This window comes from Thalia democratica, chromosome 4 (assembly GCF_965202585.1).
Source record: "Thalia democratica chromosome 4, ktThaDemo2.hap1.1, whole genome shotgun sequence".
In the NCBI taxonomy this organism is placed as follows: domain Eukaryota; kingdom Metazoa; phylum Chordata; class Thaliacea; order Salpida; family Salpidae; genus Thalia; species Thalia democratica.
This window is the reverse complement of record NC_139168.1, coordinates 57,337,635-57,409,723: the sequence shown is the minus strand read 5'-3', so window position 1 is coordinate 57,409,723 and position 72,089 is coordinate 57,337,635. Positions and strand designations below refer to the sequence as shown.

General features: G+C 26.4%; 2 protein-coding genes across 2 annotated transcripts; one reads left to right on the top strand and one right to left on the bottom strand.

The window, feature by feature from the left end:
• Positions 1–17,532: 17,532 nt before the first annotated feature.
• LOC145834611 (heat shock protein 105 kDa-like) lies at positions 17,533–32,947 on the top strand. Its single transcript, XM_082942084.1, has 20 exons — positions 17,533–17,673; positions 17,865–17,922; positions 18,021–18,161; positions 19,600–19,722; positions 21,650–21,749; positions 21,970–22,103; positions 22,345–22,428; positions 22,728–22,888; positions 23,000–23,073; positions 23,287–23,438; positions 23,789–24,035; positions 25,747–25,868; positions 26,125–26,214; positions 27,640–27,751; positions 27,929–28,032; positions 28,540–28,665; positions 29,848–29,981; positions 31,461–31,554; positions 31,632–31,793; positions 32,573–32,947. Exons 1-20 carry the CDS (start codon positions 17,567–17,569, stop codon positions 32,762–32,764), a joined length of 2,517 nt encoding a protein of 838 aa, XP_082798210.1. The 5' UTR covers positions 17,533–17,566; the 3' UTR covers positions 32,765–32,947.
• Positions 32,948–50,305: 17,358 nt separating this feature from the next.
• LOC145834554 (protein BCCIP homolog) lies at positions 50,306–65,699 on the bottom strand. Its single transcript, XM_082942006.1, has 9 exons — positions 65,589–65,699; positions 62,483–62,538; positions 61,639–61,768; positions 59,972–60,105; positions 58,998–59,137; positions 58,093–58,260; positions 53,695–53,796; positions 52,552–52,665; positions 50,306–50,548 (listed from the first exon to the last, which is right to left on the bottom strand). The coding sequence occupies exons 4-9, from the start codon at positions 60,087–60,089 to the stop codon at positions 50,378–50,380; spliced, it is 813 nt and encodes a 270-aa protein (XP_082798132.1). The 5' UTR covers positions 60,090–60,105; positions 61,639–61,768; positions 62,483–62,538; positions 65,589–65,699; the 3' UTR covers positions 50,306–50,377.
• Positions 65,700–72,089: the final 6,390 nt, after the last annotated feature.

Below are 72,089 nucleotides of genomic sequence, written 5' to 3'. Positions count from 1 at the left end.
AAATACTTTTTATGAAAAGCAGTTAAGTTTAAAAACTGCGTTCAAATTTTTTTTTATGATACTACAGATGCCAAGAACTCCAAAGATCGTAATTAATGTATTTATTTAATATTTTGTATTTGAATTCAGAATAAAATTACTTGTTTAAACCTTTGATCATATTACACAACTGGTATTGTACAGTATGTTGTTTTTTTTCTATTAAATAAAATAGATATCTATCAATATTAAACTAAATATGCTTTTTAAATTTTCAGACTCTTATGAAACGGACAGTATCGATTCGAATGAACAAAACTTTTTGGCAAGCTATCACGGAATGGCTCGCGAGTTTTCAGGAGATGTTACAATGGTTCCACAGCATCAACCACAAGTTTTTGACGAAGAAAAGGTGCCAGGCAAAATTTTTGGCATTCAAAGGTCGGGAGAAGTACGTTTTGATAATTCGACTTATTCTAATGAATCTCAAACTCATTTGGTAGAGCTAGTGTCTAAGTTGAAACGCCAAAAAACATGGGTAAGTATATAAAAAATTTTAACAATCATAGTTTTAAGTGCTCTCATTTAATGGTACGAAAAAGTGTTTTTATATTTTTATTTAGGTGTTACTTTTACTTAACGGTACAAATATTAAAAACTTATTAGTCCCCGCGAATAACTGCCGGAGTTTCTGATATAAATCGTATTGAATACTTTGGTTGTCCAAAGAGGGGAGCAAATGATTCTGCTTTGATAAACTTCTCTAATGATGAAATTGTAAACCATAAAAATAAGGTAAATACATTTAACTTTAAATACATTTACTTATTTGTTCATATACGTTTAATTGAAAGACAATAACTGTATTTAGTTTAATTCAATTTATTTTAAGAACTATTCAAGGCGTGGAAGTGTTTCAAAAAACGTTATAAGAAGTTCAAAAATAGCAAAACTCGAGCCGATCAAAGTAATTTTTCAAAACTAAAATACTTTTATGAGATTTTAGAAAAAAAAATTAAAATGCAAGATTTAAATAGTTATTTACTTATTTACTTGTCAAATTTTATGCTTTAGAATTTAGTATTTTTTGCTTTTAACAAATCATACATGAGTTAACTATTTATTTTTTACTATTGTGTTAAATAAATACATAATAAATACATAAAAAAACTTGTGTTAAATAAATACATAAAAAATATGTATAAAAAATTTGTGTAGAAAACATCGGACAGAATTTTTAGTAGTTTGTGCAGTACTGATGATAGTTGTGATGATCAAATTCACAATGCTCTTCAATTTTCTTCTACCAGTTCCAGTGAAAATTCAGTGAGAATTTAACTATAAAACTAGGATTATTACAAAATAAAATACTTCTTACAAATGCTCTTTATAAATGCACTTTTTATGTATGTGATCTTTTTTTTTAAGTTAATATTTTTTTTTACAATTTTAGTTACTAAATATAACTTTTTTTAGTAAACAATTAAGTTAAGTAATACATTTTAGAGTTGCTTTGGGTGTGAAGGTGAATGCTGTGGTTTAACCAAAGTTGCTGAAATGGGTATCCAACCTTTTCCGTTTGGACTACCAGTAAGATTTTTGTTTTTTAAACTTAGCGTGTTAACTAAACTTAAAGTTTTAAATTTTTTAGTTTAGTTGAGTTTATGAAACTTATCTTAGTAGTATTTTTCGAGTATATTTAACTTTATTTCTTCTATTTTGTTTACATAAGATAAATAACCTCTTCTTTTAAAAACTTGATAAAGATTAAGAATTTTTTTATTTTTAAGTATACCAACTAAAGTTTATTGTGACAAAACAGCTTTGGAATCCAGGTTTTAATAAAGCGATTAAGACGCAGGCAAAGAAAAATTGTGAATCAGAAACTGACTCAAATGGAAAACAAGTAGAAAAAAAAACTTGTATAATGGTTTGTGGAGTATTAAAAGATAAGTTTGTGTAGCTATTAATAGAAAACAGTAATATCTATTTTATAGAAAAAGGCTGGCCTATGTCCAAATATCGAAGTTATAGAACCGGTAAGTTAACTAAATATTTTAAACAAAGAAAATATTTTTCAAAGTTCAAAACAATAATAACAACTTTTTTCCAGGGTAACGAGCCTGAAGTAAGTTTACAAAATGTGCTTTTTTATATAAAAAAAAAGTGTTAGCACGTTTTATATTTTTATAATTCAATTTATTTTATAAAGGGTTTCATCAAACCAGAACCAGGTTTTAGAGGGAAAATGATTATATTCAAGAAAGCTGAGAGCGACTCAGAAGTAGTTTACGTACTATATTAATAAATTTACGTATTAATAGTTTTTATTTATTCTAGCTTTTACTGAACACTTTTAAAAATTAGTACTAATTCGGTACTTTTAATCTAAATTTTAGTTATATTCAAAAATAAATTTTAATTTAAAATCATACTTGATACAAACAGGAAAAAAAAATCAAAAGTGGAATTAGTCAAAATGAAAGTGAAATATTGGTTGATGAAAAAGTAAGACCACTAAAAACAATTAAAAATCTATTTAAATTGATAAATTTTTTATAATAAAATTTTGGTAGAAACTTGAAAGCATCTCAAAAAAAGATGAAACAGGTGAACTATTAAATGAAGATTCTACAGTTTTAGAAAATGAAAACAAAGCTTTCCAAAAGGTGTCAGAAGAAACATGTGATTCTTTAAAAACAGACTTCTTTAATGCAATAGAAAAGGTTTTTTTTATAAAAAGATTTGATTTTTAACCATGTTTGGTGTTATACTTTTTCGTGTTTTTTGCTATTTATAGATACAACATTTCTAAACAAGTAATTAAACTTTTAGGCGGATAAGGCTAAGACATCTTTTATTGATCTGCTTGAATCAAAAATGCAATCTACAAAAGAAGCTTCAGAAGAAGATTTAGTCGAAAAAAGATTAGCTTACTCTATATCCATTATAAACGTTACTATTTGTAAATATCTTAATTATAAAATTTAAAAAAAAAAACTATAAAACTTCAGTGTTTTAAAAAGTTAATAGCTATCTTTATAGCTTGATATCATTAAAAATATTTTATATGTAATATAATCAAATGGGTAAGTTTAAAAAATTTAACAGCTTACCGAAGCAAAATCATCACTTATTAAAGCCTGTTCCAAGGTAAGATTGTGCATTAAACAACTTAAATATTTCAAACTACGAGCTTAGAATGTACAAGTTTTTATAGCATAAATATTTTAAACATGCTTAACACTTTTTTTTGTAGTTAAAAAAGTAACATTAGCAAGACTTTTAAGAATCTATCTTGTATTTACAAAAGTGATTTTATTTGAGTATTATGAAAAAAATTTTGTGATATAATTAGTAATTTATGCACGTTTTTCAGATTTCAATACCATCTGTAACTTTTGAAGACCCAAAAGAAATTGAATCACGATACAAAGTAAAAAACGTTACAATTACAGTTATTTAAGTAAATAAAAATATTATCGTAAATAAGTCTAATTAACTTTATTTACTTTTTAATTGTTTAGTTTCCTTAATAACCTAAATTTTTAGTACAAAACTATCAAAACTCATCACACCGTTGACTTAGCTAAGGAACACGTAAGTTTTATGATTACCACTTTTGTAAACTTAAAAGCACAATAAAAAAAATGTTATTTCAGTATGAGTCTGTGAAGGCAAATTATTTGGAGACAATAAAAAAAGTAAGATGTTTATGAGTTTGTATATTTATAAATTACAGAACTTTTCATTAATTTTTTAAATATCAAGTATGTTACTGTTAAGCTTTATAATAAAAAAAGGTAATATGTCATTATTTTAACATATATATATCATCATATTTTTAGGGAATAAAACAATTAAAACACCTGATCGACAGTTTTTATTAATGTAGTGCTATAACGAGCTTTTTTTTTTTATTTAAATTTGTTACAATTTATTTATCATGTTTTTAAATACAACATTTTTAAAGTTTTTCAACTAAACTGATCGTTTACAAATTTAATTACAAAGAACTCATTGAAAATATTAAAATAATAAGTTTAAACTTTAGACTGAAGATGCCTTTAGTTCATTTACTGAAATTCTTGAAGCTCGATTAGACGAAAACCTCGGCCATCATGTTTCTATGATGGAACTAGGAAAGAGAAGAAGAAATTATCGACATTTGATTGTTTATGTTAGCATTGAAAATTTACAGTCTTTTTTTTTCTAGCCTAGTATTCAAAAATATGAATAAATCTTTTAACAGGTAAAGGATGTTAAAAAGTCTTACTTAGAAGCGGCCAAAAAAGTAAGAAATCATTTTTTTTACAGAAGCTTAATCTTATAACTTAACAATATTTACTCAGGCAAACATAACGGACATAATTCAGTATGAATGCAACTTTGAGAGATCTGAAGTTATTGAAGCTAGATACGAAGTAATTTTAAAATTTGATGTATCTTTTATTTAAAGTACTCTAAAGTCCTAGATTCACAAGTAATAAAAACCAGTTTATCTAAAACTGCAAACATATATAACATATTAACATTGCAAATACTTGTTTAACATTACAATAAAGCTCCATGTTATATTCTTTACCTTCAAAATAAACATATTCAACAAAAAATGATACTTAATGCGTATCTCGGAAAGCACATAAATAATTTTTTATCATAAAACATACAACTTTAGAGAGAAGCAAGAGTTTCAGAGGAAGGAACTTGTAAAATGCGACAGTATCTTAACAAAATAGAAAAACACATGGAGCGAGTTGTGAGAAAGCTTCCAATGAAGGATTTCGAAGATTTGAAAGAGTTTGTCGAAGATGGCGTAGATGTAAGTGATATAATACCTTTTAAATGCGGTTAATGAAGCGTTAAATAACTTAAAATAAAAATTTAGGATGTTTGGGATGAAATTTTAGCTGCAAAGGTGAGTTTAAAATAGTTTTTAGTTTTATGAAAAACTAGCTTGCTTATTTGTTTCAATGAAAAAATAATTAAAATTACAAAAGTGTATCCATTATGACTTTAAAGGGTCGTCATAAAAAGTCTCCAAGAAAACCTGAGACTGTTAGAGCACTTGTGGAAACTTTTGAAAACGAAAATGACGATGAAAGTACAAGAAAAAATAAAAGCAGGGATCCGAAGCGGTGCTGTCCATACTATGAAAATTACTGTAAAAAAGCAAACGAGTTTAATACGTGAGTTTTTCCTTAACTTTTTTTTGTACTTTTAAAACTGTTAGAATAAAATTTTTAGTGGCAAAAACAAAGAAGCAGCGTCTACAAGAAAGCAATTAATCAAAAACCTTACGAAAGTCCTTCAAAAGGTTCGAAAATAGTATAAAAATTATCTTTAGAAAACCGGTATAAACATGATACAAAATACGTTTTTGTTCAGGGTGCAAAGCAAGCTGCGAAAGAAATACACAGGCAAAGCTTAGTTTTGAAAAGTCCAACTAAACCTAAGAAAAAAAGAAGTGGTTTAAAAAAGGTATACATTTCTTCGTTTATTATTAGTTTTTGAAAATTAATTATATTTATTCAACAGTTGCCAAATACACTAGTGATGAAAAGCAAAGATGTGTGTCACGTAAGTAAATTTAACCTTTTAAAATGTCCAACTTTCATACTTTTATCAACATCAAGTTTCTATAAAAACTAGGCACCGGCTTGTGATGGTCGAACAGATTTTCGTGAACTGTTAAGTGTAAAAGCGTTAAAGGAACTTGCACCAATTTTAGTCAAGCTAGAACTTGGTGATAACAGCGAAAAAATTTCGGGCGAGGAGCTTTTACAAGCAGTAAACGTAAGTATTTTTTTATAAATGTAGTTTAATCGCTATAAAGCAGTTTTAATTTGATACCTATACATTTTTTCTTAACTATTAAAAATTTTTGCAGCTTTTTATTAACTATCAATTTTTTTTCACATCACTTTTTTTAAATTTTAGTAAAATTAAGTCTAAAATATTTTTAGATTTAAAGATTTCTTTGTTTATTATTTTTTATAAATGTTATTAAACAACAGCGAAGTGAACTAAATGGAGAGTTTTTTGATTTGGATCTTTCAACACGCATTACTGAGTATTGGAACAACAGAACTGTTAGCTTAGACGAAGCTTTATTTTCTATTAACTTTCCTATAGAATATCTAGGTTTATGTGATAAAGGATATTTTCATGTATTAAGCGAAGAAATCAACAAATGGTCACGTAACAATATGGACTCAAAAACTAAGTATGTTTATTTGTGAAGTTTATTTTTAAACTTATATTGTTACTTTAATATTTAAATAATTAAAAAAAAAAAACTCTTTTAGTTATTTTTAAAGTATATAACTTTTTTTTTAGAAAAGATGGCGTAAATGAATACGATGACAAGGGAAATTTTATGAACCCTGATGTAGCAGACAAGGAGCAACTCAAGCATCATATCGTCAGTAAGTGACACGCTCAATGTTATAAACCCTTATTGTACTTTTTTGTATCAGTATTTCAAGCTTTGCTTTTCATAAAAATTAGTAGGTTCGAATTGCAGAACTGTACACATTGAATAATTATTTCTAAATAATACAAACGCATTATTTACTAATAAAACAAACTTGTTATAATCATAATAGTTTAGATACACATAAATTATAAATTTAATGACGGATTTCATATAGAGAGCCTTTTCCAGGCTGCTGTAGTTATGGAACTTTAAGTAAAAAAACATGATAAAACATCTATATAGAAATTGTACTAAAATTGTTTTGAATTTACAAATAATCTTTATCAAAACTAATTTATCTATTTTTTTAGAAAAGTTTTATTTTTTAAAGCTTTTTTGTGTACCATCTTTAACTATCAGCTAAACTTTAAATCTTAATCACTTTTAACAAATCAAGTTTTTTTCCTGATGCTCAAGTATTGATGGTTTGTTTAGAAAACAAAACTAAGAAGCTTATAGATGAAAAAAAAGCTAATATTAAAATGTTTTTTTAAGTAAAATAAATATTAAATATTTTTTAATATTTTTAATGTTTTAAAGCTTGAAATTAAAATCTCGCACAACAACATAAAATTTATTTGTAGTAATTTATAATATAAAGCAAACATAATAAATAATAAAAAGCTAACGTTTTTAGCTATAATTTTATTCAAAAATAAAACATGTAAACAGTTTTTCGAAGATGACATCTAACGTCAATGTATGAGTGAACGTTACAAAACTTTATAAAATCTTTAGAAAAAACGCATGTTTAATATATTTAAACGGTACAACATAAATTTTAGAAGCAACAATTTATGGAAAAAGTCACACTACAGTTGTTCATGTATACAACAAAGCTGTACAAGAATTTAAACGAAATCCTTGGTTGCAAAACTTAAGAAACTCACCGTACAGTCCGGAGTGTTTCGACTCTGAGATGTCAAACCTCGTAGATAGTATAGTTTGTTGTTATATTATTTCAATTTAGTTTTTTTAATTTATAAAAGTGAGTAACTTTTTTTAAACGATATAAAAAACAGGGTTAATTTTATGTTATAAAACTAAAATTGTAACTTAACAAACTAATTCAAAGGACAAGTTCAACAGTTTGTTTGTAGCGACAAAACCAATAGGTCCAGACCCTGCATTTTACCAATATGGTAAGAATTTATCTTATTAATTTTGAATCCAAATCCGTGTATTCTTTATATTAGATCAAAATAAAAACATATATTATATTTTAGAGCGTGAAAATAGAAAAAACCCTAAGCATCCTAAAAAAGATCCGTATTCGCCGCACTCTTTAGCTTACAAAACTAAGCCCCATGAAAGAGGTCCGAAACAGCCTCCAAAAGCCCAAACCACTTTTCAGGGTCAAATGAGTTGGCAGAATTATAGAAATCGAGCTGCTCCAAATCGTTAGTTTAAGTAGTGTTTATGAAAATCATAAATATGTATAATACTTGCTTCTTGCATATTAAACTGAAACAATTTTTTGTATAGTTTTATTTATAACAACTATATAAGTAGAGATCTTACTTTTAGTTTTTTTAACCAGTATGTATTACGGCCATCATCAACAAAGTTGAGATGAATGAACTCCACCACACGACCATCAAAAACAGTATCAAACGGCCGTAGGTTGTCTCGGATACTGTTGTTGAGGGTCGTGTGGTGGAGTTTATTATTTAATATTTAATTTTATTTTGGTAATATTTTACACCAGTACCAAAATAACAAACTAATTTTCACTTACAATACTACAAAACTAGTGTTAAAACATTAAACAACATTATACCCACTAACTAAATGAAATCCAGCATCTAGTTTGTTTTTTACGATAACTATAGTTACAACAAAACTTTTGAAAAGAATGAACTTTTAAACAGAAATATGTAAACTAAACTTTCTTAAAGTAACGATAACCAACAGAATAATTATTGATACAGAGCCAGCTTACAATTTTCCTAGCAAGCATCAATCTCATTACGCTGTCAGAAGGTTTGAAAAGTTTCAGCCAAGGCCGCAACAGCAAAGTTATACTTACACACAATACAACACCGGGTTTATCGGTGAAAAGTTCCGCTCAAACCCTTCTGTGAGACGAGGATATGTTGACCTAGGGGAAACTGTTATTCAAGTTAGAAGTACTACATTAAATTTTTTTTTTCATTTTAACACTTTAAGACAGTGGTTTTACGGTATGCACCTGAGAGTAGTTGCGTGCATAGAAATAATTTTACTGCGCACAGAAAATTTAGTTAGATGGAAATTATGTTATAAATTACGTATATTTTGATTTCCCTTATCAAAAAACTTAGTTATAACGTAATTTAACAGCTATTAACTCATAATTAGCAATATAAAAGGCTCAGATTATATAAAAAGAAAGTTCTTTTAATAGTTTTTGTATTTCGAAGTCTCGTGTGCACAAATTTTATTTTTCAATATGTTATAGTGCAAAGCTTTTAAAAAGGTTCGGACCATCGCTTTAAATAAAACGTTTTACAAATAATAAGCTAAAATAAGCTTTTTATAAAGTTATAAATAAATTCAAATATGAAAAGTATTTTTTTAGTGCCAGAATATTGTCATTGATTTCCTTATTAACAACTTTTGTTTAATAGTAGTAATATGATAAAATTAGTAAATACAGTAGCCTCTCGCTTATTTACGCACATTGTGTCCACAGAAAAAGTGCGTAAAGATATGAGAGATCGTAAAGAAACGAGAGGTACCAAATACACTCACTATAGTGGCTGTTTTTTTAATATTGCTTCAAGTTAAAAGCAGACTGGGCACTTTCCCACTTTTAACTATTTATTTACTTCATTTATAAATATGAAAACAACAGATAAAACTATACATGTATTAAAAAAAAGAGTTTGAATTTCTATAAAATAATAATAATACGAGTAGAAATAATTTTACTATTTTAATAATAAGTAGAAATTATCTTTATCTTTATTTATATGTGACATTTATATTCTATTCTACTTAGCAAGTTCAATTTATAATTAGGAATTTCTTTACAGTTATAAAATGGTGTTTATTAATATATAGGGCAAGACTGCTGTATTATTTTTTTTTGTTTTAAACTCTTATTATTTCATTATACTTTCATTATTAAACACAGTCATGTTTATTTCAGAATTTTGATTTAATCTCTTATTGTTAACAAAATTTCTGATATACTGAGATATAACTAAATGTCTATCAATTAGTCAAGGAACATAAATTTACAAAGCCTAAAGATATAGAGAGGTGTGTTAGCATTCAAAAACATATTTTAATTTAAAAATATACAATAAACCTAATTTGTGCAATATTAAAAAAAATTAAATTTTTTATTTTCTGAATTTCATAGAATTCTGAAATGCGTAACTAAACGAGAGTGCGTAACGTCACGAGTGCGTAAAGATCCGAGAGGTTACTGTATAGGTTTTTGTAATACTTACAACATAAAAGTACTATTACAAATATTCAAAACATAATCGGGTAAATTTTTGAATTATAAATTATTCAAAGTTTTATTTGCAATTAGCTTACATATTCCTCTATGCATGTTTATTTCTATATGCAGATTTGCAATTTGTTTGACTTTCGACAGCAAAAGTGAAATGTTTTTTACCGTCAAACAATTATTAGTAAACTAAACTGCGCACTATGAATAACAGCTCCCTAGGCAATGTTTTTTATTAGAACTTATCAGGTAGACATAGTCACCTTGAACCGCTGCATTATTCTAACAAATGGTCTTAAATAACTTCTAACTAAACCACTTGTTTTCATTTCTAACTATAGTTAAAAGTGTTACTATTAGTCTAGTTTATATAGTATAACAATCCACTTCAAACACGTATGATTATAATCAAACAATTAAAGACATATAGGATGTTAAGTTGTGATAACTTATTTGTTTAATTTTCGGCTATGAAAGATAACGGAGGGTAAAAAGGCTTGTATAATAGAAGTTATTAAGTTTGTACAAGCCAAAAATATTGTACTTTTTTTTTCATGTTTGCATAATTGTTTTGGTTTGTTTACAAGAATTATTTTTTGAATAATATAAGTAGAACTAGCATTGACAGATAGTCAAAAATTTGATAGACTATTTTTTAATTATTTCAATTATGTTAGAATAACAAGCAGTAAAAGTTGCCTTATTTAAATCACTTTTACAATCGGTTTAACTATATGTAACAAATATTATTTCTTTTATAGGACTTAGCAAAAGGAAGCATAATGAATGATGAAACGGTTTCTGAAATTTCTGGAAGTGATAGCTCATTTAAATTACCCAGTTGTCAAAATAACAATAGCAGTATAAAAAATACAATTTGTAGACAAAAAAATAGTTCAGGAAGACTACAAAGTTCCTATACTAGTTTAGACTTGGATTTGGTTGAGCAGTATAAGACTATTAATCAAAACAAAAGGTTGTTTAAACAAAAAAACTATTTTAATAGTATTACTAAAACAGTTTCAAAAATTTTATGTGTTAACATACTTCTTGATTTTTATCGATGTTACAATTAAATTAAGCTAATTTTAAAATACATATATTAAATTTTTCTCTGACTCTTCTTTTTAAAGTTTTTAGTTGATTAGACTTTAAATGCTAAGAATGCTCAGTACTTTTTAAGGTACTATAAATTAAAAAAAAAAATTTTTTTTAGTCAAACAAGTCTTTCAAGTAAAACCACTTACAAAAATAATACCACGGATCTGCGACAAAGGAAATTAAGAAATAAGAAAATTATCGAATTAGCAACCACAACAAAACCTACAATTAGAAGGATTAGAAGCATTGGGTGTACAAAAGATAACAAAAAGCTTGAAGATACAAACAGAAAAAAGTTTTTAAACTCAAACTACATTCAGAAGCAAAATTTCAAATCACATACTGATAAATTATCTTCTTACATTTCATCCATACCCAACCGATCTTTTTCCACAATAACTAGCCAATCAACTTTTTGTAACAGACAATCGTTTTCAATTTTACAAAAGCCAAGGCAGTGTAGTCACAAAGGCCATTTAATTAATTTTGTTTAGACTATAAAGTTTAAACTATTTATTTTTTTATTTTTACTCTTTTTTATTAGTCCTTTAAAAACAAAATACCAATTTTTTATATATTACAAGATTTTTCCTCTTTAAGATTCTTAAGGATGACTTTAATTTATCTAACTTAATGTTTCTGTAACTTAACTTTAACTGCCTTGTGAATCTTAAATTTGCAAGTAAAAACCAAAAAAAAATAAAAACAAAAAAAAAATTGTGGTGTTATTTACAAATCATTAATTAACAAAAATGTTTTGTTTTCGGGTAGCAACTAAAGAATGATAGTTTATAAAGCGTACAAACTTAGAGTCAAATACTAAATTCATACACGCGTCCCCCTTTAAAAAATACTTGTGGCATTATGTTATGGAGACAACCAGGAGCATCGCGTTGGGCGGAGCACTGGAGCAGATACCCTGCCTGAAAAATATTAAAAACTTATTGTTACGGTTTAATTTACTACAACGGTTTGAAATATTATTGTTAAATCAAATTTTACAAACGATTTTTCGTAACTGTAGTATTCTTAAATCACTGAATCATTAATTTTGATTCCCAAATTAAGAGGTTTTTTACAAACTTGTAAATTTTCCGCACCCCCTAGCAAAACAACACTGTAAATTATTTGTATAAACGTTATATTGTAAAAGTTAATCGATAGAAAAAAGTCCCCTACGAGCCATAGTTATTTTAAAACAGTTGTAGAAAAAGAACTATTTTAAAATAGTATGCTTATCACTGAAAGCTTATCGCGGGCCGTATATTTTTGATTTGCGGGAAATACTTTTACGACTCTGCCTGAGTGAGACCAACATTAATAAAAGTATATTTCATAAATTCAATTATAATACCTACAGTAAAAGTATAAGTTTCTCAAAATGTTTATTTAATTTTTATGCTGACGAAGTTTTTGAAAGTAGTTCATGCAATATTAATAAGTTTAAATGAAAGCTTTGTTGATTTATTGAAGTTTGACTTTTTGTACATTTAGTTTTTATACAACATCCAAAGCTTTTAATCTGTCATAAAAGTTTGAATATATATATAGCTTTGCTTTTAATTAGCTTTTAAAATAGCAGTTTAAAAAAATTAAGTTAAACTGTTTATTTTTATAGCTTTAAATTTAATCTCCTAAAAAATGACACACCAATTTTTTTGTTAAAATTTAAGGTTTTATGTATTATACTTTTAAAAAAACTTTATGACATAACATTAGAAAACCAAAATTTAGAGTGCACTTGTCAATAAAAGAAACAAAATACCATACAAAATTCTTTTTTACACGTTTGAATTACTTTTAATTTGCATTTTATTTTTTATATTTGCTGAATCTTTATAATAAAGAATAAATCTTATGTAATTTTCAGTTTTAATTATTAAAACTTTGTTTTATGAATAATTTTCAATATGTTTGGGTAAGGTGAGTTAGGGATATGGGTATAAAAAAAAATAATTTATAATAAAAAGTTGACTTAGCATAAATGCAAATCAGGCTGACCTTTCAGTATACTTTCCAATAATCATAATTAGAAACTATTATAATGAAACCAAGTAAAATAAATTATAAAATAATTAATACAAAACACAGATCTTTTTAAGTTAATGCAATTATTAAAAAAACGTTCTAGGAACTCTAAAATATATCGTGTGTTAATTAAATATAACAAGATATTACCTACTTTTAAGTTTGAAATGGACAAGATTTATAAATAATTCGCAAATCGGTCCGGTCCAGGACACAAGTCAATTGTTGTTACTAGTGATTTTTTCCCTGCATCAGTAGTTACAAAAAATAAATAAACGATGGTTAAAAATCTACCAGTTTATTGCAACATTTTGTTCAAATTAATTTCAGACAACATGTTGCAATAAACTGGTAGATTTTTAACCATCGTTTATTTATTTTTTGTAAGTTTGAAATATGTTAGGTTTGTTTTAAAACTCTAAAGTACGCAAACATGTACTGATTATAAAATGTAGCTCGCGAAAACATAAAAGTTTTACGAAAAAGTAGAAAATAATACCATATTGTCAGCTATGCAAATTTCAAATGTTGAAAGCAGTTTATTAAATGGTAATTAGAGTATCATAGTTCTAAATCTGTAAATGAAAATAAAATAGAACCTGTTTTTTATGTTTAAACAAAAACAGAACTAGTAATTATTCTTGATTTATATGAAAAGAGCCTAAATAATTGTTGACCTGGACATGACTTTAGACTGTATCCTGGTGTATGACTCGATAACTGATAGTTTTTTCGTACACCAGGTCCTTGGACCAAGAATTTGAGCGCTTTTTTTTTCGTTCAATAAACACAATGTTATTTTGGTGACTTACATTATTTTAGTTGTACAAAAATATACTTCGGTGAAAACTTTATTTTTTTGTCAGATTTTCTATGTTGACAGCAAAACTGGCAAAGTGCATATTAATTCTGATAGGCTACAGCAAAAGTTTTACTAACCAAAAAAAATAAATTTTTAAATATCGTAAAAGCTATACCGTAAAAGTAACGCTTGTAAGTTCAATGTATGATAAAGACAAATTGTATTTTTTTAAACTTTATTTCATATTACAACTTAATAAAACTCCCTAACATGATTTCTGGAATTTTCCAGACTTTAAAAAAATGATTATACTTAACTAAACCAAGCTAAAATATCTATACTTAGTGTTGAGGGAGTACTTTTTATGCACAAATAAATCACTGAGATTTAATATCTATCAGAATGATTTTCAAAATATTATGTGCCTGATGGGTAATCCAAATTACAGCTTTGAAAAATTGTAGGTATTGAATATTGCAAGATTAAAATCTAGTGATGGACACATACAACACTGAAACATATAACCAATATTAATTAAGGGCATAGGGGGGTCCGACATTTTTTTTACTATAATAACATTGTATCTTAAATGAAAGCCTAAAGTACCAACTACAAGCCAGTTTTTACAAAATAAAAAAATCTTATTTAACTTTTGAGATATTGTAATTTTTATAAAAAGTTTCCAATACAAATGTATGGACCAAAAATTTTTTGGGGGTCAATTTTCTCAGAAATTTAAAAAATCACTAAAAACCTATCTCCTTCATTTTTTGAGCTAGAGACCTCAAGATTTCAGGAAACGTTCCTTTTGTAATTTTGAAGACTTTGAATGTTGGAATTTTGAAAATATTAAAAATTGAAATTTTACATTTAAAAAACAAAAAAAAAGTGTTTTTTTTAATTAAAATTATATTCTTCAAAATTAAAAAAATTCCTGCATTAAATCTCTATAAAATTTAGTAATACACTTTCTGTGAAAATTTGAAGAAGATTGCTTAAAAAATTAAGGAGGAGATAGATTTTTAGTGAAATGGTCTTTTTTTGCATTTTTAGTTTGCGCCTTCCATTAGGAACCTATTGAGGTCACCGACTTTGATTGCTTATATCTTAAAAAATACTTTGAATTTTTATAAGCGATTAAAAATGTCTGATAGCTCAGATAAAACTCTTTAAAATAAGATCTACTTGTAAAAATCAAGGTGGACCCCCCTATGCCCTTAATAGTTATTTTTTACCTAAGGACCATCAAAATATATAAAGTGTTGTAGACCACATTACATTACCATACACCCAGGCTTAAATGAAAATTTTCTAAAACTTCAGAACAACACAAGCTAGCTAAATCTTTTTAAGAAGTTTTTAAAAATCTGGTTACATGCTTCTAGTTTGAACTTTTTATATCTGACTTGTTTAATTTTTATTTGAAAAAACCAGCAAGTTTTTTAGAACTTCAACTATATTGAGTTGCTTTAGTTTGCAGAATTAAGCTATTTTTATTCAATTTATTTTCTTCAGAAATTATTTATCGTTGCCAAGGGGAGGGTGATTTCTGATGTTTTTCTACTTTAAAAAAACTTCTTTTCTACAATATAAGTATTTTAAATTTCATATTTGATTTAATTTTAACTGTTAAACAAAAGTTTTGGTAATTACGCAGCATGATGTCACACCAATATTGAACTGAAATAACATAACATTTGATGTGATTTTAACCATTATTTTATGCTAAAATCTATGTTTAAAGCCTAATATGTTAATCCAAAGATACTTTGTTATAAACTAGCTTTATGAATAAATTAATAGAATCAAATTTATTTATTATAAACTATTAAAACTTGATTATTTAATTGCTTTTATTTTACAGATTTGTAGTCAATACAAAACACTGTATTGATGTAATCGATTTATGTTGTGAAATGGATGCAGTTAAATATTCAAGTTTTATTGTTTGGTGATAAATAAGTTTGATTTTATTATTTATGTATTTTTAAAATGTCATTTTTTACCTAAATTTGTCATTATAGTAGACCTCAAAAAAAGTATAATTTCAACTTGATATTAGTGCAACATCATCCTATGTAATTACTGAAATTTACAATAAATTTTCAGGAAATGTTTTTTTTTACTTTTAAATAACTTGTAGAAATCAGAATTTTGAAATATCATTATTAAGTACTTTTAAACCAAAACAAAAAAAGTTATGTTTACAGTTGCCACACACTCAAGGTATTTTGAAAGTTATGATAACCTCAGAGTAACTCTAAATATTTTAAATTTAAAAATAAAACTCAGGACTATTTTTAATGTTTTTTATAGTTATATTTTTTTGTAATAAATTCAGGCTAATTTGAAGATTATTTAAATCTCTGGACAGGATTTTTGTATATACTGATTGAGATTTAGTTATAATGTTTTCTTGTTTATAACTAGTTTTGTTAAATAAGTTGATTTTATTGATTTTATAAAAATAAATTAAAATTTAACGATTTAACAATTAAGGCTAGTTTTTTGTCACTTAAGCTGGCTTTTTTGCTTCAAAGAGATAGTTGTTTTTCACTGGACTAAGGTAAAGGTAAAGTTCAGAGGTTTTAAAATTTTTAATTCTAAGTTAAGAGAACAATGAATGAAAATTTATTATAAAAATTAACATTGGCCCGTATACTAAAGCTTAAAATACACAATAAGTCAGTTTTTATTACATACAAGACATTAATTAAGAGGTACAGTCGTTTTATTAAAAAGTTGTAATACAAACTTAATGAGTACAATTTTTTCACTGTCAATTAACTATAAAAGTTGAAATTTCACTTAAAGAATAAAAACTTTAAGGGCATAGGGGGTAAATCACTATTCTCACAATTTAATCTTATTTTAAAGTGTTTGAAACATAACTTTTATTTATTAAGCTACAAGATTCTTTTTACAAATTAAAAGTTCAAAATAATTTTTGAGATATAGCAGGTCAAAGTAGGGAGGCAACAATAGGTTCCTTATAGGAGGGACAAACTAAAACAGCAACTAACTAGAAATCACTAAAAATCTATCTTCTACGTTTTTTGAGATAAATACTTTAACTTTTAGGAAATGTTCCTTGCAATATTTATAAGTTTCTGTCAGAAAGAATTTACAAAATAATAAAAAATTAAATTTAATAACAAATAGTCCAATAAAGACTTGAAAAAAATCTTTTTGAAATCCTTTCTGACAGATTTTTCTTGTTATTGCAAGGAACATTTCCTGAAAGTTTGAGCTATTTATCTCAAAAAATGTAGAAGATAGATTTTAAGTAAAATAACCTTTTTTTGCCATATTAGTTTGAGCCTCCCATAGGGAACCTATTGTTGCCTCCTGACTTTGACCTGATATAAATCAAAAAATATTTTTAATTAAAAAATCTGTAAAAATCATCTTTTAGCTTAGTTGAAACTCTTTAAAATAAGATTAAATTGAAAAAAGTGAATACACCCTCTATGCCCTTAATAAAGCCATTTGATACAATAAATTTTAGCTCAATAAGTCTTTTTTTAATTCAAATTACAAGAATGTATAAAGTTTATAAATTGTAGTTTATTTGAATATTAATTTAAAATGTTAAAATTTTGTAATATGATAACATACGTTTATAAAAAAAAGTTAAAACACTTTAAACCGTGATGTAATACTTGCGATTAATTAAAAAGCAAATATTTGAACAGGATCATTTTTATACTATAGCTAATTTTAATTAGTCAAGATGTCAGTTGTTGGATTTGATTTTGGAAGTCTGTCAAACTACTGTGCTGTTGCAAGACAAGGTGGAATTGAAACAGTTGCCAATGAATATAGTGATAGACAAACTTAGTGAGTTTTATTTTAATGATGAGTTAGATTTAATTACTGAATAAAAACACCAACTTATGCTTTGCTTACCAGTTTTAGTATTATAAAAAATAGTACAAAGGTTATTAATAAATTAGTAAATTTTATGTAAAAATACACTAAATACATAAATGTTTTAAATTTTTCTGATAATGATTGGTTATATTTTTCAGTACTGCAATTTCATTTAATACCAAAGAAAGGTCAATTGGTACATCTGCAAAAACTATGGTCAGTTTTTATTATTAAATGATAAATTTTTATAAGTTATTTAGAAGTCTACAAGTCTTGTAATGTATGTTTTTGAATGTTGGTCTTTTTTTTTGCAGGTAGTTTCTGCTCCAACTAACACTGTATGGAACTTTAAAAGATTAGTTGGTCGCTTGTTCAGTGATCCAGTTGTACAAAATGAAGCAAAATATCTACCATATAAACTTGTTGAATTACCAAGTGGATATGTTGGTGTTGAGGTATATGTTTACGATTTTTTTTTCTACAAATTAGAATTAGCAAATGTGTTGAATTACTGCTACAAGTATAATTAATAAGTATTCTATAATTTAACCAATTTTGGAAAATAATAAGTAAATTAATAGTAAGTTTATGTACTGTAAAAATTAAAACATGTTGATGCATAACTGATGTCACAAAAATCAAATAAGAGTGTCCAATACAATTGTATGACTAATTATTAGATACATGTCAATATGTAATAATGTTTACCAAATACTGACTGATGAGTCCTAATCAGGACGAAACTGGTCTCAGTCTACAAAAGGCTTGTTGTCTGATGATTAAATTGGTGTGATCAAAGCTTATCTTAACTTGAGCTTGTCTCACGACATATGAAAGTTCAGGCTTTGGCTCTGTAGACTTTGGTCAATGTTTTTGTTGATCGAATACGAATATGGAGAACTCTATTTAAATACTCAACAATTAAAAACATCAAATAATTTATTATAAGAACTGTCTAGGTGTCTTTTCTATGAATTCTGAGATGAACTTCACAAAACAGCTGTATTGTTAGATCTATTTATTTTTTATATAAAAGCATACGAAAGCTCATAATGAAATAGCATAAACTCATAGTAAAATAGCTCTTTAAAAAAATTGTCAACTTGTTAAGGCCATAGGGGGGGGGGTAGGCCATGTTTTTTACAAGTTGATCTTATTTTATAGAGTTTTTACTAAGCTTCAAGTTGCTTTTTACCGTTTTTAAAAATTCGAATTAGTTTTTGAGATATGACCGGCCAAAGTCGGGCCGCATAACAGGTTCCTTATGGGGAAGGAAAAACTAAAACGGCGAAAAAAGACTAATGCATTCAAAATCTATCTCCTCCTTCATTTTTTAAACAATCTTCTTCAAATTTTCACAGTCTATTCTTTATACAATAACAAAAAAACGTTATTTGTAACTTTAAAAAATTTCAAGTAAAAATACCTTTTTTTTGGAAAAAAAATTTTTTTTTGATAAAAAATCACTTTTTTTTTTTTAATTTTTGTCATAAAATTTTTATTTTTTAAAATTATAAAAATTCACAAATAACGTTTTTTTCTCATAATGTAAGGAACATTTCCTGAAAATTTGAAGAAAATTGCTTGAAAAATGAAGGAGAAGATAGATTTTAAAGCCCGTTTTTAAAAACTCGAGAAAAACGGCTTTAAAGTTTTGGTAAACTTTATTTTTTTATATAAATATTTTTATATAACCGGTCATAAAAAAAAAGTTACTTAATATTTTTAAAATCTAAAAAAAGCATCTGAAAGATTATGAAATTTACTATAATATAAGTCTATATGTTATTTTTGGTCAAAAAATGGCTTCTACCCCCCCCTATGGCCTTAATAAAATGGTTATAAAAAACTAATTATATTATTTGTATTTTAACCTTTTTTTTTTAAATGTAGTTGACTTACATGGGAGAGCAAAAAGTTTATAGCATGGAACAAGTTGTAGCAATGCTTTTGACAAAGCTTAAGTTGGTTGCAGAATCAAACTTAAACAAAACTGTTTCAGATTGTGTTGTTTCAGTAAGTTTTAATTTTGTGTTTAAATTTGCTTATAAATTTTAAGAAACTCAATGAAGTATTTAGTTTTAAAATTATATAGCAATGAATATAATGTTTTTTGTAAAATATATAGTTTTAAGAAACTTTATGAAGTATTTAGTTTTAAAATTAATAACAATAAGTATAATGTTATTTGTAATATATATTGCTATTCCTAGACATAATTAAAAACATAAGAATAAACAATATTTGCTGAAATTAAGTTTGACTAAAAGCATAATCAACTTAACTTTTACAGTTTAAAGTTTTTATAGAAATAGTAGTTTTTTATTATATTAAGGGCATAAGGGACAATCCCAACGTTTTTTTTTTTACAAAAATTAATATTGGCTCTTATATGAAGTCAATGTTACCAGAAGTTACTACCAGTCAGTTTTTACAGAATATAAAAAATTTTATTAGTTTTTGAGTTATAAACAATTTTGTAAAAAGTTTCCAATACAAAGGTATGGATTACAATTTTCTCATAAGTTGAAAAATTCACTAAAAATTCCTCCTTCAATTTTTTGACCTAGAGACTTCAAATTCTCAGAAAACATTCCTTATATAATTTAAAATATTTTTGATGTTGGGTTTTCAAATTTTTTGAAAAATTCCTGCATTGAATCTGTTTTGAATTTAATAGTGGACTTTCTGTGAAAATTTGGATAAAATTGGTAAAAAAAAAGAAGGATGAGATAGAATTCTAGTGAACCTTAATGAACCTATTCAGGTCACCGACTCATTAGGATTACTCATATCTTAAAAGTTGTTTTGATAATTGGTTAAAATTGTCTGGTAGCTTAGATTAAACTATACAAAATATGATCGATTTGCGAAAATCAAGGAAGACCCCCCTCTCCCCCTTTTGCCCTTAAACAATTATCGATCACCAACAATCAACTGTATAGGTAGAATAATTAGAGATAGACTAAATTCTCACAATTTTAAAAATTCACTAAAAAACTATTTTCTCCCTAAAATTTTGACCAATCTTTTTCAAAATTTCACAAAAATTCCATTACTAAAAATAAAATTGATTGTATTCAGGTTTTTTTTTTATTGCAGCATTCAAAGTTTTTCATACTATAAAAGAAACGTTTTCTGAAAATTTGAGGTTTCTAACTCAAAAAATGAAGAAGATAGATTTTTAGTGAATTTTTGAATTTGTGAGATACTTGAAAATGGAAAAATTCTGGTCATAACATTTGCATATGAATTTTTTTACAAAGACGTCTATATTTTGAAACCTAATTAAAGTTTTTATGTTCTATAAAAACTGACTTATAGTTTGTACTTCTAGCTTAAATATAAAAACCAATGATAAAGTTGGTAAATATTGTTGGGATCCCCTGGTTGTGCCCTTAACACATAAAAAAAGTTGCAATACTTCCATTGCCTGATAGTTTTTTTTCATGGGCAATGCAACATAGTTCACAAACAAATAAAGAACCAAGTAAATGATGGTGAAGCTAGTCGAAATTTAAAGTTATAATACTCGTCTGTAAAGTTTATAAATAATTCCTAAATTTTTAAATACTATTTTTAACTGTATCTCTAAGATTGTTAATCAGTACTAAACTTTTTAGTATAATAAATCAGTTAATATTAATATTCATGGTAGTGTTATTTTAAACTTTAGGAAATGTTTTTGAAAACATCTAAACTTATCTGACAAATGTTTTTTACCACCATCACTAGTTAAAAAACCAGTATTTCACCAAAATAAACTCAAAATGAATATTTTCTATGTAATACCCTTGAATTAATTCCTTGCTGTGAAATTATACTGCTTAATTTGCGTTTTGTTACATGATTAAGTTGTTTTGAAACATTTAAATTTGTTGTATAGCAACCTTTTATACAAACTTAGTCATTTATGAAAATTAAATTGCATTTCGAATTGTAGGTTCCTTGTTTTTATACCGACACTGAAAGAAGAAGTATTTTACAAGCTGCTGAAATTGCTAATTTGACCCCACTTCGTATTCTTAGTGATACTACAGCCAGTTAGTTTCTACTTAAGTCTATCGTTTATTTTTTAAGTATGCTGATAGAATTAGAAAGTATATCCCTATAATATTTGATCTGTTGTATAAATTGTCAATAAAAAAGATCATTACTGAAGTTTACTAGTTTCGCACTTATATACAGTGTAAACAGTTTTCATGATTTACAAAACCTAAAAATTGCAAGCTAACAATTCAAAGTTATAAAAAAAAATTGCAGCTGCATTGAGCTATGGTATTTACAAACAAGATCTGCCTGCTGAAAATGAACCAGCAAGGAATGTTGTGTTTGTTGATATGGGTTATTCTTCTCTACAATGTTGTGTGGTTTCTTATAACAAAGGAAAATTGAAGGTAAAAAAAATAGTTAAATAACTTAAATTAAGAATTTTCAATATGTATTTTGTCAATATGTCTATAAACATTTATATAATTGTTAATTTTGCGGTTAATACATATCAAAATTTTCATGTTACACAAAGTTTTTTTAAAAGTTATAAGAATTAAATATTTGTCTTTTATTTCTAAAGTAAGCTTAATTTATCAAACGAAGCTGAAAACCTAACTTAGTATTAATGTTTGATATTTTTAAAAGGTTTTGTCAACATCATTTGACCCATTCCTTGGTGGCCGTGACTTTGACCGAAAACTTGCTGAACATTTTGCTGTTGAATTTAAGGTAATATTTTTAAAGTTTTTATTATCCGAACTAAGAATTACTTAACAAATCTGGAATGCATTATTTCTATTAAAATTTTATGTAAACTTATATTAGATATAGACAGGGTTATGTAAGTTATGTTAAGTCAAATATTTTGATATTGTTTTCAAAGAAGTAACCAAGTTGTTTTGATTGTTAAATAGTAAATCATCTAACTGCATCAATTTTTAGAGATTACAGTTAAGGTAATTTTCAACATTTAAAATATGAATTATGAGAAGATTAATGTTATCCTAATATTGCAATGTATTATACAGACCAACTATAAAATTGATGTAACTAAGAACAAACGTGCTAGCATTAGACTTCAAAATGAATGTGAAAAACTCAAAAAGTTGTTAAGCTCTAATAGTGGTAAAATGACAATGAATATTGAATGCCTTATGGATGATAAAGATGTTAGAGGTTTTATGTTAAGGTCAGTGTTTAAATGTTATTTTTCTGAAACAACAAGAAATAAGATTATATTACCTCCTGAAAATTACTTTTTTAGCAAGTATTTAACTTTAAAAATCTATTTACCTATTAGGTCTGACTTCGAGGAAATGTGTGATCCATTGTTTCAAAGAGTAAAGGAGACTTTACAAGGATTACTTAATGATAGTAAGTTTCTCTTTTTCATATACAAAGGGTTAAGTGATATATATATGCTGAAAAAAATATGTATTGTTTATAACTGAAACTTTGAATAAATTAAAGTAAAAAATCTCAATTGAAGTAAATATATAAAGGTAAAAGCAAAGTAAGTAAAGTTTTCAAATAGAAATGTATTAATTAAGCGGGATGGTATATTTTTAACTAAGAACTTCAAAACAGAAATGAAAGCTGAAAACGTATATGCAATCGAAATAGTCGGAGGGTCCACTAGGATACCAAAAGTGAAGCAAATTATTAAAGAAGTTTTTGGAAAAGATGCATCTACTACGCTTAATGCTGACGAAGCCGTAGCTAGGGGTTGCAGTTTACAGGTAATGAAAATATTAATTTAAGTTTAAGAATACCTAGATTCCAGTTAAAATACTCTATATTTTTTAATAAATATTTTAGTTGTATTTTGAACTAAACTAAGTGTTATAAATTAAAATAACAGTTGGTATATTTTTTTATAAAACTTATTTAAACTTAAAGTAAGATTTAAATAATTTTAAAATTAAAATTTTTAAGTAGCTGATTAAATTTTTTACAGATTTTATTTTTTTACAGTATATTTTATTTTGTTTTACTTAACTTTTTTTGAGTATGTTTTTATACATTCTCATTTTTCTTAAAATTAAAATCTAATAATCTGATAAGGAATATATGTTTATCAAACTAACAGTGTGCTATGTTATCACCAACATTCAAAGTAAGGGACTTTGCCGTTGTTGAAACTTGCCCATACGGAATTACGTTGGAGTGGGAAAACGCTGACGGAAGTGCAGGTGAAGTTTCTACCATGGAACTTTTTCCAAGACATCACCAAGCTCCTCAAACAAAACTTCTTACGTTTTATAGGGCAGAACAATTTTCTTTAAAGGCCTACTACACTAATCCTGCTTTAATCAATCATTCTCAGCCTAAAATAGGTATAGTTTAAGTTTTTTAAATATATGTTAAAAAATTTTGTAGCTGTATGTAAATGAATGTAACAATATGTAACTTTTTATAGAAGTATTAAACAATTTACAGTTTTATTCATTACAAAAAATGTTTAAAAGCCATTTAATCTAAAACTAAGTGATAAAATTTGGTTTTAAGAAAATACTTTTTAACTTGCTCCTATTTTAATTTTTAGTACTCAGTAGTGCTTTTTAAAGGATCACTTCATTAAAATTTTACTTCTAAATAATTTTTTCACATTGTTACAAAATGATTTTCTAAAAACAAATAAATTTTACTGCTAAATATGACCTGTCAGCTAAAACAGTTCCTCATTTCGATAACAAAGTTTAACTATCAGAAGAGCTTTATATTTTCCCGTTACAGCTGCTTACATTGTTTTTAGTTTCAAACATTTTTTTATAGTGTTAAATGGAAATTGTATGCTTTAAATCAGTTACACAAGAACCTAAACACAAACAATGATTCTTAAGTTTATTTTTAAAGTTCAGTTTATAAGTAAAAAATAGTAATACCAAGCACCAGCATAAAATTACCAGCTTAGACAAACGACACGCTTAATTTTATATAAAATAAAAAGAAATCAAGTTTGCTCACTTAACATGCGAACTTAATATTTTAAAACCTTATTTATGTATATATAGGCTGTTCCACATTAAAGAAGTTAATTTTCTATCTGCTCTACTAATTTAAGTGAATCTTGCACTCAATAGTTGTGCGATAATGATAACTAAAAGCTTAAATGAACATAAGGCCATGTCATCACTTTTGGCAACCCTGTTGTATATGCATGTTTTGTTTCAAAGTCCCAATCTGCATATGATGCATAAATATATGATTGCCCACTTCAATAAGGTGAATTTTTTCATTCTAGCTTATAGTTGTACTGAGACTAATATATTTTAATCAATTTTTAGTAAAATTCAGTCATCTGCTATGTAACTCACTATGCATCAAAAAAAGGTTCAACATATATTTTTTTAATACTTACAGATTATATCTTGACTATTGTAACTAAACGACTTATACCAGAAACATACATAAGTTACTTACTACCAAAAGTAGTAATGCTAGAAAAAATATCTTATCAGCGTGTCAAAATTAAAGTTTATTTTTATTTTATAAAGAAGTTAAACGTAGCATTGTTTTACCATTTTATTAAAATGAAGTCAAGTTTTTTACTTAAACACGTCTAAGTTAGTTAGCAGTTTCCTTTTTTTGTCTTTAATTAATTTGCTCTTTTTATAAACCATAACTTTTCTAAGAGACTTAAAAAAGTGCGCATACTTTTCACTGCGCCGACTACAGCTTGACCCTACGTAGCTAAATTGTTATTTATTTCTTAATACAATTGAGAAAATTGTTTTAGCATTGGAGTTAGCTGTAAGCTTGTCACTAGTTGGTTTGTCTGGAAGCCACTTGTTAGGGGGTTTCTGTTTAATAAACTAAAATAATTTACTATTCTTTGTTTTTAAGCCAATACCTAATCATGTTAATTAAGTTTGTTCATAATTTCAATGACAAAGTTTAAAACTGTCTTTAATTAGGCTCTTCTGACCACAGTTATACATATTTACTTTGTACACCACTTTATTATAACTAAACTAAGTTATAAGAACATAAAGTGTTACTAAATCTTTATTTTTCACCTAAATTAATGTTTTTAAATATTTACAGCTCAGTTTAAAATCTGTGATGCAAGAGCTGATGCTGAAGGACAAGCATCAAAAATTAAAGTTAAACTTCGAGTGGATAAAAATGGTCTTTTCACTGTGCAGCAAGCTTCTTTAGTCGAGAAGGTTAACTTAAAAAACTAAAAATTCCTAAAATTTAAGATAAAATGATAGCGCATACAATTAAATTGGCAACCTAGCACATAAATCTCGATTTCTTTAATTAAAAAAATATTAAATTTGAAATTATTACAAATAATTTTTTTTGAAATAAATTTAAAAAATATTTCAATAAGTATGCTTAGTTAAATTAATAAAATCATTCTTTTTTATTTTAACGACTAAATTTTGACTAAATATTTTATAACTAGTTATCAAACAGGTTGAAGAGGTTGTAGAAAATGTTGATCAGGGTACTGAAACACCGGCAGACACCAAAACAACACCTACTGCTAATGGCGACCAACAACAAGTTAATTTTTTATTTCAACTCAAAGTTTACGCAGCTCTTTACTTTTTGTGCAGTTTAGAAATCTGCGTGCAAAATAATATTTTGTTAATTGCATTATGCATAAAATTGTAAGATAATTTAAAATTAGTTTTTGAAAGGAAAGTTTTTGTAGACATAAGTAAAAGTGCTCGAATTATTTCAGCAACATTTAATTACAGCAGAATTGTTTGAATTGAAATTGAACAGCAAATTTAAAGTGAAGAACTGAGTGTTTTTTGTTAATATAAAGAATTTTTTTTTTATAAATAATAATTAATAATAATAATTACAGGGTTGCCACAAAACCTGGAAAAACCTGTAATTAGACAATTTATGCTGAAAAAACCTCGAATTTTAAACAATTTTTATATATTAAGTAGTAAAGTTTTGGTTTGACACGAAAAATTTATCTAATAGATAAAAAAAATTGTCATCATCAATTTTTTTTGTTAAAAAACTCATTTAAAGTAACTTTACAGTATCTTTTTAATGTTGTTATACCACTTAACACAGTTTTTAATCCTTAACTAAAAATAGCTTTAAAAACATGTACTTTCAAAAATCTGGAAGAAAATCAGAAAACCTGGAAGAAATTTCTTAAAAGCCAGTGGCAACCCTGTAATTAATTATTTAAAATGTTATATAGAATACCTAATTAATTTAAAAAAATTACACTCAGTTAAGGGCATAGGGGGGGAGGGTAAACACCTTTTTTGTTTTTGATTTTATTTTATATAGTTTTTAATTAGCTACAAGATGCTTTTTACAGATTTTAAAAATTCAAAATAATTTTTGAGATATAGCCGGTCAAAGTCGGAGGCAACAATAGGATCCTTATAGGAGGCGCAAACTAAAACGGCAAATAACTAGAAATCACTAAAAGTCTATCTTCTCCTATGTTTTTTGAGGTAACTACCTCAAATTTTCAGGAAATGTTCCTTGCAATATTTAAAAAAATCTGTCGGAACAGAATTTTAAAAAATTAAAAAGTAAAATTTTAAAACAAAAAAACTAAAAAAAAACTGTTTTTTTGTTTATTTTTTATATAAAATTTTTATTTTTAAATTTTCTTAAAATTCCTTCCGACAGAATTTTATTAATATATCAAGGAACATTTGCTAAAAATTTGAGGTAGTTACCTCAAAAAACGTAGGAGAAGATAGATTTTTAGTGAAATAATCTATTTTTGCCATTTTAGTTTGCCCCTCCCATAAGGATCCTATTGTTGCCTCCGACTTTGATCGGCTATAACTCAAAAGTTGTTTTGAATTTTTTAAATCTGTAAAAAGCATTTTATAGCTTGAAAAAACTATATAAAATAAGATCAAAAACCAAAAAAAGGTGTTTACCCCCTATGCCCTTAACTATTAAAAAACAATAAACTAAATTAATAAATTACAACTGAAGACCCCTATGGAAACAAATGAGGATGAAAAAAAAGACAAAAAAGAAGAAAGTAAAGATCAGGGAGGCGATGAAAAAATGGAGACTGATGACCAGAACGACAAACAACCTGAAAGTATACTTTATTAATTATTATATATTAAAGTAACATTATTAATGATAATTTACCTTGACAATATAAGGTATATTTTTTAGATTTGAGACTACTAAAAGTAAAAAAAATGTTTTGTAATGTTACGAATTTTTTTTTAAATGTTAATTTAAGTACCTTATAAAATAAATAAATTTTCAGAAAAAAAACCTAAGATGAAGCTTAAAAGTTACGATTTGCCTATTGTTACTGATTATAACTTGTTCGTTCCAAAGAGTCAAATCAACAAATTTGTTGAAATTGAGGTAAATTAAATCTTCCTAACATTTAATTTGCAATTAAAAACATGAGTCTTGAATGTAATAAGTTTATGAACAGAATTTTATTCGACACTTATTTAAGATATTCTATGTATAAAATAAATAAGAAATTGTTCTAGTTATAAAGCAAAAGATTAAATTACGTTAGTGAAAATTTATTTACTACATAAAACTTAATTAATATAACTAAAAATAACTCTTCAAAATATAAATTTAAGCGTTTGTTAACAAAAGATCCCAGCGAAACAAGTTCACTGGAATATATTATATTAACAAATTATACAGTATCCTTCTTTTATTGCACTGACATATGTTTCTGTGTGTTAAAAGAGCCAACACACTTCGACTGAGCTATGAAAAAGTACTTCCTTTATTTTCACAGCTCAGTTAAAGTGTGTTGACTCGTTTAACACACAGAAACATATGTCAGTGTAATAAAAGAAGGATACTGTATAATTTGTTATTAGTAAAACTAAAAATATTTATGAATAGGCCCAAATGATTCAAAATGACAAGCAAGAGCGTGACAGGGTGAATGCAAAAAATACAGTTGAAGAGTATGTCTATGAAATGAGAGAAAAATTGTCTACCTCTTTAGAAGAATTCATTAGTGAACAGGTTTATTAATAATATTATAATTAAATTTTTGAAAGGCTTATCATAACTTACTAATTGCTATCTTTCATCAGTATTTCAACCAACATTTATGTTAAGCTTTATTCATTTGAAGTAAGTTATTTTTTTAACTGTATAGTGGTGTATAATTTATTAACTGTGCATAAGTTTTTTGCTTTGCACAGAAAATTATACATTTTTGAATTTTTTTTTTTTCATGTACTATGTTAGGTTATATTTTGATAATTTTTATTATAATAAATACGTGTTTAACAGTGAAGTCAGAATTTTAACAAAAGTCTTTTTAAAATATCTTCAGTAGTCTAGTGACCTATTCAGCAACCAACTGATCTTATTTTTTATAATTAGGTTAATACTGCTTTAACTTATGAAAAAGTCCAAAAAAAATTCTGCAAAATTGAAAGCAAAGATAGCTAGGTACCTTAGATTTGAAGACATTCAAAATTTAAAAAGTTTTTTTTTTTTGAATAAAATTATCTGTACTTAGACTAATATCATTGTTATATCTGTACTTGAGCGTGATAATTATAAAAAGTCATTAATCTTACTAACATGAAGTTTATTTGATACCCTATGAAAACGTCACCCAACTATTTGTGTTCAGGAATTTATCCGCTCTTATTATAAAAATAAAATAATTTTCTTACAAAATTTTATATCTGCTATTAGTTCGTCATATTATTAAAAAACTTACTTCAAAGTTTTGGTTGAAAGAGAGTCAAAATAAGTTTATGGTGTTGAAAAGTTTTGCTCGTATGTCAAGTATTTTTAAGTTTCATATTTTTCAACTTAAATTGTGTCAGCAGTATTTGTTATAATTCTAGTTTATTAGATCATTATTACTAATTATTTACCTGGTGTAGAAAAAGTATATGAAAATTTAGCAAGATTTGCAAATTTCTCAAGTAAAAATTTAGCATGATTAAAACTAACATATTATGTTTATTTATTATAGTTATGAGTTAAATTTAAATACATTTATAATATTATGTTGTTTTGTTCATAATAAAAGTTTTCTATATCAGGAAACATTTACAGATGTTTATGTAATTTAATATACATAGTAACAATATTTTTGAAATACTTTAAGCCCGTATAAGTTGAATAGTTATAAATACTGATTTTCAAAAACACAATGTTTAAATTGGTTTCAAAACTTAACAGGATAAAGAAAAATTTTCCAAGTTTTTAACCGAAACAGAAGATTGGTTGTATGAAGACGGTGAAGATGAAACGAGGGCTGTGTATCAAGCAAGACTGGACGATATGAAGGCAATGGGAAACCCCGTTCACTTCAGGTACTTTTCTGTTCTAATTAAATCTAATATACTAGTGTTAAGTTGTAATAAAATAATATTAAATTAATTAGTTTAAAATAAATCGTTATTAACATCGTATTTATTCTTTATTTTTGTATTTGATTTGAAGTTGTAGGTCTTATTCTGTTTGTTCACTGAAAGGTTTGTTGTTCTTTGGTGCAATTGAAAAAGTGTTTGTATATTTACACCCTAATATCGAAGTATAATCTTTGATAGCTATAATATTTTTAGTGAACTGTATTCTATTAAATTTTAAAATCAGCTCAAGTGAAATTTATAAATTACTGTCTATTTAACGTTGTCTGATCGATTTTATTTCATAAATTTTCATTTATTAACGGCATAGAGGAGGGTTAAACAATTTTTTATTTTTATTTTTTACATAAATTACCAATTTTCTTTTACAATTTATTAAAATTCGAAGTAACTTTTGAGATATAAACTATCAACGTAAGAAATCTGAATAGGTTTTTGTGGGAAGCGCATACTAAAAAGGGAAAAAAGATCTTTAACATACGCTTTTTAGATTAGTACCTCAAATTTTCAGGAAATGTTCTTTGCACTATTTAGAAAAATCTTATAAATCTATACATTTTAAACTAATAATAGTTATTTTAGTCATAAATTATTTTTTTTTAATTAAAAAAAATCCTACTACAGATGTTTGTAGATATTGCAAATAAATTTTTTTTAAAGTTTGTAGTATTTATCTAAAAACGTAGGATGAGATAAATTTCAGGTCATTATTATATATTCACCGCTTAAGTTTTCCCCTCCCATAAAGAATATATTGTTTTCTCTGACTTAAAATGTTAGTTTGAATATTGAAAGCTGTAAAAAGTAACTAAGGCTTAGTTAAAACTCTACAACTTAAGATCATCAGGGTTGACACTTTACCTGGAAAAACTTTGAAAAACCTGGAATTCGACAATTTAGGCAAAAATAACCTGGAAAAACCTTGAATTTGAGAAATTTTGATAAAAACCTGTAATTTTAATAACTTTCACATGTTCAGTAGTAAAATTTCGATTTGACTCAAAAAATCTATCATATAAATTAAAAAAAAATTGTCATCATCAAAAATATTTTGTATTAAAAAACCTATTTAAAGTAGCTTAACATATTTTTTTTAATGTTTTTATACTGTTTAACACAGTTTTTACCTTAGACTTAACTTTAAACTAAAAATAGCCCAAAAATGTGTACTTTTAAAAACTTGGAAGAAATTTGGAAAACCTGGAAGAAAAAAATGAAAAAACAAGTGGCAACCCTGGATTATATAGTAAAAAAATGATCTCCCCCTTTTCTATGCCCTTAATATGATTGAAAGATTTTGATATAAAACTAAAAACTTGTAAATGAATAATTGCTGCAAATTATTAGTTATTATCTTCTTATGTAAGAGATGATAAAAGTTTTCAATATTGAATGGTTGTTACATTCTTTATATATTTTTAGATATGTCGAGGCCGTTAATCGTCCCAGAGAGCTCGAGAATATGGGAAGAGTAGTGCAGTTATATGGAAAATTTCTTGCCAAGTACAGCGAAAAAGTTAATTATCCTTAATTTTATATCTTACAGTTTGATTTTATTTATTTATTTTTTTCTTAATTAGCTGTTTTATTTAGGATGAGTCAGTTGCTCACATACCAGAAGCAGAAGTAAAAAAGGTTGCAGATGAGACTCAAAAAGTTACTGAGTGGTACAACACAATGATGCAAAAACAAATGACATTGAAAAGTTACCAAGACCCAGTTTTCACTTGTGCAGAAGTGCAGCTTAAAGTTAAAGTAAGTTGTGTTTTTATTTAATTTAAATATTGTAGCTTAAATTAACACTTGAACAGCATTAAATTTTTTTTTCTATTTACAATGTTTCATACTGTTTTTCTAAAGTAAAACACTTGATTAATTATGATGAGATTTATAATGTGCAAATCACAGGGTTTCTAAAAAACCTGGAATTCTAGAAACACCTAAATTTAACAATTAAGGCTAGAAAACCTAGAATTTTGAAGGAAAACCACGAAAAAACTTGGAATTTTGAACAAAAATTTTGGAATTTTAAACAACTTTTGCATGTTAAGTAGTAAAATTTTGATTTGACATGAAAATTCTATCATGTAGATGAAAGTTTTGTGTCATCATCAAAGTTTTTTTTATTAAAAAACACATTTAAAGTAGCTTTACAGTATCTTTTTGTTGTTATACCGCTTAACACAGGCTTTTTTATCTTGAACTAAATTTTAAGCCAAAAATAGACCCTAAAACGTGTAATTTAAAATCTGGATAAAATTTGCCAAAATATTTGGCAACTCTGAAACCATTTGTTGATACTAAAAGTTAAAATTGTTTGAATAGTTAATAAAACAAATATTTATTTTGTTAATAAACTAGAAGTTTTAGCATACAACAACTATACCTTTCTAATTTGTGGAAATTATTGTTGTTCGTGTTTGATAAGTAAACTAAGCATGAAAGGTCTAAAAACTTGAAATTTGAATAAACATTTTCTTGAGCATAAGTTGTATAAGGATTATTTTACAAACTATACACCTCTGTTTTTTCAGGCTTTAGACAATGTGTGCAAGCCTGTACTCGCCACTCCCAAGCCAAAACCGCCACAACCGGAGGTGGAGGTCAAACCTGAAGCTCCTGCAGCTGAAACTAACGGAGAAGAAGCACCAAAGCCCCAAGCAGAAAGTGATAACGTGCCACCACCCCAAGACCAAGAGCCTAAAATAGACATGGACCTTGATTAATTAGCAGACAAACCTACAATTTTATTTTCCCTTTCTAGTATACTTTGTTGTTTAGACATTAATTTAATTTCTATTTGCTACTATCAGTTAGTTGCATTTTTGTTTTCGGTATGACTAATTGAGTTGAAAACTAATTGTTTTTTATGTTTCAATTATTTGTTACGAATAAAGTACCAAACTTGATGTTTATATACATGTAAATTATATAGATAAAGTTTTTTATTGAAAATATCTTGACTTGCTTTTATGATAGATATTTGGCAAAATTGATATCCTGTATAGAAAAAGAATTCTGATTCCAATAAGTTGTAAAAAGTCTTCATGATATAATGAACTTAATGAAAAGTATAAATATTTACTGCAAACTAGTCCCTTTTTACTTCTTCTCTTTCTCAATAAACCAGTAGTTCCCTAAGTTTTTAAAAATTGATGATGGTTGGTAAATGATAATAAAATATTAATTAAATACTGAGTAACACTAAAGTATTTTGTAAAAATTACGATACAGAAGTTTCGACTAATGTGAAATATATTAGAAATTAAAAAAAAGTCTTTGTCGGAAACGCAGAATTAAATTACAAATTCTACGCTCAAGTTATCTTTAAACAATTCAATTAATTAATTTCTGAAGGCTTATTTGCATTGTGAAATATCATGTAAAAGACTATAAAAATATTTAGTTTTATGAATTGCCAAAGGGTAATTGGATGTAGCCGTAAATTTAATTTAAATTGAAGCAAAAAATATATAGTTTAAAAATAAGATTCATACCTACTTAGCGAGTAATTAAACTTTTGGTTGATAGACATTGTAGATCATTTCAGAGGAAACTTTATATAAAAAGTAGTGATCTACCGGATCACTATTTAAGAACCGGACGTGTCCGTGCCTTTTTTCCGAATCCTAAATGTTTTGAGTTTTATTAGTGAACAAACTTACAAGATAACTTATTGTAATACCATTAATTAGTAAAAATTGTTTAATACAAGTATTTCGTTAAAAAATCACAATGTTAAAATATTGTATTTTAACACTAGGAAAAGGAACGTTGTAAAATAAAAATCTACTTTATGAAATATCAGTTTGAATAGCTACTTATACGACTAAACTTGAATTTTGTACCTTTTATGACGTAAAAGATATTAAATGTAATCAAACTTAAAAAAATAACGAACTTAATCTCTTTTAATAATGTTAAGCTTTGCATTATACTTTTATTTATAAAATTTCGAACAGTAACTTCTTTAGCAACTGAATATGTTTACATATTTGAAAGTAAATATTTTGGTAAATAACATTTACTCATATCTACGCCATTAAGCTACAAAGAAACCTTTACTTGTTTTTTCAAGTTGTTATAAAGATATAAACGTATTTCGGAAGCAATCGATTTAGCTTTGTTCGTACAAGCTACCAGGTTATGAAAATAACCTTTCAGAATAAACGGAAGATGGTACTGACAAATAATACCTTCTTGCAAACTTGACAAAATGCGTGTATTTTTTCTTGCTTGAGTTCCACCAAGACTACAGCTTCTTTAACTCAGCAGTTTAAGAAAATCAGTCAATAAAACTTAATTTCGGTATCAATCTCTTGATCAACTGAATATTGTTGCGCACTTTCGTGAGCGTTTGCACTTTTTTCCGACCAAAATGTAGAACAGAACAACAACAACAAAATTTTGGAACATTATTATTAGGTAGTTAAGCTTAAGGTTTTATAGGCGGTACTAGAGGAACTTGACCAGTCTCACGACAGCTATAATTTTTAATTCAGCCTTCTGTTTAAGATTAGCAGGGAAAAATTCAAGCCGATACCGAGATTAACCGCTTTTGTGAGTAAATATTTATTAATATTATTTAGTTATTATTAGTTATCATGAAGGTTTATTCGTCTACTGTTATTAGTAGTATAAAACCTTCTTTTATATGTTCTACTAAGGTTGTAGTTTTAGTAACCAAATATTAAATGAGCTGTATTTGTAAATTTTTTTTCATTATATAATACATTTAGATGAAAATAAAATAGTTAAATTAAAACTGTAAAGACTTTTAACAAATTGAATACATTAAAAATTAAACATATGTTTTATATTTTAAAAAAGGAAATTATTTTAAGTTTATAAATAGTACTTAGTAATAGTATCAGTACAACAATCTAATCTGCAACAAAAATAAAATTAACAGTTCACTGTTTTTACTCTAATAGATGTATGTACCTGTATGTTTACAACAAATAATTGAATTACTTAAACTTTAATTAGTCTGGATCGCTTGACTAAATTTCTATATATTAAATATTCAAAATACAATAATATAAGCATATAGTAATAAAACTGAAAGAAGTTTATCGCGGAAAACAAAGTCTTTCCAAGCCAACTAGACCCCAATCCAGCCAAATCTCAGCTAGGGTCTGGTTCCGGATCTTTTTTTAAATTTAGGATCCGGCCGGATCCAGTTCCGGATCTTTTTTTGAAATTAGGATCCAGCCGGATCTTGGATCCGGTAGATCACTGAAAGCTGCATTTTTATCTATCAATCTAAAATATTTTTTTTTAGAACATACTTGTGCCTACTTTTGATGGTTTTCAAAAACCTAAATTTATCTTGATACAACATTAATAATGAATCATTTTGACATAAAAGATTAAAAAAATTTCAGTATGAAGCATCTCTGAATTACTTTTTATTTGCTAAAAAAAATTAAGATTAAATTTAAAAAAGAAAAGCTACAGTTTAAAGAAATGTTAGGTTACAAATTTCTAGACAAAGCTGCAGCTTGTTAATACAATAAATCTGATAAATATATAACACCATGTTCTTACTTTTATTCAATCTGGTAAGTTGCTCACCGTGATGAAAAAACACCTTTCAAAATAAATATTTTCGAACATTGCTTCAACCTATATAGTATACGAGATTATAAAACTAGTTTTATTACTTTTTTAGCAAAATAAATTAACTCGACTAATATATAAAATCATTTGTAAAATTGAAAGCTGAAAGTTAGAATTTTTTAAGGTTCATGTATGCAAAATTCAAAATTTGTCTATATTTCTAAATTTAATCCCGTAATGAAATTCGTTAGTCGCAACCGAAAAACTTGTAGTCGTCAATCTACAAACATTTTACTATGCTTTACCGTGAAACTACATACTTTTAAGATCCAGAGAACCACTGGCTTAAGCTACTGTTAATCTTCAATTGCTTTGATAGCGATTTATTTGTTGATGTAGTTGTACTTTTTTCAGAAAATATTTTTAGTTTACTCTACTGGAGGAATACTTAGCCTCCATTAAGTACTTTTCAAGTTTTTCGCTTACTGTTGTGAAATATCATAAACAACGGCTTTTTATTAAAGCATCGTTTTTTTCTTGTTAAAATAGAAACTGTTTTTATCCAAAAAAGGTTTGTACATACTGTTAAAGGCACGAGCGTGAACTTAGCTTGAGAGCGTTTTTTAGGAACTTTATAAAAATGTCCAAACTTAAGACCCAATTATGTCCTTATCCTAGTAGCTAAACAAAAACTTTATTTTTTATTCTAAAGAACGATCTTTTGTCTTTAATTAAAAAAAAAATATTGAATTGGGGTTTGAATTTTTGAATAGGGCACCTTTAAAATTTTTGTGTTTTTTTCTAGTTTTTTATTTATACAACCTTTTCTTAGAAAAAAATAACTTTTTTTCAAATTTTTTTTTTAAACATACTTATTAAAATGAGTTTTATGATGCTATAAACTTGTTTTTTCAACTTTTTTTTGTATACCATAAGCCTGAATAAACTTTTCAGAAAAATTCCAACTTTGCACGATTTTAGTTTTTTAGATATGCAACCTTTTATGCAAAAATAAAATATTTTTTTGGTAATTTTTATTTTTAACAGACTTGTATAGTTATGTTTTATAATGCTATGATATTTTTTCCCAGTTTATTATTGCTTTTAAAATATATGACACATACAAGTTTTACCTAAACTTATAGCACTTGAGCAAGAAATCCCTGAAATAGCGTTGCTAAGAATTTAGGTATAACTTGTATGGGTCATATATTTTAAAAGAATAAGTGTTTTAAATGGGCCCCATTCAAAAAGTCAAACCCAAATTCAATAAATTTTTTTTAAAATTAAAGACAAAGGATCGTTCCTTAGAATAAAAAAAAAGTGTTTGTTTAGCTACTAAGATAAGGACATAATTGGGTAATAAGTTTGGACATTTTTATAAAATTCGTAAAAAACGCTCTCAAGCTAAGTTCATGCTCGTGTTAAAGGCTCTAACCGATTGAAACGTGTCTTTTAAAACTAAGAATAATTATGTTTTAAATCGGTTTTTGTTTAGTTTGTTGTTTCTGGTCATTGTTGGTTTGTTTTTCCAGAAAAATTATTGAAGTTTTGATTACCATAAAACAAAACGCAAACAAATTTTAAAATGTTGCTGAAAACTGCTTACTACAGGTTTCTTTAAAATTTTATGAGTTTAGAAGATATAATTGGATATAAACTAAATGATTTATCTAAAAAAACATAACACAATAGTTTTTATCAATTCTCTAAATATTTTTGATGATATTGAATCAGCCACAATTAAAATGAATTTTGAAATTATAATTGTAACAAGCATTTTTTGCTTAGTTACTGAAACCAAACACTGCTTTCAGAGACTTTTTATAAAACAAAAATGACCAAAATTCTTAGTCAATAGATTTAAAAATATGAACAGTTTATTTAGAACTTATTTAAAGTAGATAAAGTTTTACATTTAGTTGACATTTTATTCTTAGGTAGGTTGCCAAGTATTTCGAATTTCAAAGTTTGTTTTCAAATACAATACATAACTAGTTAGGGTCCTTTACAATGGTAAAATATGTCTACTTTAAAGTTCCACTATCTTTAATCAAATATGTAATTTTAAGCTCTTAAAATGAAGAAAAACACCATATGCAAAAATTTTGAATAAAATTCAAAAAATTTAAGTAATTTCTTAAACTTCTATTACTTATAGTTAAACAGTTTTTAATGAAAAGTAAAAATGGTATCAATTATTTTTGTATATCCAAATAACAAATTTAAAACTTTGTTAAATAGTTCCGTAAGAACAATAGATTAGAGTACTATTCGATTAACATAAAAAGTTTTTTTATTAATTCTATAATTAAATATTATCGCTACCCTGGAAATGACGTTAAAAGGTATCCAAGTGGTGTGCGACTCGATAACCATAAGTTTTTTTTGTGCACAAGGTCCTAGGCCAAAATATTTTGAGCATTTTTTTGATGTTCAATAAACAATATGTAATGAATATTGCACAAGCTACAAATAACACTTATTCTCGCAACAAGTTAAACAAACTTAAAACATAACTAAATAACATTGTATTACGGCAACCGTTCTAAATTAGAAAACAATTAAATATTTTTTCTTGAATTAACAACTTTAACACATAACTGTTTCTTTATTTTATGTTCAAAAAGTATATTTTAAATGGAATTTTATAGTTTAATTGTTTAGCTTAAATAATTTAAAAAAAAATTTTAGTTAGGGTTCCTTAAGTTGCTACTATAACCCATGAAAAAGCTGTAAGTTGCAAATTCTAGGCGCTTCTGCTTGGATAATATTTTAGCCAACATTTTTAATCTATACCCTTACCTCTAACTCACCTTATCAAAACATATAATTAAAAAAAGTCGAATAAAAAAATTTATTTATTAATACTTTAAATAAAAATTGTTAAAATATTAGTCAATCAGACCTTACATCTGCAGCCGACCCTAGAAAAAGTGGTAAATCTTGACTATTTTGATTTGAATTAATATAACTTACAAATTAGATATCCTGGACAGTCCTAGACATGACATAAACTGTATCCTGGTGTATGACTTGATTACCGAAAGGTTTTTTTGTAAACCAGGTCCTTGGATCAAATTTTTGAGCTCTTTTTTTTTCGTTCAATAAACAATATAGTACGTATAACTTTTATAAATTTTAACTTCTTAAGGTTATTAATTAATTGATAAATAATAAAAAAGATGGAATGAAGTTAGTCTGGAAAGTTTTTGAAAATTTGCTAAATAAAAAAAAAAAAATGGTTAGGATCCATACATTGAAAAGATCTTTCGTTTATCAGTTAGATGTTCTCAATTCTTATTCAAATAGAATCTTATCATTAATTAATTATTCAATAAACAAAAATATCTTTAAAATGTTAGTGTTTTGTCAAAGACTGAGAGAGTGGTTTTTTTAATAGTTCCTAACCAATTTTTATTTTTATTTAATCGATAAGTGGAATAGTTTGTTTTTATCTTGATTTTTTTTCGGATATTTAGGATATCGTTTTGGGATGTTTAAGTCTGCAGTTATTTTTTTATTGAACGACAATAAAAACAAGCGCTCAAAAAGTTTGGTCCAACGATTTGGTGTTAGAAAAAACATTTTGCTTATCGAGTCATACACCAGGATGCAATTTAAAGTCTTGTACGGGACATAATTGTTAAACTATTATTATTAAAACACATGCTAATTTAGTTTTTACTTAGAGATGTCTTAATAAAAATGAAAAACTGTAATTGGTCTATAATAGTTTATTGATATTTTTTGATTGTCTAACAAATTATATTAAGTTTTGAAAGCTTTTTATTATTTTTACTATAAAAAATTATCGATTAGTGTCTCTGAACTTTTTTCAAATAAAATATTTTTTGACCATTAAAAGCTACTACAGGAAATGCTGTATTATTCAACAAAAAAGTGTGCAACCACATCAAAAACAGTCTAAAAACGCCTCTGCTAAAATTCAAATTTTGTATGAAAATATTTAATTTTGAATTAAAAAAAATATATATTAAGAAAAATTTGATGAAAAAATTTATAATCTTCTGATTTACTTCAAAAATTACTTTAAGTTTTAAATCTTTAAACTTTAAAGGCTAGTTTAGTTAAGTTTTATGTTTTCATTACCTAATTTGATTGGTCACAATTTTAAGACAAATTAAGAACTTGATAGCAATAGTAAGTGTAAGTAAAATTTAGATTGTAAATTCTTAGTTTGCTTTAACATTTAAAAGCTGTTTCAAAAGTTTTTTGAAAATAGTTAGTAAAAATAAAGTTGTTTATTATTAGTAAAGTAAAATAACAAAATGGTTTATATAGTATTAATACAAATCACAAGTTTAATTCTTTTGTTCTTGAGTAAATTTAATAAACTTCATTACAAAATTGAAAAACTAATAGACTTAATTGAACACTGGGAGTGTTGTATTTCAACTTAATATATAACATAATCTAGTTAGAAATTAACATTTATTATCACTTTGCAGCTTGCATTACACATCCGATACAAATGAACTTCCTGAACAACATGGACGCCTGTTCGCAGTACTTTGAAAGACAAGTGTTCCCGCGCCTCTGTACCGAGCTTCCCCGCCTCGACATCGCCTACACTCCCGGATGCCACTTCGCCGAGGTCTGTTTCGGAACCACGAAGAAGTATGGAGGAGTGAAGTACAACGAGCTGTTTGTTTACATCAAGCTATCAAGCGGAAAATTTATCTCGCCGGTCATATCGGGAAGTTTGCTGCTGGACGGCAAGGTTCAGTTGGACCGGTTTTCTTGGAGCTGCTTGGAGGAACTAATCGGGACGATTGACGAGTTGAGACGAGCACCGGCAGGTTGCAAGAGTTGCGTGCTGATGTAAGAGTGTGTGATTTGTTTTAAGTGTGTACTAGTTGTTTATAAAGTTTTTATTCCAATGTTTTGTGTTATAAGTGGTTTAGATAAAGAATTAACTCATCTATGTAACAATGTCACTGAATCAAAATTGTTCTATCAAATCTTCGTAACTGCTGTTTATGTGTGTGGAAATTTTATCATTTAATTACAACCTATTACGGTAAATTTTATGTATGTCAAAACTTCTTATAAATAAACTATAAAAAGCATTAAAATTGTCGCTGTTGATGTAAGTACACTAAAATTACTAACTAAGCTGTAGTATATTATACAAATCTAACTCTATAAATTAAGCAAAAAGAATTTAATAAAGGTCAAAACTTAATTTCAAGAATTTGTGTAATATTATAATTTTGAAAAAAGTATTCAACTAAACGATTAAGTTTATCAAGAAAATAAAAGTTACAAAAACAATGTTATCTGTAAATTATTTCAAAATATATAGTTTTAAATTTTACATACTATGTGCTCCAACTTAATGAACCCTAGTTGAAAAAACTTAATGATTTAGGCTTGATAATCAGTAATAAGTGTAAAATTCCAATAAAATATTATTGACAACTAAAGAAACAATTATGTTTTGAATTTTTTAAGTCGGAGAAAACTCAAAACTTTCTTTATGTCAGTAGATTGTAATTAGCGTATTTGACATGGTTTACATTTTCTTTAAAAATTTATTTGTTTATTTTTCATTAATTGTGCTATAGTCATACTATTATTTCAAAAAACTCTGATTAGAGTTGAATATTTTTTCAATAAATCGAAGTAATAATCTGCTTACATCTTATGGCATTTTCTAATGCATCGTTTTCTTAAATTTGTCTTTACCTTTATTTAAATTAAATGTTATGTACATTCTACATGAAAATTTTTTAGTCGAAGTTTTGAAGTTGAGAAGGTCTTAAAGTAACTTTTTTTTAGTGATGTACCGGACTCACTGTCCGGGTCCGGATCCGGCTGGATATTACCATTTTTGTCTGATATCCGTATCCGGCCGGATCTTGATATGAAAAAAAAATCTGGATCCGGTTCCGGCCGGATTCTAATTTGAAAAAAAAGTCCTGATCCGGTTCCGGTTCCGGCCGGATGCTAATTTGAAAAAAATTCCGGATCCGGGTCCGGCCGGATCTTAACAGATATCCGGCCGATTCAAATCTAGTTAGTAAAAAAGAGCATACAGAAAAGTCTTTTTTCAAAAACAAACCCTGTGTAAATTAAAAAGAGTCATTTTCGTCAGAAAATACGTTCGAAAATTAAACACCTACCGTGATTGGCTCATTTTGTACACGTGACTAGTTTACATTTGTTTACATTAACAATGAAACAAACATTTCAGAAATGAAACTCTTTACCTATGTTGTAAAATTAAAAACTCTACTACCAAATTGTCAACCTTATGGCTAGCTGTTCTACTGATTATTAGATTAAAGTAATTTTAGATTTAGGCTATTTTATACTCACTCTAGCTAGTTTTTTTTTTTGACTTAAACAGTGGCAGCCCTGCTAGTTTGAAAATTTTTGGGAACTTTTGAAAATCTAAGACTGCCTCATTCTAGTTTAGTTTTTTATAAAAACTCCGGCTAGATTTAAGATTTTTTGAAAAACTCAGGCTAGTTTTCTTTTAGATTTTGAATGAGCTTGAGATGATCCAGTTTTCAATATTTTGTGATTTTCTAGTTAATTTTGTTCAAGAACTTGATTTTAGTAGATTTTACTTTGGTAAGGCTATAGGGGGGTCCACCTTGATTTTAACAAATTGATCTTATTTGATAGATTTTAATTTTAGCTACCAGATACTTTTTACAGCTTAACAAAATTCAAAGTAGTTTTCGAGATACAAGGGGTCAAAGCCGGCCAGCTCAATAGCTTCCTTATAGAAGGAGCAAATTAAAAAGGCGAAAAAAAAAACTATTTTATTAAAAATCTATCTCCTCCACAGTTTTCAAGCAATCTTATTCAAATTTTCACAGTTTACTCTTTACTAAACTTTAAATTCTTTGAGTGTAGGAAGTTTTTTTATGTTGAGAAAAAGTCCCCTTTTTTCAAAAGAAGGTGTTTTTTTGAATTTTAGATCTTAAATTTGTAAATTTCAATTATTTGAAATTCCAACATTCAAAAACTTTTAAACTATGTAAGGAAGGTACCTAGCTTAAAAAACCTAGGAGGAAAAATATTTTTAGTTAAATGGATATTTCCGCGTTTTTAGCTTGCGCCTTCCAGTAGGTCTTTTCGGCTTTGACCATTTATATCTCAAAAACTACTTTGAATTTTGTAAAGCTATGAAAAGCATCTGGTAGCTAAGATAGTATTCTATTAAATATGATCAACTTGTAAAAAAAAGTTTTTAACTCCCCTATAGCCTTAATTTTAAACATTATTTAAAATGTTCAACCTTGTGACTAGCTGTTCTACTGATAATTAGCTTAAAGTAATTATTTTTTGGTTTTTCAAAACCTCATTCTGACTCAAAAAAGTTTATAATCACTCAGGTTAGTTTTTTTGAATCAAAAAGTGGCAACCCTGATATTACCTAAAATTAGGTGATATTCTGGTTGTCAAAAATCATGGAAAGTTTATATGTTTAGCAAAAAAGATATTTTAGTGTTTTTTACTGTTCTTTCAATTTGAAGTTTTTTTTACTGTTTTTTCAATTTCAAGTTTTTCTTTTGTTCTTTCAATTTTAATAAAATTTAGATGTAAATATTGTTCAGAAAGTTAGCAAATATACCAGCTACTATTTCTAACTGATAATCTTAACAAGACCTTAATAACATATCATAAACTTTCTTATTATTTAATTATTTTAGCAGTACACTAATATTTTTTAGCCTAATTTTTTTTAAACTATAATTTTTCAAAATTTAAAAGTATATAGTTAGGTATAACACGTAAAAGATAAACTTCACACAATTATCCTTAGTTAGTAATTAGTTATATAAAGTTACATTATCCTACGTAGTAGTTTTTATACTACTTACATTACAAATAACTTAGAGTATTAAGAATCCGGTTCCGGATTCGGCCGTATTTTAATTTGAAAAAAATATCCGGGTCCGGTTCCGGCCGGATCTTAATTTGAAAAAAAAAATTGGATCAGGTTCCGGCCGGATTCTAATTTGAATAAAAAGTCCGGATCCGGGTCCGGTACATCACTACAGTTTTTTTTCAAATTAAGCGTTAAGATAAGCTTTGCTGAGTAAGTTTTGATTGTTAATCATTATTTTTTTAAGACAAATTTATTTTTCTGGAATAGTATTAAGAGTTAATTATGCGGACCATTTTAAAGTTTATGTTTTAATATAATTAATGTTGTTTCATTTTTTAGGAGCTTTAATAGTGTTTATAAGCTTATATTGTCTTTCCTAGACAAGACGTTAAAATGTAATCGTGGTGCGCGACTTGGTAAGCGACGAAAGGTTCTTCGTGCACTAGGTCCCAGGATCAAATTTTTTGAGCGTTTTTTTTTGTCGTTCAATAAACTATAATAATATACAATTAGATGAAAAAAAAAAGGTGGGAACTAAGAAGATAAGGCAAAGTTGTGTAGCTCATTATATCTCATTATTGTCTTTACGGATCGTTAATTATTTTGGAAAACGAACTTAACATATCAAACAAGGAGTCAATCTCTATGAACGATTTTTATCGTTTTAAAATGGAAAAATAAAGCTAAATTAAAGTAAGTTGAACATACGATGGGTTGAAAAGGTTGTTAAATTGTCTATTGAGCAGTAAAATAAATTCAACATAAGTATTTTTATTAAACTTGTGGTCTCGAGGAGAAATACCTAGTAACAATGCACTGAGAGCTTTGAAGCTGACAGATGACGTTATACACATGTTGAATAAAACTGATAACGGAAAAACTAAGTGTTTTTTAAGATAACAGGTAAACTAACAACTACTCATCCACTCCATACGTTTATCCAGGTAGTAAAATCACAAAACCGCTAATTTGCCTATTCGCATGAGCTGACCAGGTAAAGTCAAGACATGGCTAGCGTTTATTATAGATTAGGAGGCGTTTAAGTTAGGATCAAATAAAAGCTCTAAACTTGCAGGAATTTAGCTATTAAAATGTGTTTAAGACAAGCTAGGTATCTTATGCTTCCAGTTAATAGTCGGTTTTTAACAAAATCTGAAAACTGTGTAAGCGAATTGATAAAATCGGTGGTTGTAATCAATAATTCAATAGTCAATGTGGCGCATCAAGCAGTCGATGAGGAACATCCAATGGTTGTCAACGAAGATTCAGTGGTTAACGTGGAATATCCAGTGATAAACAAGAAAATCCGATGGTCAACATAAAAGATCAAACGGTCGATAAAGGGAATTTAATGATCAATGTGGAAGATCCGATGGTCATTGTGTAATATTCTACGGTTTATAAGAAATATTAAATACTTATTGTCCTGGACAAAACATTAAAAGGTATCCGTTGTGTGCGACTTGATAATCAAAAGGTTCTTCGTGCACCAGGTCCAAGGACCAAGTATTTTGAGCATTTTATTATTGTTCAATAAACTATTCTACACTATTGTAAAAGTTTCAATGGTCGATATTGAATATCCTACTTTCTTCTCGGTCTACCGAAGGCTTATAGTCTGACAATCGAATTAGTATGATCGAACATCTTGTTAACTTAAGTTTGTATCACGGCATACGAATGTCCAGTCTTAGGCTCTGTAGACTATCGCAAATGTTTTTGTTGACCCTATTTTTAATTTTAGAGATCCTATGGTCGATAATAATTAGTGATCTACCGAATCCAACAAATTTGGATTCGGCCGGATCCGAATCCGAGTCTTATTTTCAAATTAGGATTAGGTCAAATCCGGATCCAAATCTCAATTTTGAAATTTGGATTCGGCCGAATTCGAATATTACAATAATTTGAATCCTAAGGATTTAAGCTGCATGTAATGTAAATACAATAGAAGTTTATAAAAAATAAATACTTGTTATACTATTACTTATTTATTAAATTAAGTTTGAACAATATTTTAACGTGTTAATAAGTAAATAAATTTTTAAAAAAGAGTATTTTATTTTAAAAGCGAACAAAAAAACAAATGTCTTGCTGAAATTAAAAATCAAGCTACATACACAAGAACTAAGTTTTAATATTTTGACATCCATGCAAGCAACACTAATAATTAACTTGTATTTTTGTTTTGCAAAATAAATAAATAATCCACTTTATCAAATGCCTAAAGCAGAAGATCACAAACAAAGTTAAAACATTTTACGTTAAACTTAAAAGTTAGTTTTTATTGTGACCATAAACGAATTAGAACATAAATGTTCATATTTATAAAACAAAATGCAATTGAAAATAACATGGAGCCGTAATAAATTAAAATGTAATACCAACTATAGTAAAGGCCTAAAAAAGAATAGGAATTACAGTTGTAATCAAAAGTTTTTAAATTCCATTTAGGATTAAACTTTTACCATTAAAAAAAGAAATATAAATTAACCTCAATAATTGTTTGAAAATATAAAACAAACTACAATTGAAAAAGATGTTTCTTGTTTTTTCAAGATGTGGTGGAGAAAAAAAGTTTTTCGCCAATCATTGGAAGCAATCAAGTACGATTTCCTCGTACAAACTACTGTCTTCAGAAAATAACCTTTCAGAATACACAGAAGATGATAGTGTTGCAAGATATTTCCTTGCAAAGCTGGCAAGATGTTGGTATTTTGTGTTGTTCAAGTTCCACCAGTTTAAGACTTTATCCTCTTCAGTTTCTGCATCCTATGTAGCTGTGTTTGATTCTATTTTAAACAAAGGATAGTAAGTTGAAAACTTATTCGGGTCAAAATTTACAGAGGGCTGTGGTTTTGGTTTTGCTGGTGGCAGTATAGGAGAATCACCTTTTTTATCAGCCTCGAAAGAAATATGCTTTTTAACATAAAATTTTAGCTGCTCTTTAACAATATTTTTGAGATAAGAAGGGAAAGCGGAGAGGCGATATCGTGGATCAACAGCTGTTGTGACTAGTAGTAATTTGTTGTCATTCAAGATTAAATTGTTGTTATTGGTATAGAACAGGGGTGGGCAATGTACGGCCCGCGAAATTAAAATGACCGGTCCGCAGATGAATTACAATGGATCTAGATTTAAAAAGCATTATCCGGATACTGGATCTGGTAAATCACTAATTCGAAATGCTCTGGCCTGCCAAAGACAAAAATTTTCCGGATCTGGCTCGATTAAAAACGTTGCCCACCGTAGTATAGAACCTTCTTTCGCAAGCCTCTCCTGCATTTTTGGCTAAAGTTTTACAAACATTTAATAACTCATCTGAATTTTTATTAGTGTTAAAAAACTTGTTAGTGATCTTGCATGCGGGATCACGCTTGAGAACAATGCATTGTTTATACTACACTCCTTTGTTACAAAAAAAAGGTTCGAACAGTAGAATAATGTGATTAACCAGTTGCCATTCTTTAGCTGTAATAATCGAATCTTAGAGTTTTTATAGTTTATTCATTGTAAATAAAGTCTAAACTTATTGATTCGATTTCATTACACAAGTATTTTAAGCTTTCTAATAATTTTATAAACCTACTTAAATTAATAACAGTTTAAGTAATCTAACTGCTTTGCAAACCTATTTCAATAAACAGCAGTTTAGGATCAGTCAACACTTATAACCTATTAGAATAATAGTATAAGTTTAATTTACTTTATTTAAAGCTACTTTATTCATTAACGAGATTAGACTAAAAAGTAGCGTAGAACTATATAAGGATATCATTATTATAACGCGTTATAGTCAGTAACCACCAGGCCCGCGTGTATATAACCAAGCAATCCATCGAATAGTTTAAATTAAATTACTTACAAGTATATTTATTTTTTATATTCTCGTAAGAGAAAAGCCATTATTTTATTTGAACCGAAATAGGCTCACGAGTAAATATAAAAACTAAAAATATGGTGAATAATTAAGAGCGGTTATCTAAAAAGCTGAGATTAATCTCCTTAACTATGTACTTATTTTTATTTGAGAGTCTAACAAAAATAATTTATCATAGTTTTTAAACTGTTTGCAAAACTCTAAGTCAGAGTTGATAAGGCTTTTATAACTGTGAAAAAGCACTGTTTTATCAACTCCAGCTTAAAATCATTAATTTGTTTTACATTTCGTTCAACTTTTGACAAACAACTGAGTAAAATTCAAAAAGTTTAAAAGTGGTCTACCGGATCAAAATCTTATTTTGAAATTAGGTTTCGTCCGGATCCGAGTCAGAGTCTTATTTTGAAATTTAGGACTTGGCTGGATTTGAAATTAGGGTTCGGCCGAATCCGAGTCCGAATAATAATTATTCACTTAACATTGTGAAAAATATGATGGTTTTCAGGGATAATCTGATGATGGTCAAGGTAATTCAGAAGTCAAATTTGCTGAAAAGTACCTTTTAAACGTTGAAATAACTGATTATGTTTATTGAACGAAGAAAAAAGCGCTCAAATATTTGGTCCAAGGACCTGGTGTACGTAAAACTTTCGGTTATCGAGTCATACACTAGAATACAGTTTAAAGTCATGTCCAGGACAAGGATTACGGTAGGTTGTTAGAGGAAGACAATTGTCCTGAACAAAGTAAAAAGCAACTGTGTTTTCTAGCTTGCTTAACGATAAATACATACATAATACATATATCGTAAACTGTTAAACTCACATCAAAATGAGCTTCAGGAAAAATTGTGTTGGTATAAGAAAAGAACTTGTCAGCAACAACATGAACGGAAAGTACCTTTTGGATCTAAAGGAGTACAAATAGATCATCTCCTACTTTTAGAGATTGGATCAGGTGGGAAGGCAGTATTGGACTTGTTCTCTGTATTATAATCTGACATTCTAGAAAAAGCCCGATCATGTGAAGCACTTAAAGGAGCAACATGGAAAAATAGTATGTTTCAAAGAAAATATATTATTTCTGTCGTACATACTTAGGTAAACCAAAGAGCAACCTTTTAAGTACGAAATTTTCAGCATGTCGTTTGGAGAGAAAAAGTCGATTAAAGACCACAAGAAAAAGTATTAAAAAAACTTAAGGTGTTGTAGCGTTTTAACAGGCAAACGAACCAAAAATTGAATCCGATTTGAAATTTACCAAAAATTCCATGAACTGAATAGATCTGATAATAACTCATGGCTTGAAGTTCCAGGTGATTTTGCTGCTGGTAGCATTAAAATTCCTCATAAAATGAAAATAGATGAAAGATATGAGTCACCCAGCCGCCGAAGCTATAGAAGATTGCTTTATCCATAGTACAAAAATTCAAAACCTATTTGCTAAAGTCACTACTCGTCTTCATCTAGGGAAATAACCCGAACCCCTAGACATTAAAGCAGGAGCAGCAAACTTATGTACAATTTTGCAAATATCAAAAATCTTTAACAGCTAAATCCAAAGTTTCATTAAATAGAGTAGAAGCCGGTAAAATGATTCATAGGCGTTCAATTATAGCTGTAGAAATCTATCAAGTCATAAATTTTATGATTCTCCGAATGATGTTGGCACCAATACCGGTCAATCGATTACAATGTAAGTAAAAAAAAGAGTTCACTACAGTTTCGGTGTTTCTTAGAAAAAATAATATACCACTTACTTTAGGACCAAACAAAAGGCTTGAACGTGAAGTATATGTAAGAGAAACAAATGACGAGCATTACAGATTAACTAGGATGGACTTCTAGATAAGTTAATTCTTATATGTGTTGATTTTCATGGCTTTTGAATAGACATTCTTGCTTAAACAATTTTAAATACAGCAACAATAAAGTATATTTTATTATTCTAGAGTCTAATATGTGCTATTAAGTTTGATACTTTGTCGGTTATCTTAAATTAAAGATATATTCTGTGCTTTAGATGAGTGAGGGCAGATGTCGGCAAACTGCGGCCCGTGAGGTACTTCTTAGCTCAAAACATATATTTTAAAAACAGTAATTAGACAAGCTTTTCTGGTAAAGCTTGCAATAAGGCCTTTCGTTTATTAACTACTTGTAACTAGTGTTATTGGTTTGAAATAGTATTATCATCATGATTACTATTAATGTTTTGAAACAAATGCGGTTCGCGGAAGATTGTTTTAAAACAATGTGGCAAGCGAGCAACTTTTTCTAGAATCAGGGCTGCCGACCCCTGAGCTAGGATATAGCTTATTGCACTTCATTTTATTATCTTTACAGATTGTTCATTACTCAAAATTAAACAAGTATATTGAGTTATTCTTCAGTAACATAATTTGAATATATTTCAAACAAGAAATAAGTGATTTACATTAATTGAAATGACTTTTATAGCAATTTCTATTAACCTTTAATAAAAAGTTGAATTACGCTATAATTAATAAAAATCGAAAAATATTATATTCTTTCTGAATGCGAGATTTAACAAAGCCAACAAATCATAAAATATTTTTATTTAAGAATTTAATGTCTTTTGAATATTTAGGTTAAATAATGAAGTATACAACTTAAAAATATGTTTTTCAATGAGGATATACTCGAGTATTTAGTTTATTTAAAATAACATTTATTTTGTTCTTTTTTTTTGACTCAGTACATTTTTCGTTTATCAAAAATTAAATATGATTTAATTTGCTATTTTGTTGGTATTTTTATCACTTAAGATAAAGTATAAGTTGTTTTCAATTTTACATTAACAAAAAAATACATTTTAGGAACAATTTTTGGTTAAATGGGCAAGCTTAACCGGTAGATAACTGTGGTACAGTACATATGCTCTGTTACTTCAAGCGTATTAGAGTACAACAACTTTCGAAACAATTATAACAGTTCAACAATTGGTAAATACTTTATTTTTTAACAAAATTGACCTATAAAAATTTACACTGTGAAAATCAAATCAAAATCAGCTTTGCATGAGTTCAGCAACAACATCATCAAAATGTTTCGCTTCAAGAACGATCAATTTTCTATTTTTGTTGCCAGATTCGCCTTGTTGAAATTGAAAATCAAATGTCAGGGTTGCTTTTGCAGCAAAGTAAAACTCTTCAGGATGACTATAGATGACTTCTCCATTCTGTTAAAAGTTTTCATGTTAACATAAAAAGGTTCAGACAAAGTTTTACAACTTACATAAAAGATTTATTGTATATAACATTTTATTATAAAGCAGCACATATACCTTTATTGTTTATTTCTAGTCGTATGTAAACTTCCTTACTCAAGCATTATTTGTTTTAACAAAATACAATATTATATATAATTGCCTAAACTATAAACAGTGCAACTGATTTATTTTATTCAAAACATTAACTTAATTATAACTAGCCTAAACTAACGAAAAATCAAACAAGAATTGAGCAAAAGATATAATTTAGCCGTGTGTTGTTAAATTAAATTGTGCAGTTGTGATCACAAACCAAAAACTCAAGTGCATTTCGTGCAATTTATTTATCTTATTAAACTGATGATATCAGTATTTTGATGTCTTTGTACCCTTAATTATAATTATCAAGTTTAAATAATGTTACCCCGTTTGTAGGATACATAAAATAAAGCTTAATTTAACATAAAATAGTATTTTATATGATAGCTTTTATAAGACTGGTTTAAAAAGAAAATCTTATTAAAACTACAATCATAGGGCTACAAGTGTTACTGAATATTAGAAGATTGTAAATAAAACAAGTGTTCAAAAACTTTATTTAAACAATAAAAGATTTGTAAATTAAATATTAATTCGCAATGAGTTACAACACATGAGCAGTAAACAAACGCAAAATTACACGAAGTAAAACATAAAAAGATTAATAAATAAGCCTATCTTTTCAACCGAGATTAAGTGTGGAAGATATTTTTAAATTTTAATAATAAAAGAGTACATACTTTTTTTCGAAGTTAGGAACAATATTTATGTAAGAGTAAAACAAAAACTAGTTGTTTTTCCAAGAGTTATGAAAGCTTTTCTACTATTTTAAAATTTAGCTCAAATCAGTGGACATTTGAGCTTTAATATTATAAACTAAACATAATTTGATGATTAAAAAAAGTAGTGCTTCAAGAATTTTTAATCTCAATGAAATAAAAAGTAAACGGTGTAGTAAATATGAAAAAACTGGCCCTGGATAATAGGCAATCCTGGTTTCAATCAAGGTAGTTTTTAGAAATTTGTTTGTAAAATTATTTAATAAAAAACTATAAATATGGTGATATAAAAAAAAAGTTCTAGAGTTTTTTATTAAATAATTTTACAAACAAATTTCTAAAAAACTACCTTGATTGAAACCAGGATTGCCTGTTATCCAGGGCCAGTTTTTTCATATTTACTACACCGTTTACTTTTTATTTCATTGAGATTAAAAATGCAGTACACAGTTTGCTTTTCTAAAATTTATCTTAACTGAAAAATAAAAAGTATCAACTTTGTTTTCATTATGGAAAGTAAACATTCTACTAATGTTTTATTATACTAAATAAAAAATTCAAAACTTTTTATAACAGTTATACTAATACTATCTTTTCTACAGGTATGTATAAAAAAGTGTTTTAAATAAATTTGTATCTTTTAATTTTAAACTAGTTTTGAAAACTGAATAACTGTTTCATACTTCATAGTTTTTACTTTAACTTGAAAAAAAAGTGCTCACATTTTAGAAAAACTAAAATGTACTATAATAACCGTACATGTTCTAAAATGTTAAATTTTTCTCTATGTGTCTTTAAATACAACATTTGAAAATGAACAACAAGAAAATAAGAGACATGGATCTTTACAAGACTTAGTTTTAATTTGATAATTTTTGATTGTAGATTTTAGTTGTTAACTTTAAAATGTTTTATGATGAAAATTATAGTTAAATCAATAATCGTATATAAGCTAAGGAAGATTTTATGTTGGCATCTTACAGCGAAAATCCCTTATCAGTTTTTTTTTTTTTTTAGTTTTAGAAAGGTATTAAATTATTTTGTACTTGTTTATCTTATGAAAGACAAATAATTATTTTGCGGACCTATAAAAGTTAGGCAATTAAAAAATCTAATATAGCGATTAAAAAGGCATTGTTAAACTGGAAAACCAACTTTTTCTTTGTTTATTTGGCATACCATAACGTAGTGCGTAAAATCGTGACGAACGCGGGCCATTTTCATCTTATTGATATCACTCATCACAGAATCAAGCATCCGAGGTCCTACCTATTAACATAGATGATTTGATATTTTACTAAATTAGAAAATCAAGTCCGCAAAACATTTATTAAATACAACAAACATATTTTTTAAAATAAGAATAAAATTTCAATTAGGTATATATTTTTGAATTTTTAAACCTAAAACCTTATAAATGTTTAAAGAAGTTATTATCATTCTTTAAAATTTAATTAAGAAGAAAAAAAATTTTAAACAACGTGTGAAACAGAAATATGTGTTTTAGGATTTAAAATAATAATTACATAACTTACTGTTTAAAATCAATGTACAAGCAACAAAATAAAAGGTTATAAATAATTCTGAAGTTAAACTAATTATTTAAAGTCAGTTACTCTTTCTACAAATATTTCTAATTTGATCAAAACGTTGTAAAGGTTTTATAATTTATAAAATATATTTCTTATTAAATTAAAATTTCTTTAAAAGCAAGTTAAATAAATATGATACACTATGTAAAAATATATTCTTAAAGAATTAATAAAAATAATACAATTTGCACAGTTATTTTATGTATTTAACTGACATACATCTTTTTATGTTAGTTGTTTAACACAGAGAAGCGAGCATCAGTTAAATAAAGGAAAAATTGTGCGAATTGTTGTTATCATTGTATATTCTAATGAACTTGTTTTGTTAGGATCTTCATTTACAAACTTTAAGCAAGTAATTTTTTGAATATTAAACTAAAGATAAATAAATGCTTGCTTTTATATGTTAAGTCTACCATATTTATTCATTATTAAAGAAGTACTAATTTAATATATTACCTACTAAATTAAACATATCTTAAGCATTCATCATCTAATACTATCTAAAATTATAGAACATTTTTGAAAAACTAAAAATAATTCGCTTTAAATTACTACAGTTTTTTCGGATGAAATTTTTAATTATCTTGCTGTTTTTTAATCCTTGAAATTGCAAACTATTTAAACTACAATAAAAGTATCGTTATAATTGTAGTATAGATGTAAAAATTATATTTTTAATTTGAAAACAGTTAAAAAAACTTACAGTATCAAATGGAATATTTAAAAACTTTTCGTTGATGAAGTAACCCACACGATACTGACATTTGGAAATATCACCATTAACACTTGCTGAGTTTTTCAATAGCTGATTTTTTATAAAGATAATAAGATTTTAAAGTACGAGAAGTTAACATGAATAAACGCAAGGTATGTAAAATTGTTTATTTATTTATTTCAATTAAAATTGTTCATATAAAACGTTTAATGTGCTCAAAAGCTAGAACAGGGTGGCCACTAGTTTTTGAGAAATTTCTTCTAGGTTTTTAAAAGTACACGTTTTTTGATCTATTTTTAGTTTAAAGTAAGTTTAGGGTTAAAAACTCTGTTAAATAGTATAACAACATTAAAAAGATACTTTAAAGCAGCTTTAAATGTTGTTCTTAAAAAAAAATGATGATAATTTTTTAATCTATATGATAAATTTTTCGTGTCGAGTCAAACTTTTAGTACTTAACATTAAGTAATTGTTTAAAATTTGAGATTTTCCTTAGATTTTTGTTCAAAATATTTTTTTCAAATTTTATCAAATTCGATGTTTTTCCACGTTGTTTTAACCTAAATTGTCAAATTCCAGTATTTTCAAGATCCCAGATTTAGTGGGCACCCTGCTAGAAGTTTTAATTGGTTTAAGTTAGTATTTTTTAATGAACGTAACAGTATACTCAGTATTAATAAAATTAAAAAACATTACGATACAATCTGTTATTGATTAAAGATTATATAAGTAAAAGCAAAATTTGCAGTGTGTTAAAGAATACTTAAACTTGATTTTTTTCTAAAATATAGTATTGATTTCTGTAACAAGTTTGCATGAATTGCAACTTATTTATTATCTACCTTTTTTTCAATTTAAAAATTTAATAAAAATCAATCTACATTTTTTATTTCTTGTGCTAAACACAATAAAATTTTAGGAATCTTTAATTAAATATTTTAGAGCAATTAAAGTGTTAAAGATACTAAATGTATTGTAAACTAAAAATATTATATGTTTTGATTTTTATAAAACAAATAAAGAGAACTCAATTACTAGAGGAGAAATAATATATTTATTCTTTCAAGTTATATTTTAAATTGCACAACAAAGTCTTGAAAGAATAAGTAAACTAAAATTTTAGATTAAAAAAAGAGTGTGTAATGATATTAGCATCTCATTTTAATATTTTAAAGCTCGTGAATAAATATGGAATTTTTTGTAATAATAAAAACAATTTTCATTATTCTCAAAACAAGCTTTTGCAAAACAATTTTTATAACTCTTAAAACAATTTTCTAAAACAATAAACAATATTGTTTACTTAAAGGAGTTACATTTGTTTTAGTGCTTATAAAACGGAATTTGACTTGCAATTACAGTGCAGTAGCAGTTTCGGCAAGTGTGCTTTAAGTTAAAATGCATTTTAAACACGTTAGATTTAAGAACTAATATTTTCTTGTGTGTTTAACTTTAGTTCTCGTATAGAGTGATGTAATTGTATCTTTGTGTTGTTTAGTTTATGTAAATAAATATAAGTGTTGTTTTGATTGTTGTATTAATATACTATAATAATCCTATTACCCCCCCTAAACAGCTGTATCGAGACATTGGTGACCATGTGTGGCCTGTATTTTAGGAATCTTCTGATATTTAGGAATTAGGTGCCTTATCAATTAAAAAACGCAGCGAAAAAAAAACTTTAGTTTATTACTAAACAACTTTTTAACGAGTTTAAAATTTTGACAGTATAATTTGCGATAATACTTCACTTTGCGACATTTCACTATGATAATAGTAAGAAAAATTGTGTGAATAACTTTCTACTTTGAAACAGCAAGTCTACAATTATAATACAAGTGTGTGGTAGTGGTTTATTTAGTTTTGTTAAAAGTGAAGCTTGATGTCAAGGATTTTTTGCTGGAAGTACTATATAATTTTTGCGGTGATTTCTATGTATAGTTTTATATATGCTTTTTTAGTGCTTAGGTGCTTATTTTATTGTTAATGAGCATAATATTTCTTCTTTTAAGTGCACAATATATGTTGCAACTAACATAAGTCGCATGGGGGCGCAGTATTTCGATCCTAAAAAGCTTAATCTTTTTAACTAAGGGCACAATATAAGTTGCAACTAACATAAGTCGCATGGGGGCGCAGTATTTCGATTATAAAAAGCACAGTCTTTTTACTCTAGTGCACAATGTTCTTTGAAGATGTTGCAATTTGCATAAGTCGTCAGGGGACGCAGTATTTTAGTGCAAAATTGCATTTTATAAGTTGCCAAGAGAGCGCAGTTATTATATTTTTCTAAGCATAGAAATGTAAAGTAAGAACCGCATTAAAATTTAGAATTACAACAGCAGAATTGTTCTTATTAATAACGTATGAGTTTTAGCTGATAAAACTAATTTTCCTATGTGTTTACTACTACTAGTTTATTGTTTTGATCTGCTGATTGATTGTATTAAAGTATAGATTGTATTTGTTTTAAATTAGAATGTTTCTGAAGTTTAAAAATATGTTTGAATGAGTTTTCATCTTTCTTAGTCGTAAAATGGCAAGTTTCTTGCCACATTTTATTACTCGTTTCAAGTTCAAGTATAAAGTTGTGTTAAAATTTTCCCTTTGAAAGAAATCAAAAATAAACTCCCCTTGAATTTAGCAGTCGTCGCTTGTTAAATAAATTGTTGCGTTTGTATCTTTTTAACGTTGTTTGAAGCAAATTGTCGTTTGATAACCACAGTTTTAAGCACACCTGACACCTTGCTACTGCATGAAACTTTAAAAGTTTTGTTGTTTATAAGTACGACAATAAAAAAAAGATTGAATGAAGATTTTGTGTTTATTCTATGACGTCACGATCAAAATTCCTGCTGTCATTGTTTCCGAAGCCAATCGATGTGATGTTTTTCTGATTCAGAAACCAGCTAGAAGACAGAAAGTCAAATGTTTCCTAAAAGAAACAAGACGTTGTCAATGATCCAATTGATGGTTCATAAGCCTCTATTAACAACCTGAGGATAACAGCCCGACGACGAGCCCGAGGACAACAGGCACAAGGACAAGAACCCCAAGGATAAGAAGCTGGAGGACAACTAAATGACTATCATTGTTACTTACTTTGTCTTTATGTTGTGTTTTATCTAAGTTTTTGTAGATTATGTAATTTTTGAGATAATAAGAAATACAGTTTCTTTTTCTTACTTTTTTTAAACCGGACTTTTGATACTGTCTAAAAAGTTTAAAGTTAAGTAGAATTTTAAGGATTTTAATTATTTTTTAATTAATTAATTTTACCAGGCTTTAAACGTTAAAATTGAAAATTTAAAAAGAAACAATGTAATGATATTAGCATCTCATTTTAATATTTTAAAGCTCGTGAATAAATATGGAATTTTTTGTAATAATAAAAACAATTTTCATTATTCTCAAAACAAGCTTTTGCAAAACAATTTTTATAACTCTTAAAACAATTTTCTAAAACAATAAACAATATTGTTTACTTAAAGGAGTTACATTTGTTTTAGTGCTTATAAAACGGAATTTGACTTGCAATTACAGTGCAGTAGCAGTTTCGGCAAGTGTGCTTTAAGTTAAAATGCATTTTAAACACGTTAGATTTAAGAACTAATATTTTCTTGTGTGTTTAACTTTAGTTCTCGTATAGAGTGATGTAATTGTATCTTTGTGTTGTTTAGTTTATGTAAATAAATATAAGTGTTGTTTTGATTGTTGTATTAATATACTATAATAATCCTATTACCCCCCCTAAACAGCTGTATCGAGACAAGTGTATTTTGAAAAAGCTGTTTTTTTCTTCGAAGTAAAAAAAAATCTTAAACTTTAAAGATTTTAACAATGGTAATGGATATACTGTAAAAACTTGAAGATTGATTAAAAAGTTAAGGTGTAGAATTTTTCTGCTTTTTTAGTTCGCGCTTTTCTAAAGGAACTTTCTGAACTCGCCTACTTTGAACGCTTATATCTCATAAGTAAGTTAAAATTTTGTTGAATACCAAAAATTTATGATAGCAAGGGTAAAACTTGACAAAATTAGATCAATTTTTAACAATAAGGTGACTCCCCTATGCACTTCAAGTTTAAGATATAAATTGTTATATCAATTTAATCTTTAAATATTTACACAATGTATTTTTCAAAACTTGCTTAGGAACTAAAACAGAATATGTTTTATATTCATTATCTGTTTTATACTTAAACAACTATGTAACATATATTGTATATTAGAACTGTTTAAAGTTCTAATTTATACTACTACTGTTTTCTTTAATTTAACATTTTTTGCATAGTAATTTGAAGCATAAAAATTCAGCAAAAAAATCAAATTTTTCTGAGAAACAAACTTTAAAAGTATAAGAAACTATATATTTTAAATAAACCGACATCAATAAAAGCATCTTTTTCCTTCTTACTAGTAGAAGCTGAGGAGTTTGCAGTATTAATGAAAAAGTTGCGAATTGCGGTGAGACAAGGAGATGTCATGGCACGGGTAAGGGAGTAGCAGCTCATCAAAGCATAAACTGTTTCATCAGCATTTCCATCGTTGTCATCCTAAAATTTTTATTATTATTAAGGTTGGACAAGTTATAAATATTCATCATTATTGTTTTTTAATGAAACACTTAATTTTTTGTATATAAATTAAAACTTACACCTATTTTATTCAAATAACTTTTTTTTTTGTAAATAACTTAAAAAACAAAGTACTATTTAAAAAACAAATCAACATTTTTTTTAAACATAATATGACACAAAGTAAATAAATATATTTAAACAACAACGAATACCATAAAAGATGAAAACTATGTAATTGAATTTTACTATTCAAATATTTTTATAGCCCAGGGTTGCCACCCTTTGAGGTAAAAAAAGCAAGTCTAAATAACCTATAAATAGCCTTAAATTATGTGAATGTTGAAAAACAAAGTATAAAAAGCCAAAAAACTAGTCAATGGTGCTTAAATACTTAAAAAAAACTACAATAATAGAAATGCTTTTAACATGTGAATTAAAATATAAAGTTTAAGAAAAAAAGTTTATTTTAAATTGTAAAAAGTAGCCTGAGATTCGAAAAATAATCAAAACTAACATTTAATCAAGTTTTAGTTTCTTTAATAAGGTGATAAAATTAAAACAGTTTTTTTTTAACTAGTTTAAGTGTATGGCAACACTTTTATAAAAACATTGAAACCTAATTTTAGATATATCTAAAACATACGTCTTTTGACATCAGTTATTTAATTTTAAAACATTGAAGCTGTTTTAAATGATAGTTGACTGTAAATAACCTGTTTAAGTACAACACCAAGCTCGTCTTGTTTGATAATAGCGTCGGTTATATCTGATAAACTGATTGGGCTATTCCGAGTAAAGTTTTGCTGGAGTAACATCTTAATTGAATGAAAGTCACTGTCTACCATTCTAAAAACTGTAAAATGTATAAAATATTTTTTTTAAGTCCTCAACTATGATAATAAAAGAAGATTTTATTTAACAAATTATACAAAACAATATTTCACACCTATAGTGGTCTATTAGAGGCTTCAGTTGTCGATTAATCTGATAAAGTGTATTAACAAATAAACGAAAGACATTGTAAATTAAAATAGTAAGAACTAATAAAAACAAATAAAAAACATAATTAAAAACAAAAGACTAGAATTTGTTAGTTTTGTGAGTAAAACTAAATCAAAAACGATTTTGGTTAGTTTGTATCTAATATCTAAAATGAAGATAATTTTCAAATGTTTTTACCCAAAATGCTAACAGTTTCTAGCCTTTTATTTTTTATTTACTTTTATTAGTTCTTATGTTTTGATTCACAATATCTATCATTTAATTGTTAATATCTTTTTTTCAGATTTAATCATAAACTAAAGAGCTCTTATAGACAACATTAAGAGTGAAACATTGTAACATTTTGAATAATCTGCTAAAATAAAATTTAATTCCTTTCCTTATATATACATAATTTTAGAACACTTTATTGTTCAATTTTTAAAATATAATAACAAAAGCATAAAAAACAATAAATAAAATCTAATTTGTCTCCTTAAAGCTACATAAGTTGAGATTTTTTATTGTTCAGCTTGAATTAAATTGCTTTAAGCTTAAGCTGAAGAATAAAATATCTCAACTTTAAGAGTAGCTTTAAGGAGACAATTTAGATTTTATTTATAGTTTTTATAAATACTACTACTACATTATAAATACAATAATAATAAGAATAAAGGTAAAATAAAGTTAAACTTAATGAACTAACGCTGAAATTGAAATTCCATTTCTTGGTCAACACGTGAGTTCCAATCAATATCTTCATGATCCATCTCTTCATCCGAAGATGAGTTTACTGAATCTTCTACTTTTTGTCTTTTACTCATACTTACTTTCTGGTATCTAAAATTTTTTAACATTTTGTTTATATATGCTATATAAAATCTAAAAATATTTCGAAATATTATGATAGGAAGCATAAATATTAACTAAATCAGATTTTTAAGAAAATCCTGCAGTAGAAACTTATTGAAATGCTTGATTTAAACGAAGAGTAAACGTAAGAGTGTAAAAACTTCACTAAAATTTTGTATATAAAAATCATGGTTTAAAAAAATTCATCGTATTTTATTTACTTCTTAAAAAATACAATACTTACACCAACTCTGAATGAAACTTAAATACATGTTAGGAACTAAAATCCTTAAAAACTATTAACGGCATAGGGGGATTCGGAAACTTTTTTATACTAAAAATAACATTGTCTCTTATTCAATGTTTTAAGTATAAACTACAAGTTAGTTTTTATAGAATTAAAAATCTTATTTAACTTTTAAGATATTGTTATTTTTTGTAAAAAGTTTCCGAAACATATGTATGGACCGAAAATTTTTGGGGTCAGTTATCTAGGAAGTTAAAATACCACTAAAAATTTATCTTCTCTTTCACTTTTCGAGCTACAGACCTCAAAATTTTAGAAAACATTCCTTTTATAGTTTAAAAGACTTTGAATGTTGCGATTTAGAAATATTAAAAAAAAAAGAAACTTTTAATAAAAAAACAAAAAAAAAAGTTGCTTTAATTTTTTTTTTCTAAATTTAAAAATTCCAAACATTCAATCTTTTTAAAATTTAATAATAGACTTTGTGTGAAATCTTGAAGAAGATTGGTTAAAATGAAGGAGAAGATATACTTTTAATGAAATAGTTTTTTTTTTGCGTTTTTGGCTTGTGCATCCCATTAGGAACCTATCAGGTCACCGACTTTGAATTGATCGCTTATATCTCAAAAATTACTTTGAACTTTCTTAAGCAGTTAAAAATGTCTGATAGCTCATATAAAACTCTATACAATAAGAAAGATCAACTTGTAAAAATTTAAGTTTTTTCCAGGATTCCAGGTTTAGTGGCCACCCTGACTTAACTTTTGTCTGTATATACATTAAAGCCAGTTGATTTTGATCACTCAACTAAAACATTTTAAAAAGTTGCTCACAACTACCTAAATTAATATTTATTTTAAAATGTTTTAGAATTTTAAACGACAGTTACAAAATGTCTGAGTACATAAAAAAATATTTAAAACCAAAAATTTAAGTTTTTATTGTTTAAAACTTTTTAACTACTTAAAGTAGAGGTAGGTACGCAAAAACTTATTTACACTTATTCTATATAAAAAATCATCTGGTAGTGACCCTCTTTTAATTGGTAACATTCCCTAGTTTGTGTATCACTACTAAAAACAATCAAACAATATGAATGTATTTTTGTTCTGGTTTTTAAGAAAAAAACTATTCTAAATAATGTAGTGTGCATGACCATTTCTTCAATTAGACAGCTTTTCAAAATTTTTAGAGCAATAACTACATATAATAAAGCAGATACCTGTAGAATGTATAAACTAAATTTTAAATGAAAGATATTAATAAAAACAAACTGTTTGTTGATGTGGAAGGCTTTTGTTGGTTGGATTCTTCAGTTTTGTAAACTTTTAAATTACAATTGTTTTTACCAGCAGTCAAAATCAACTCCTTTTCAATGCCAGAATTGACAGCTTTTTGAATAACCTTAATAAAAAATTAAATTATACATATATATTTAGCACAACATCTCAATACCTTAAACATATTTTTACAAAAACAAATACAGCTTTATTTTAATTTAAATAACAGTTTTCTATTTTGCTCTTGTTTAATTACTACAAAAATAAAACAGTTTTTATGCGAATTCAGTATGCAACAATGCATGATAGAGTATGCAAGTTATTTTAACTTTATGAAATATTTTGCTTTTAACAAAACCATGTCTTATCAAGGATTGAAAACAAAATTATAACTTAAGAAAAGGGGTATTTATTTCATAAAAGTTACAAATACCTAGTTAAGTTTTTGTATCTATTAACTAAAAGCATATGAAACAATAACTTGATAGTTTACCACTGAACCATAATAAAAGTAAACAATAAATTTATCATTTTATTTTGTTAACTTCTAAAATACTATAAAATATTAAACAGCGTTAGTTTTAAAAGATTTTATTTTTGCTTAAATAATACAGACAGAATTATAACTTTTTTGAAAACTTAATAACTATGTGTATAAAACATTTTAAGAAGACTTATAAACAAGTACCAAGTATAATTATTTCGTAATGGATAGTAGTTTTTTAAATAATGATGTATGAGTAAACAAAAAAGTATTACTTTAAAAACTTATCTAGTTCCTTCATTTAATTCAAAAATTGAAATTGATTTTATAACTCTAAAAATAAAAATTTCCTACCTTTTTCAATTGGTTTGCTTCAACTAGTTTTTGTTTCTTTGGTGCAATAACACGACCTGAAAAAAAAAATTCAAGTTCTAAAATGAATAGACATTATTGGTTATTTCTAATTAATTTAAATTAATTTTAAGTATTACTAATTCATCTTTGTATTTTTTTTTTAACTTTACTTAGTATACATTCATTATCATCAATATCTTATAAACAAATAGCACTGGTATTTAAAATATCTTATACAATTTTTTTTTTAATACCAAAACATCAAGTTTTAAAAAAATATGATTAATCTTTTTGATCTAATTTTAAAAAAACTTGTGTTGGAAATATATTTTTTGTGCTTCATTTTATATACTTTATAAAGCTACATGTTAAAGTACTTCTAGTTTATGCTTGAAGGATTTTTTTTGCAAAAAGTTTAATTTCAAAAAATTAAATACACTTTTCACAATCGATAAAAATTAAGTTTTTGAACAAAATGGTTAAAAGTATCAAAATATTGAAACTGGAACAACTAAATCACATTTAAGATATACAAAAATCTGAACTTAGATTTAAAAAAAAAACTTAAAACTATCCTGAGTTCTATATTAAGAAACCAAACTGGCCTGAGTTATCTAGAATTCAAAAAAAAAATTAAAGTTTTAGTTATCTTATGTCATCATAAAATTCAAAAATAATAAAATTTTCAAAAATACTAGTGTGTTGCAACCATATTATATTGCTACCTTAATTGTTAAAAAATATTTTATGTTTTTTAAGTTCTAGGGCATAGTATGAAGTAAACAAATGTTTAGTCAACTACTTGAGTTATATAGTTTTTTAATAATTCTAAGAAGTTTTTGAAATAAAAATGAAAGTTTGAGAAAGGTTTCCATAGATCAAGCTTAGAAAAAATTCCTGACTTTTCCTGACTTTTTACTAAAATTTTCCTGACATTTTTTAATCAAACTGTAATTTAAACTTATTTTAAAATACATAATCAAACACTTGAAACTATATTTTATATATTTAAGCTTTCAATCTTATTTTTATACAGGTTAAAACAACATTTTTTTTGCTGAACTCAATCATCTAACTTCTATTACATCACTTGAACCATCTGTGTATGATTGATGTATTTGCAATAAACAGCTCTACAAGCAAATTACTTGTATTTTACAAATCAAAAACTCATGGAAGTGTCCTCGCCACAGATTATCAATACTAAAAAGCTTACAAAAACTTATTCAAGAAAGGCTAGTTGTTCAATATGTTGTTTGATAGAAAAATGTTGCAGTTTTATAAAATATATTTTATTAATTTTTACCGGATGAAGGCATTGGAAATTAGATAATTTTGTAAATTTCTAGGAAAAACTTGCAACTTTAGTCTGACTTAGTAGGATTTTTAACTAATTTTTTACCATTTAAAGGCTGGAAAATAAGAAATTTTGGAAATTTAAACTGACTTAATCTAATGTTTTTTCAAATTTTGTCAAATTTCTTGACTTTGTTTTCAAAAACCCCCCATTTTTTCCTGATATTTGTCTTTTTTTTAGTTTTTCCTGACCTAGTGGCAACCCTGTTTGAGAGTTTCATAAACAAAATTTAAAAGTGGATAAAACTTTTCCACCTAAAGAGCTATCTCCTCTTACATCTTTTAAACAATTCTTTTAAACTTTTTCAAATTAATCTTCAGAAAACTTAAAAATGTCTTTTAAAAGGACTTTTTTGATTAATTGGTAATAAAGTTTTTGTTTTTAATTTTCTAATTCTGGACAGATTTTTCTAGATACTGCAAGGAGCACTTCCTAGAAACTTAAAATTTTATGCTAAAAAAAGTTGAAAAATAGATAAATTTGAAGTTATTTTAAACTTCTAATAAAATTGACAATTAAAAATTTGTAGCTATAAGTTTAAATCAGAAACTTTGAATAAAATAGAATATATCTCAAAGATTAACTTAATTTCAATATTCTATAAAAACTAATATCTACAGTTTATATTTAAGCAGCTTTAATTTATGAGCCAAACTTAATTTTTGTAAAACAAATGTTAGACCCCCATACACCCTTAATTTAACTTTTCAACTCTATAATTCAATAGTTTATTATACAACTAAAGTAACATCTTTCAAATTATCTTAGAAATAAATTATAAGGAAATATTTATTAGTATTCTAGTTAAATTTGAATATATAAAAAAATATTTAATAAATCCCACTAGTATAGGAAATCTTAAGGAAGATGACCGTAATTCAATACAGGTTTGCCATTCTTTTAAGCAAAAACACAAGCCTGAGTGACTAAAACTAGCCTGAGATACTTCAGACTAACAACTTAGGTTATAAAATAAAAAGAAGCATTAATCAAATTAGGGTTTTGTAACTTAAATCAAGTAACTCAAACAAGCCTGAGTAGGCATGACTTAGCATTGATTTTTCTAAAAATCTAATCTAGTCTGACTTAGCCTGAGTGTGTGACAACCCTTTTAATATTAACTAACAGGGTTGCCACTGACTTTTGGCAAGTTTTATCCAGGTTTTCAAAATTTCTTCCAGGTTTTTTAAAGTACTTGTTTTTGGGTCTATTTTTAGTTTAAACTTTAGTTCAAGGAAAAAACTGATAAGTAGTATAAAAAACATTGAAAAGATACTGTAAAGCTCCTTCAAATGTGTTTTATAAGAAAAATTATTTTGATGATGACAAATTCTTTTAATCGTTATGGTAGATTTTTTGTGTCAAATCAAAAGTTTTTTACTTAATAATATGTAAAAATTGTTTAAAATTCTAAGTTTTTAAGTGATTTTCGTTCAAAATTCCAGGCTTTACCAGTTTTTTTTTTTTATTTCTCAAACTCCAAGTTTTTCCAGTTTTTTTTGCCTTAATTGTCAAATTACAGGGTTTTCCAGGTAAAGTGGCAACCCTGTTAAACTAAACTCATATATTATTTAAATAATGTATTTTATAATCTTAAATAAAGCAGGGATTTCAGTAGTTATGTTTTACATCATTCAAACCCTTACATATTCGAATTTTCTAAAATATGCATAGTTAAAGTTGGACCTTAAAATAACTTTTATCTTTTAATAGTTGCTTCTTAACAAAATGTGTAAAAAATCAATTTACCTCCTTTTCTTAAAACTTGTTTTGTTTTACTTTGTCTTTGTCCCTTTTTTTTGGCTGACTTTGGGACACTAACTTTAGTTTTTAGTTTACCTTGCGGCATTTAGCAAATCTGTAAAAGATTTTAAATTTTTTAATAGAGAAAACTAAGATTAAAATATGCAAAAATTAAATAATTAATGGACATAACAATATATTTATAACAGAGTTGCAACTTGTTTTTTGCAACTTTTTTCTAGGTTTTCTAAATTTTTTCCAGGTTTTTAAAAGTACACATTTTTGGGTCTATTTTTAGCTTAAATTTAAGTTTAAGGTAAGAAATCGTGTTAATTAGCATAAAAACATTGAAAGATACTGTAAAGCAACTTTAAATACTTTTTTCAATGAAAAAAAATATTGATGATGACAATTTTTTATTTATTTATATAATAGATTTTTTGAGTAAATTATAAATTTTACTAGTGAACATGTGAAAATTTTTAAAATTAAAGATTTTTCCAGGTTTCCAGGTTAAGTGGCAAACCTGAAAAAAGATAACCTTAGTTACAAAAAACTAGAATTAGTTAATTAAAAATGGGTATATATGATCCAATTAGTGAAAAAAATACTGTAAATACAGCTTAAATCCCTAAAAATAAAAGTATAATTTCAAAATAATAATAAATTTATCTTAAGTCATAAAAACTATCTTGAGCTTTCAAAACTAGTCTGAGTGTGTGGAGACCCTGTTAAAAAATATGATTTATTGTTTAAACCAGAAGAGTTTGGAAATTCACCAACATCTGAAGTAAATTACTCAAATTGAATTTTTATAAAAAAATTTTTAATTAAACTATATTTAACACTATAAATTTATAAAAGTGTTTTTTTTTTTCAAAGCACATACTTATATTTTTACTAAAGACTAGAACTAGAATAAAAACTTTAAAAATGTTTGTCTGTTAACAAAAACTAAAATTATTTATAAACTTAATTTATGAGACTTAATTTATGAGCTTATAACAATTCATTTTTTATAAAAAACTTTTAGTTTGATTAAACTTAGGTTTTAACACAATTTATTTTCTGAAACACATGTTTGCTTCAAAAGTTGATAAATGTTCAGGTTTATATAACAATTCAGGTTATAACAATTCATTTTTTATAAAAAACTTTTAGTTTGATTAAACTTAGGTTTTAACACAATTTATTTTCTGAAACACATGTTTGCTTCAAAAGTTGATAAATGTTCAGGTTTAGTTTAAAATAGAAGCTTTTCAAAAAACTAGTTATCTTTAAAATAAATTTGACCAAAATAAAAAATTTTTTACAAAAGGATTTATTATGTCACTCGAGTCAAAAAAACTGTTCTGAGTGACCTTAAACTGTCCGGAGCTATAGTGAATTTTTTCAAATCAAAAGTTCTCCTGAGTTATCTAAAAAAATTTAAAAACTTCAAAATATCCTGGTTTATTCTAAGTATATAGCAACTCTGTATATAACTAAAGAAAACTTTACTTACTTAGATATTTTAAATGCTTAAATAAAATTTTTAAATGTGTAATTTTATTTACTGGATGCTAACAGACAAGTATTTCAGACAAGTTGTGAATGAAGTTTAATAAAATGTTTTTAGTAACAAGATAAGTACTTGATGATAAAATATTTGAAAAAAATAATTAAGTTGACTTATTTGCTTCAGATGTTTATGAATTTCTAATTCTACTGGTTGCTACAATACCACACATGTTAAAATGTATTCATATAAATCTTTAAATATACTCAATGAATTTTGCATTAAGAACTGTTTAATGAATTTTTAAAATAAACAACAGTTGTACACACAAAAACAGCTGAACTTGTTTAAAAAAAATTTTTTTTTCCTCAATTTATTGATAAAAATAAATACGGGTTTCCTACCAAAATTTCAAAAGGACTTAAATAAAAAATCAAGGGGACGCTTTTGAAATCAATTTTTTCAGCTAGAACACAAAAATGTTTTAGAATTATTTTTTATCTAACTTACTTTTACCATTTTTGTTGCTTAAATTAAAAATTTGATACAACAACATAAAAAATAACATAATTTTAAAGAATAAAAAATTTATAAGTCATAAAAAACTACCCTAAAGTTTAGAAAAAATATCTAAAGTGATCTGAGTTAGCCTAAATTTAAAAAAAATTTAAAACTAGACTGAGTTTTGCTGAATATGTGGCAACCCTAATATAATTAAAAACTGGTCAAGCACTAGACTAAAAAAGTTAAGTACAGGATATTTTTTGTTTTTTGTTATATTGCAAACATCCAGGAGAAAACAGGATCCTCAAAAATGTTTTAGTAAGATTGAAAATTTTACTTATACGGTTTTCTATAAAATCATCTTTAACCTATCATGCATTGTGTTTTTCCAATTTTCCACAGTGACCTTTAATTGTGCTCAGTTTGTTCAATGCAGGATTGCCAAATGTTTTTGGCAAATTTTCATTAGGTTTTCAAAATTTCCTCCAGGTTTTATAAAGTACACATTTTTTGGTCTATTTTATTTTAAAGTGGAATGCTTAGTTAAAAAACTGTGTTTAATAAAGTAAAACACTTAAAAGATACTCTAAATCTACTTTAAATATGTTCTATAAATAAATAAATTTCATGATGAATTTTTCTTTTATCTATATAACAGATTTTTGTCAAATCAAAACTTAATAAATTAACATGTTAAAAATTCCAACTTTAATAGGTTTATTTAGCATAAATTGTCAAATTCCAGGTTTTTCCAGGTTTCAAGGATTTTTGGCAACCCTGTCAAAGGTTTAACTATATAATTTCTAATACATATCCATAAAAATTAAGGATTTTAACAAAAATGTTAATAAAATAACAAAATATTTAAACTAAATCAAAAAAATCTTATACCAAATTTAGAAAAGTATTAGCCAGAAATTTCAAAATTATACTGAGTTTTTTTGTAAAAAAAATAAATTATTATTGAAAAATTTACCTGAGTTATCTTGAGCTTTATTTTAATTAATAATAAATTGAGTTATCCTGAGTAATGCTGAGTTTGTGGCAACCCAGAAAATAGCTGAATTTTCAAAAATCTTTAAACTAGCTGGAGTTTCTGAAAAAAGACATTTGTCTTGCCTAAAGAGTTTTTTTTAGTTTTTAAATCTAGCCAGCTTAAGTTTGTAGTGACCATGTACTTCTTAAACTATGTTACAAAAAATTAAATTTTTAATTAATTTATACTGACTTTTTTCCACCATAATAACTTATTTTTCCTTCTACAAAAACAACTTATTCAAAACAACTAAAACAGTAAGTTTAAACTTATTAACTTTAAAAATATTTTCTGATTGTTAATATTTAAATTCTTGAAAAAAAAATTAATACTATATGAAGAATAAAAACTAAATATATATTGCAAAATAAATTTTTTGAATTTTCTTTTAGCATATGTTAGTCAAAAATACCAAAACAGGTTGTATTTATAACTTATAGAACAAAAGAGTATAATTTTCTGTAGAAAAGTTTAACTAGAAACAGTTATTTATACCAAAAAAATAAACTAGTCAAGGTTGCTAAATTTTCTCCAGGTTTTCAAAATTTCCTCCAGGTTTTATAAGTACACATTTTTGGGTTTAAAGATAAGTCTAAGGTAAGATACCATGCTAAATATTATAAAAACGTTAAAAAGATTCTGTAAAGCTTCTTCAGGTGTGTTTTTTAATAATTAACTTTGATGATCACAAATAAAATTTATTTATAGCATAGATTTTTTTTTGTCATATCAAAATTTAACTACTTAACAAGTTAAATTGTTAAAAAGTCCAGGTTTTTTTTTTTGAAAATTTCTCAAATTCCAGGTTTTTCCAGGTTTTGGGTTTTTGCAACCCTGATTAGTGCTGTATCAAAAATATAATCAACAAAAAAAAATATGATATGGATCTAAAAATAATCCAACTTTCATTAAATTAAAAATTAAGGTGAATTACAAAATTCATAAAACAATCAAGTATGCAGTTTCTTTATGATAATCATAAAAAAAGGGGAAACTTATGTATTTTTTGTTTTTTATTAATTAAACAGAAATTCTTTGTTCTGTGTTCTTAATGCATATTTTATACATAATTTAGTAGCTAAATAAAACAGCAATATTCAATCTTTTTTATTTAGATTTGAGATTTATTAAGTGCTAAAGCCCATTGAAAAACGAGTCATTTTGTAGAAATTCCGGAGATCCCCTACTATCATTAGTTGATTAAAATTTAATATCAGGGACATTGAAAAACTAGGGTATTTTGGCTTTTTTTATTCTGCATATAATATTTCGAAAAATACATACACACATATTTTTGGGAAACGGGTCAAATATGCAGGAAGACATGTTTACACGAAAAAACTTTTGCACGAAGATTAATTTTTGCACAAGGGTAAAAAATGAAAACGTAGTAAAAAGTAGAAACAAGAAAATAATATAAAGAATGATTTAATTTAAAAATAATAAAAAAAAATAAAAGTTATCGACCGAGGGTAAGGGTTAAGTTAGATGTAACAGTGACAGTAAAAAAAAAATAAAATACATCATTTTAGTACCAAGGACGGACTACCTTTTTCAGACATAAAGAATTAAATTTATTGTACCTTAAAATTTTAGTGTCATAAGGTGATATTTTTGTTACTCATAAAGTTCTGGTAAATTCTTTCATTTATACTACTTTATGGATGAGAGCTGACTAAGCATTAGCTCTGTAAAAATTTGTAAACTCCATTTCCCTCTAGATGCTTTTAATTAATTTAAGCCTTCGGAAATAAACCTTAAGTATAAACTAAACAATTATAAATCTTAAACACGCCACTCACTACAACTCAAATTCAAAAAATTAAATTCTGGCTATTGAAATTATAGTAATTCTTAGTTTTTATAAATTAACTGTTTTAAAACAATTTTATTTTTAAGCTTATTCACTATTTTTACCTTAAGAAATAGATTTACATGAACATTTAGAAAAAAACTATTTTAGATATGGTTTTAAAACTTTTAAAAACACGGTTATTGTTGGTAATTATGAATTTTTATACTTTACTAAATATTATTTACCTGTAAAATATTTTTAATTAAGCCTACATGAGTATCTTTATTTTAATCAAACTTCGGTTATTTTTTGAGATGTTACCCTATAAAACTTTTATAAGAATTTAAATTGTCAGATCTTCTTTTTTTGTAACGTAAAAAGTCATTGAACTTTTAAACATTATGGTATGTAAAACTCTCATGACCTGTAGTTTGGTACTTTTAAGAGATTTTAGACTCTGACCAAAAATTAGCAGTTTTAGCACATAGACGGTCACAAATTGTATTCAGTTCATTTCAAAACCTCCTGCGTCAATGATGTATCACAACAGTGTATGCCGTAATGTTTCGTTGGCAACTTCTCGTTGTTGAAAAAGAGATCTTGCTGCATTGGCAACAAGTAAAATCTCAATTTTAATGATCTAGCTTATGCTCAAAGAGGTAATTCAAGCTTCGCCGGTTTTTCTTAAAGATCTAACACGATATACAGGTTTCAAGTCTAATTTTTGTTTTGCGGAAGGATAAGCCCCGGGAGTTGTTTTTATCGGACGAATAAATCTTTGCAATCAACTGAACAACCATGCCTTATATTAAACTGAGAAACCTTCAAAAAATAAGGTGTTAATCCACTTCCGTTTACCTTCCTTATTGAGTGCATGGGTATCAAATTAAACAGCCAAAAGAATCTGAAAATTAGTCACCTGAAGAGTAAAAATGTATAAAATAAACCACCTCTAAACTAGGAAGCTTGAACTTCCGTATCTTGACTAGTGGTATTAATAGTGAAAATACCAGTAATGCACAAAAATTGCTTAAAAAGAAGTCGAACATTTTTTTTAGAGTTAATATTGCAGCTCCTTGGGAAAACTTCATACAAGTCAAGGCTTAATTAAACAATAAACTTAAGGAACATGTTTTAGATTTTCTGTCAAGGGCAAACTTTTACAATCTGTAAAAGCTGGATCAGAAGAAACTGAACGTGTTGCGACACTTTGTTTACACACAAAAAAAAATTACTCAGAAGAAACTGAACGTGTTGCGACACTTTGTTTACACACAAAAAAAAATTACATCAACTCTGACTAGTGTATGTGCGCATAACGTATATACTAAAATACAAGAAAAAATACTTTTTGTGAAAACTTAAATCGGACAGTGAGCAATTTACCCAAAAAATACCGGCTTGGTTTTTTGGGTGATTTTTATGCGAAGGTTGGATATGATCATCAATCTTAAGCTCCCTGTCTAGGATATTTTGCTTTTAGTAAAGTTAATTCAAACGGTCAAAGTCTCAAAAGTTTTGCGATAAATCAAACTTTCGGGTGACAAACTAATTTTACTAAACTGCAGCATAAAGTATCTTGGATACATCCGTTCTAAAAAGTTGAACCACCTAGACCTTATTCTAGTAAGACGTAATTGGATAAATGATAATGTTTTATAAGTTTTTATCATA

Bases quoted from the DNA above. Each gene is read 5' to 3' on its own strand.
- LOC145834611 (XM_082942084.1), top strand. From the start codon at position 17,567: ATGTCAGTTGTTGGATTTGATTTTGGAAGTCTGTCAAACTACTGTGCT. The intron at 22,429-22,727 runs GTAATATTTTTA...TGTATTATACAG, and splicing joins ATTTTGCTGTTGAATTTAAG to ACCAACTATAAAATTGATGT. The intron at 29,982-31,460 runs GTACTTTTCTGT...ATATATTTTTAG, and splicing joins GGAAACCCCGTTCACTTCAG to ATATGTCGAGGCCGTTAATC.
- LOC145834554 (XM_082942006.1), bottom strand. From the start codon at position 60,089: ATGAGTAAAAGACAAAAAGTAGAAGATTCAGTAAACTCATCTTCGGAT. The intron at 58,261-58,997 runs GTTATTTACAGT...TAAAAATTTTAG, and splicing joins TTGGTGTTGTACTTAAACAG to GATGACAACGATGGAAATGC. The intron at 52,666-53,694 runs GTAAGTTTTTTT...CTATGTTAATAG, and splicing joins TAAATATTCCATTTGATACT to GTAGGACCTCGGATGCTTGA.